Source organism: Lissotriton vulgaris, chromosome 2_2, assembly GCF_964263255.1.
Source record: "Lissotriton vulgaris chromosome 2_2, aLisVul1.2, whole genome shotgun sequence".
Taxonomy (NCBI): domain Eukaryota; kingdom Metazoa; phylum Chordata; class Amphibia; order Caudata; family Salamandridae; genus Lissotriton; species Lissotriton vulgaris.
In genome coordinates this window covers 229,332,959-229,405,047 of record NC_141688.1, presented here as the reverse complement: position 1 = coordinate 229,405,047, position 72,089 = coordinate 229,332,959, and positions in this window count along the sequence as shown.

Below are 72,089 nucleotides of genomic sequence, written 5' to 3'. Positions count from 1 at the left end.
GTAATTGCTGGCATCCTCATGTCTGACAGTGAGGAGCCTATCCCTCCCTTTCTCTGAAAAGGAGTACCATAAGATTGCTGCCCACTGTTCCTCAGGAACCTGCTGTACCATGCAGGCTCTCTCCAGAGCAGTCATCCATTTGTGGATGTCATCCCCTTCCTGATAGGGGGGCACAATCTTTGTCAGGTTTCTACTATCATAGGACCTGGGTTTTTCTTTAGGAACTTTGCTGCCACCAGTGGCATCTAAGCCACACAATTTTCTTTCTCTTGCTAAAGCAAGTTTAGCTTGAGCCAAGGCTACCTCTTCCCTTTCTATTTGGAGTTGGACAGCCCTCATCCTGGCCCTATGCTCTTTTCTCTGGGAGGAAGTCATTCCTCTTTGAGATTCTCTTGAGGCACTAGAAAGGTGAGAGTCCCTTGATAGAGATCTCTCCCTCCTATTACCTGGGAGAATTTGGTTATGAGATCTGGGGTGGTGCTGGCCCCCCCCATTCCCATGTAGGTCCAAGTTGGCCTGGTTAAGGCTGGCAACCTGTACCTGGTTTCCCCTCTGATCCTGATCTTCAGGCTCTTCTAAATCAGAGCCTTCCTCTTCCTCTTCCTCCTCTACTGCATCATCTGGAAGATCCTCATTCTCAGGGGAGTTTATCCCTTCACCTGATTCTAAGGGAGCCTGACTCACCTTATCTAGGTCATCCTTTTCTAGGAGAGCTATTAGGGAAGGAATGGTAGGGCCTCTGCCCTTTTTTAGCCCCCTGGCTGTGCACAAGGCACTCAGGTCTTTGTGGCTAAGGTTGTCATATCTGGATGTTGTCCCTATAGGATCAACTTCTACAGGAGCAGAACCTGAGGGTCTACCTGTATCAGACATGACTGCTAGTGAGGTGTAAGTGGTGCACTTACCTACACTAAGTGGTTTCCTACTGTACCTTGCTAGTGAGTTGTAGTCAGGGTGTGCTAATCCCTTTAATCTACAACTACTAAGTTCAGTAGAACTTAATATGCTAAGCTTTTGATTTATATGTACCTATAGGTACTTGATGTGATCTTTCAATTTGATAAAGATTGCAATGGTAAAACAAACAGCAAGCTCAAATCCGCACCGCTGCACACCAATGTGAGAAGTTGGCCTGATATGTAGTGTTTCCAATTCTGGAACCACTGGGTATCAGTCCAAACAAACCCCAAAGATGTCAGGTTGTAAGTCAACCTTGTAGACAAGCTATCCTAGTGGTAGCATGGACTAAGCAGCCTTAAAGGCTTAACTTAAGAGGTCGTGTTAAGCGAGCTGTTTTACCACATACAATCCTGTAATCAAATGAAAGGACACCACACAAGTATATATTGTAAAAATATATGTATTTATTTCTAAATTACTCCCCAGTACTCTTTATGAGGAAAGGGGCACAAGCGTTAAATCAAAAGCACTGTTAAACATATAAAGTTGGCACAATTATGGCTGAGGGCGGGGGGCCACTCAGACCATATACTAAAAAAATGGTATAAGTAACACTTATCGAACAATGGTTAGGCCTAGGGCCTAGAGATTCGCTGGGAGCAGTCAGGACAAGCAATGAAGAAGTCGGGAGTAGCCCACAGGAGACGGGTGCAGCACGGAAAGTGCGGCGCGCACCAATGTAATGGCAATAGTGCGTAAAAGTTAGTTAAAGTGAATTAAATGATACTTCCGCTGAACCTAGGAACACAAAACTTTAGACACAGACCCTAGAGGTGTGTACCAGTGTAAGAACACCAGCGTTGCAAAGTTACCTCACCCACAGGCCGTGGGTGCACAGGGTCGAAGTGGCGTCGGGTTCTGTCACGCAGATTCTTGGTGCTTGGAGCTGTTGCAGCTGCAGGCGCTGTGAAGCAGAAGTGTCCGGTGCGATCCAAGGGTGGATCGAAGTAGAAAAGTACCTGAAAGCAGAGGGGACAGAGTCTGGGTCACTCAGCAGTGACCAGGGTGGAACCAGGACGGAACCAGGCACTGTCGGGCGCAATCAGGCGGTTGTCGATAGGCTTCTCTCCACTGTCACGTGGGCTCTGGGGCATCTGCGACGTCCAGGAGCCGGTCACGATCTGTCCCACGTAGGCTCTCGCCGTCAGCACCGTCGGCTTGAAGATTGTAGCAAACAGCACTTGGCAAAAGCAATCCACGCGGAACCGGGAGATTGCTTATCACTCGAACCAGGAGGGTCAGAGTGGGTGCTCCTTTTCACAGGAGCTGGTGCAGATCTGGAGCAACCAGAAAAGCAAGTCGGATTTCAAGTTTCGTCGGCACAGGGGCCACAAGCCAGCTGGCAAGTGACCGGGCCAACGCGTCGAGCACACACAGGCAGAAGGGCCCCACGCAGCACTCGTCGAGTGTGGAGGGGTGAGCTTTGGTGCAAGTGGAGCTCGGGGCTGGGGCTTCTCAAACCCCGGTGTACAGCTTCGAGGGTCACTCGTGGGCTGCACGGTCAGCGTCTCGTGGCCTTTTCAAGATGGCGTGCCCCACGCTTCCGGTCGCCTCCACGGGTCTCAGCTCTGCAGGGACTGTGGATCGGGCAGGTAGAAGGCAGGCAAGCTTGATCTCGTCGATCTCTGTCGCTCGAGTTCCGGCGGGAACTGCAACAAAGCAAGGGTCGAGGGCTGGATGGTGCCTGTTTGCACAGGGTGGTCACTCCTTGACCACAAGGGAGATTCTTCAGTCTTCTCACGTCGTGTAGAAAGTCGAAGGGTCCAGATTTCGTTTCTTATGTTTCTTCAGGATGATCTGAAGTCCGTTGGGACTGCTCCCCCTCTTATTCGAATCTAGGGGGTTGGACATCCTGCTAGGTCCCCTCCTATGGGTGGGACCCAGGAAGGGGGTGGTTACACCCCTCTCCTTTGATCCTGGCCGCGCTGGGACAGGGGCTGGGAGGCCCCAGAACCGGTTTGGCCGGATCCTGCAAGGGGCAGCCTTGTGCTCCCCAGGCAGTGTCTGGTTTCTTTGAAACCTCCCTACTCCAATCCACTATCTCCTGTCTGGGGTGGTTTGACACCGCCCTGTGACAGGAAACTCTTTGTCCAGGCCTCCTCTGCCGGGTTTCGGTCAGCAGCAGGAGGCCAGACCCGTGTCTGTGGCAGGGGCATCCATTTTGTGGATCTGAGGCTCATTTTAAATCAACCGCGTTTCAGCAAAGTAACATGTCTTCTCCCTCTAGAAGGGTGGAATGCTACCCCCGTCGCCAGAACTGGCGAGGGGGTAGTATTCCAATTCGTATGACACCTTACACGACATGTTTTGATAAAGCCAAACCAAAGTTGCTATATAACCGCGAGGATTATAAGGCGCTTAAGAGTATATGGTATGGCATTATCCCGGATCAGCTTAGGGAGTTGTTCCCGACAGCTGCAGACAGGCTCAGCTCATGCCAGAGCACCATCTCACATAAAACCACGCACTCTGCCTCCAGGATTGATGAGGCCTTCCATAGGAGTGGCTCACAGGTTATATATGTGTCCAGATATAGGTTTAGATATAGGTATACTATATCTAAGCAAGGGGTGATTACACCCACTTGCCCCAGCTGAGTGTTCAGCCAGTTGTGTCAATTTAGATAGCCAGCCAGGGGTGGCAAAAGATATGCTGCAGCCCCTGGTAGGCCTTGGATGCACCTATGCCCTGGGCACCTATAGTGCACTGTACAGGGGCTGATAAGGTGACCCAAGCCAATCTAGTTATGCACCTAGGGTACATGGAATCCATTTTACAGAGAGAGCAGATAGCCTGGGGCCCTGATTAGCAGGGAACCAGGCCAACTAAGTCGAAAACCAGCTAAACACAGGGCAAAAAATCTGGGGTAACCATAGTCAGGTAGCCACCTTCCTACAGGAGGCCTGGACAAAGAGTTTCCTGTCACAGGGCGGTGTCAAACCAGCCCAGACAGGAGATAGTGGATTGGAGTAGGGAGGTTTCAAAGAAACCAGACACTGCCTGGGGAGCACAAGGCTGCCCCTGGCAGGATCCGGCCAAACCGGTTCTGGGGCCTCCCAGCCCCTGTCCCAGCGCGGCCAGGATCAAAGGAGAGGGGTGTAACCACCCCCTTCCTGGGTCCCACCCATAGGAGGGGACCTAGCAGGATGTCCAACCCCCCAGATTCGAATAAGAGGGGGAGCAGTCCCAACGGACCTCAGATCATCCTGAAGAAACATAAGAAACGAAATCTGGACCCTTCGACTTTCTACACGACGTGAGAAGACTGAAGAATCTCCCTTGTGGTCAAGGAGTGACCACCCTGTGCAAACAGGCACCATCCAGCCCTCGATCCTTGCTTTGTTGCAGTTCCCGCCGGAACTCGAGCGACAGAGATCGACGAGATCAAGCTTGCCTGCCTTCTACCTGCCCGATCCACAGTCCCTGCAGAGCTGAGACCCGTGGAGGCGACCGGAAGCGTGGGGCACGCCATCTTGAAAAGGCCACGAGACGCTGACCGTGCAGCCCACGAGTGACCCTCGAAGCTGTACACCGGGGTTTGAGAAGCCCCAGCCCCGAGCTCCACTTGCACCAAAGCTCACCCCTCCACACTCGACGAGTGCTGCGTGGGGCCCTTCTGCTTGTGTGCGCTCGACGCGTTGGCCCGGTCACTTGCCAGCTGGCTTGTGGCCCCTGTGCCAACGAAACTTGAAATACGACTTGCTTTTCTGGTTGCTCCAGATCTGCACCAGCTCCTGTGAAAAGGAGCACCCACTCTGACCCTCCTGGTTCGAGTGATAAGCAATCTCCCGGTTCTGCGTGGATTGCTTTTGCCAAGTGCTGTTTGCTGCAATCTTGAAGCCGACGGTGCTGACGGCGAGAGCCTACGTGGGACAGATCGTGACCTGCTCCTGGACGTCGCAGATGCCCCAGAGCCCACGTGACAGCGGAGAGAAGCCTATCGACAACCGCCTGATTGCGCCCGACATTGCCTGGTTCCGTCCTGGTTCCACCCTGGTCACTGCTGAGTGACCCAGACTCTGTCCCCTCTGCTTTCAGGTACTTTTCTACTTCGATCCACCCTTGGATCGCACCGGACACTTCTGCTTCACAGCGCCTGCAGCTGCAACAGCTCCAAGCACCAAGAACCTGCGTGACAGAACCCGACGCCACTTCGACCCTGTGCACCCACGGCCTGTGGGTGAGGTAACTTTGCAACGCCGGTGTCCTTACACTGGTACACACCTCTAGGGTCTGTGTCTAAAGTTTTGTGTTCCTAGGTTCAGCGGAAGTATCATTTAATTCACTTTATCCAACTTTTACGCACCATTGACTTTGCATTGGTGCGCGCCGCACTTTCCGTGCTGCACCCGTCTCCTGTGGGCTACTCCCGACTTCATCAGTGCTAGTCCTGACTGCTCCCAGCGAATCTCTAGGCCCTAGGCCTAACCATTGTTCGATAAGAGTTCCTTATACCATTTTTTTAGTATATGGTTTGAGTGGCCACCCTCCCTCATCCATAATTGTGCAACTTTATATGTTTTACTGTGCTTTTGATTTAACGCTTGTGCCCCTTTCCTCATAAAAAGTACTGGGGAGTAATTTAGAAATAAATACATATATTTTTACAATATATACTTGTGTGGTGTCCTTTCATTTGATTACAGGATTGTATGTGGTAAAACAGCTCGCTTAACACGACCTCTTAAGTTAAGCCTTTAAGGCTGCTTAGTCCATGCTACCACTAGGATAGCTTGTCTACAAGGTTGACTTACAACCTGACATCTTTGGGGTTTGTTTGGACTGATACCCAGTGGTTCCAGAATTGGAAACACTACATATCAGGCCAACTTCTCACATTGGTGTGCAGCGGTGCGGATTTGAGCTTGCTGTTTGTTTTACCATTGCAATCTTTATCAAATTGAAAGATCACATCAAGTACCTCCAGGTACATATAAATCAAAAGCTTAGCATATTAAGTTCTACTGAACTTAGTAGTTGTAGATAAAAGGGATTAGCACACCCTGACTACAACTCACTAGCAAGGTACAGTAGGAAACCACTTAGTGTAGGTAAGTGCACCACTTACACCTCACTAGCAGTCATGTCTGATACAGGTAGAGCCTCAGGCTCTGCTCCTGTAGAAGTTGATCCTATAGGGACAACATCCAGATATGACAACCTTAGCCACAAAGACCTGAGTGCCTTGTGCACAGCCAGGGGGCTAAAAAAGGGCAGAGGCCCTACCATTCCTTCCCTAATAGCTCTCCTAGAAAAGGATGACCTAGATAAGGTGAGTCAGGCTCCCTTAGAATCAGGTGAAGGGATAAACTCCCCTGAGAATGAGGATCTTCCAGATGATGTAGTAGAGGAGGAGGAAGAGGAAGAGGAAGGCTCTGATTTAGAAGAGCCTGAAGATCAGGATCAGAGGGTAAACCAGGTACAGGTTGCCAGCCTTAACCAGGCCAACTTGGACCTACATGGGAATGGGGAGGGCCAGCACCACCCCAGATCTCATAACCAAATTCTCCCAGGTAATAGGAGGGAGAGGTCTCTATCAGGGGACTCTCACCTTTCTAGTGCCTCAAGAGAATCTCAAAGAGGGATGACTTCCTCCCAGAGAAAAGAGCATAGGGCCAGAATGAGGGCTGTCCAACTCCAGATAGAGAGGGAAGAGGTAGCCCTGGCTCAAGCTAAGCTTACCTTGGAACAAGCTAAACTTACCTTGGCAAGGGAGAAAAAAATAAGTGGCTTAGATGCCACTGGTGGCAGCAAAATTCCTAAAGAAAAAGACAGGGCCTATGACAATAGAAACCTGACAAAAATTGTGCCCCCCTACAAGGAAGGGGATGATATCCACAAATGGATGACTGCTCTTGAGAGGGCCTGCATGGTACAGCAGGTCCCTGAGGATCAGTGGGCAGCAATTTTATGGTACTCCTTTTCTGAGAAAGGGAGGGACAGGCTCCTCACTGTTAGACCTGAGGATGCCAAAAACTACTCTGTTCTGAAGAGTGCTCTTATTGAAGGGTTTGGCCTAACCACTGAGCAATACAGGTTGTTGTTCAGAGACACCCAAAAAGCACAGACTCAGGACTGGACTGATTTTGTAGATTGTGCCACTAAGGCTCTGGAGGGTTGGCTGCAGGGAAGTAAAGTTTCAGACTATACAGGATTGTACAATCTTATGATGAGAGAACAGATCCTTAATAACTGTCAGAACCAGCTGTTGCATCAATACCTTGTTGACTCTGATTTGACCTCTCCCCAAGAATTGGGAAAGAAGGCAGACAAATGGGTCAGAACAAGGATTAAGCAGAAAAACCAGAACCAAGGTGACCAGAAGAAAACAGACCAGAAGGGTGGGAATCAGAAAGATAAAGAAAAGGACCAGAAGTCTTCAGGCCCCCAAACTAGTAATAAGGAGGGGGGTTCCCAAAATGGAAACAAGAAAAAGAAGAATGATGGCCCAAAGAAACCTTGGTGTAATACCTGCAAATCAGTTTCACACTGGGGCAGTGAATGCACTAAGAAAAATCCAGTCCCCACCACTGCAGCTCCTAAAGCACCTGCACCCCCTAGTACAGTTAGCAGTGGTGGTACACAGCCAAAGGGTTTAGTAGGGTTGACCCTGGGTACTGAGGTGGAATCTGGCCTAGTCAGAATCCCCACACAGGCAGTTCTCCTATATGATGTGGACTTATCTTTGACCACTGCAGTAAGCCCCAGTAACCTGGGCAAATATAGGCAGACTCCCTTAATTAATGAGAAACTGGCTCAGGCCTACAGGGACACTTGTGCCAGTGTCACAATGGTGGCACCTGGCTTTGTGGACCCTGGACAGATTGTACTAGGTGAAAGTTACCTAGTGACCAATGCAAGCAACTCCACTACTTCCCATAGTGTGGCTGTTGTGAACTTCTCCTGGGGAGGGGTAGATGGCCTAAAGAAAGTTGTTGTGAGTGCAGACCTCCCAGTAGACTGTCTGTTAGGCAATGATCTTGAAAGCTCAGTTTGGTCAGAAGTGGAGTACAGGACTCATGCAGAAATGCTAGGGATTTCAGCTCATGTCCTTGCAGTGACAAGGTCTCAGGCTAAGAAGTGCCTTCCTGAACCAGTGGTGGATCTTGAAACAATAGACCAACCACAACCCAAGAGGAGGAGCAAGAGGGTTAAGGCTGTGCCTTCCCACTTGCCCCAGGTTGAGGATCAAGTTTCACAGGAAACTGATTCTGCAGTCCAAGAGGAGACTGTCTCAGATGAGCTTGAACCTGAACAGGTTGAGTTTCTGGGGACAGGGGGACCCTCAAGGGCAGACCTGGGGCAGGCTCAATTAGATTGCCCTTCACTTGAACCCCTCAGACAGCAAGCTGCTGCTGAGGCTGCAGGGAATGCTCAAGGTACCCATAAGGTGTATTGGGATGAAGGGCTCCTTTATTCAGAGGCTAGAGACCCCAAGCCTGGCACAACCAGGAGGTTGGTCATACCTTTGAAGTTTAGGGGCTTCCTTCTTACCTTGGCCCATGATATTCCCCTTGCAGGACACTTAGGCCAGAATAAGACTTGGGACAGGCTTGTTCCACACTTTCACTGGCCTCACATGTCAGAAAATGTCAAGGAGTTTTGTCGCTCCTGTGTCACTTGCCAAGCCAGTGGTAAGTCAGGTGGCACAACAAAGGCCCCCCTGATACCACTACCTGTGGTGGGGGTACCCTTTGAAAGAGTTGGAATAGACATTGTGGGTCCCATGGATCCTCAAACAGCATCTGGGCACAGATTTATACTGGTGGTAGTGGATCATGCCACCAGGTACCCAGAGGCAATTCCCCTGAGGACCACCACAGCTCCTGTGGTGGCAAAAGCCCTCATTGCAGTTTTCTCAAGAGTGGGCTTTCCAAAGGAGGTTCTTTCAGACAGAGGTACTACCTTTATGTCTGGATACTTAAAAGCAATGTGGAAAGAGTGTGGAGTAAACTATAAGTTTACCACACCCTACCATCCACAGTGCAATGGGCTTGTGGAAAGGTTCAACAAGACCCTAAAGGGAATGATAAAAGGTTTACCAGAGAAGCTCAGGCGGAAATGGGACATCCTTTTACCCTGCTTGCTCTTTGCTTACAGAGAGGTCCCACAGAAGGGGGTTGGCTACAGCCCTTTTGAACTTTTGTTTGGCCACCCTGTAAGAGGTCCATTGAGTTTGGTGAAGGAAGGATGGGAGTTACCTCTCAAAAAGCCTAAACTAGACATTGTGGACTATGTACTTGGTCTCCGCTCCAGGATGGCTGAATACATGGAGAGAGCATCCAAAAACCTTGAGGCAAGTCAGGAATTACAGAAAGCCTGGCATGACCAAAAGGCTGTTATGGTTGAGTTCCAGCCAGGACAGAAGGTGTGGGTGTTGGACCCAGTGGGGCCAGCAGCTCTCCAGGACAAATGGACTGGACCCTACCCTATCATTGAAAAGAAGGGAGAAGTCACCTACTTGGTTGACTTTGGTACCCCTAGGAGCCCCCACAGGGTGCTCCATGTAAACAGATTGAAAGCATTTGTTGACAGGGAGGACATGAGTCTCCTCATGGCCACAGATGGGGAACAGGAGGAAGAGAGTGACCCTCTCCCAGACCTGCTTTCCCAGAACCCTGATGATGGTTCAGTTGATGGAGTAGCCTTGGCAGGCAGCCTCACTGAGCAGCAACAGGTGGACTGCAGACAGGTGTTGCAGGCCCACAGACATTTGTTTTCACTCACACCCAGTCAGACTAACTGGTGCACCCATGAGGTGGGCACTGGTGACAATCTGCCTGTCAAGAATAAGATCTACAGGCAACCTGACCATGTCAGGGATTGTATAAAGGCTGAGGTGCAAAAGATGTTGGAGCTTGGAGTGATTGAGCCATCAGAGAGCCCATGGGCTAGCCCAGTGGTCCTTGTGCCAAAACCTCATACCAAAGATGGGAAGAGAGAAATGAGGTTTTGTGTGGACTACAGAGGTCTCAATGCTGTCACTAGGACAGATGCTCATCCCATTCCAAGAGCAGATGAGCTCATTGATAAATTGGCTTCTGCCAAGTTTCTGAGCACATTTGATTTGACAGCTGGCTACTGGCAAATCAGACTAGCTGAAGAGTCAAAGGCCAAAACAGCATTCTCTACCCCTAGTGGACATTATCAGTTTGTGGTAATGCCCTTTGGTTTGAAGAATGCACCTGCCACCTTCCAAAGGTTGGTGAATCAAGTCCTTGCTGGGCTGGATGACTTTTGTGCAGCATATCTAGATGATATTGCTGTCTTTAGCTCCACCTGGGAGGATCACCTGATCCACCTGAAGAAGGTTCTGGAGGCCCTGCAAAAGGCAGGCCTGACTATCAAGGCTACTAAGTGCCAGATAGGGCAGAGCAAGGTTGTGTACTTGGGCCACCTAGTAGGTGGGGGTCAAGTTCAACCACTGGAGAGCAAGATCCAGACCATACAGGACTGGGCTCCTCCAACTACCCAGACACAAGTCAGAGCCTTCTTGGGCCTGACTGGGTATTACAGAAAATTCGTAAAGAACTATGGGTCCATTGTGACACCATTGAATGACTTGACATCCAAGAAGATGCCCAAAAAGGTTCAGTGGACAGTTAGCTGTCAAAAGGCATTTGATGACCTGAAGAAGGCCATGTGCTCTGCACCTATCCTGAAGAGTCCTGACTACTCCAAACAGTTCATTGTACAGACAGATGCTTCTGAGTTGGGGGTGGGAGCTGTGCTTTCACAACTTAATCAAGATGGTCAAGACCAGCCCATTGCTTTTATTAGCAGAAGGCTGACTGTAGGAAGGTGGCTACCTGACTATGGTTACCCCAGATTTTTTGCCCTGTGTTTAGCTGGTTTTCGACTTAGTTGGCCTGGTTCCCTGCTAATCAGGGCCCCAGGCTATCTGCTCTCTCTGTAAAATGGATTCCATGTACCCTAGGTGCATAACTAGATTGGCTTGGGTCACCTTATCAGCCCCTGTACAGTGCACTATAGGTGCCCAGGGCATAGGTGCATCCAAGGCCTACCAGGGGCTGCAGCATATCTTTTGCCACCCCTGGCTGGCTATCTAAATTGACACAACTGGCTGAACACTCAGCTGGGGCAAGTGGGTGTAATCACCCCTTGCTTAGATATAGTATACCTATATCTAAACCTATATCTGGACACATATATAACCTGTGAGCCACTCCTATGGAAGGCCTCATCAATCCTGGAGGCAGAGTGCGTGGTTTTATGTGAGATGGTGCTCTGGCATGAGCTGAGCCTGTCTGCAGCTGTCGGGAACAACTCCCTAAGCTGATCCGGGATAATGCCATACCATATACTCTTAAGCGCCTTATAATCCTCGCGGTTATATAGCAACTTTGGTTTGGCTTTATCAAAACATGTCGTGTAAGGTGTCATACGAATTGGAATACTACCCCCTCGCCAGTTCTGGCGACGGGGGTAGCATTCCACCCTTCTAGAGGGAGAAGACATGTTACTTTGCTGAAACGCGGTTGATTTAAAATGAGCCTCAGATCCACAAAATGGATGCCCCTGCCACAGACACGGGTCTGGCCTCCTGCTGCTGACCGAAACCCGGCAGAGGAGGCCTGGACAAAGAGTTTCCTGTCACAGGGCGGTGTCAAACCACCCCAGACAGGAGATAGTGGATTGGAGTAGGGAGGTTTCAAAGAAACCAGACACTGCCTGGGGAGCACAAGGCTGCCCCTTGCAGGATCCGGCCAAACCGGTTCTGGGGCCTCCCAGCCCCTGTCCCAGCGCGGCCAGGATCAAAGGAGAGGGGTGTAACCACCCCCTTCCTGGGTCCCACCCATAGGAGGGGACCTAGCAGGATGTCCAACCCCCTAGATTCGAATAAGAGGGGGAGCAGTCCCAACGGACTTCAGATCATCCTGAAGAAACATAAGAAACGAAATCTGGACCCTTCGACTTTCTACACGACGTGAGAAGACTGAAGAATCTCCCTTGTGGTCAAGGAGTGACCACCCTGTGCAAACAGGCACCATCCAGCCCTCGACCCTTGCTTTGTTGCAGTTCCCGCCGGAACTCGAGCGACAGAGATCGACGAGATCAAGCTTGCCTGCCTTCTACCTGCCCGATCCACAGTCCCTGCAGAGCTGAGACCCGTGGAGGCGACCGGAAGCGTGGGGCACGCCATCTTGAAAAGGCCACGAGACGCTGACCGTGCAGCCCACGAGTGACCCTCGAAGCTGTACACCGGGGTTTGAGAAGCCCCAGCCCCGAGCTCCACTTGCACCAAAGCTCACCCCTCCACACTCGACGAGTGCTGCGTGGGGCCCTTCTGCCTGTGTGTGCTCGACGCGTTGGCCCGGTCACTTGCTAGCTGGCTTGTGGCCCCTGTGCCGACGAAACTTGAAATCCGACTTGCTTTTCTGGTTGCTCCAGATCTGCACCAGCTCCTGTGAAAAGGAGCACCCACTCTGACCCTCCTGGTTCGAGTGATAAGCAATCTCCCGGTTCTGCGTGGATTGCTTTTGCCAAGTGCTGTTTGCTGCAATCTTGAAGCCGACGGTGCTGACGGCGAGAGCCTACGTGGGACAGATCGTGACCTGCTCCTGGACGTCGCAGATGCCCCAGAGCCCACGTGACAGCGGAGAGAAGCCTATCGACAACCGCCTGATTGCGCCCGACATTGCCTGGTTCCGTCCTGGTTCCACCCTGGTCACTGCTGAGTGACCCAGACTCTGTCCCCTCTGCTTTCAGGTACTTTTCTACTTCGATCCACCCTTGGATCGCACCGGACACTTCTGCTTCACAGCGCCTGCAGCTGCAACAGCTCCAAGCACCAAGAACCTGCGTGACAGAACCCGACGCCACTTCGACCCTGTGCACCCACGGCCTGTGGGTGAGGTAACTTTGCAACGCCGGTGTCCTTACACTGGCACACACCTCTAGGGTCTGTGTCTGAAGTTTTGTGTTCCTAGGTTCAGCGGAAGTATCATTTAATTCACTTTAACTAACTTTTACGCACCATTGACATTACATTGGTGCGCGCCGCACTTTCCGTGCTGCACCCGTATCCTGTGGGCTACTCCCGACTTCTTCATTGCTTGTCCTGACTGCTCCCAGCGAATCTCTAGGCCCTAGGCCTAACCATTGCTCGATAAGTGGTACTTATACCATTTTTTTAGTATATGGTCTGAGTGGCCCCCCGCCCTCAGCCATAATTGTGCCAACTTTATATGTTTAACAGTGCTTTTGATTTAACGCTTGTGCCCCTTTCCTCATAAAGAGTACTGGGGAGTAATTTAGAAATAAATACATATATTTTTACAATATATACTTGTGTGGTGTCCTTTCATTTGATTACAGGATTGTATGTGGTAAAACAGCTCGCTTAACACGACCTCTTAAGTTAAGCCTTTAAGGCTGCTTAGTCCATGCTACCATTAGGATAGCTTGTCTACAAGGTTGACTTACAACCTGACATCTTTGGGGTTTGTTTGACTGATACCAAGTGGTTCCAGAATTGGAAACACTACATATCAGGCCAACTTCTCACATTGGTGTGCAGCGGTGCGGATTTGAGCTTGCTGTTTGTTTTACCATTGCAATCTTTATCAAATTGAAAGATCACATCAAGTACCTCTAGGTACATATAAATCAAAAGCTTAGCATATTAACTTCTACTGAACTTAGTAGTTGTAGATTAAAGGGATTAGCACACCCTGACTACAACTCACTAGCAAGGTACAGTAGGAAACCACTTAGTGTAGGTAAGTGCACCACTTACACCTCACTAGCAGTCATGTCTGATACAGGTAGACCCTCAGGTTCTGCTCCTGTAGAAGTTGATCCTATAGGGACAACATCCAGATATGACAACCTTAGCCACAAAGACCTGAGTGCCTTGTGCACAGCCAGGGGGCTAAAAAAGGGCAGAGGCCCTACCATTCCTTCCCTAATAGCTCTCCTAGAAAAGGATGACCTAGATAAGGTGAGTCGGGCTCCCTTAGAATCAGGTGAAGGGATAAACTCCCCTGAGAATGAGGATCTTCCAGATGATGCAGTAGAGGAGGAAGAGGAAGAGGAAGGCTCTGATTTAGAAGAGCCTGAAGATCAGGATCAGAGGGGAAACCAGGTACAGGTTGCCAGCCTTAACCAGGCCAACTTGGACCTACATGGGAATGGGGGGGGGCAGCACCACCCCAGATCTCATAACCAAATTCTCCCAGGTAATAGGAGGGAGAGATCTCTATCAAGGGACTCTCACCTTTCTAGTGCCTCAAGAGAATCTCAAAGAGGAATGACTTCCTCCCAGAGAAAAGAGCATAGGGCCAGGATGAGGGCTGTCCAACTCCAAATAGAAAGGGAAGAGGTAGCCTTGGCTCAAGCTAAACTTGCTTTAGCAAGAGAAAGAAAATTGTGTGGCTTAGATGCCACTGGTGGCAGCAAAGTTCCTAAAGAAAAACCCAGGTCCTATGATAGTAGAAACCTGACAAAGATTGTGCCCCCCTATCAGGAAGGGGATGACATCCACAAATGGATGACTGCTCTGGAGAGAGCCTGCATGGTACAGCAGGTTCCTGAGGAACAGTGGGCAGCAATCTTATGGTACTCCTTTTCAGAGAAAGGGAGGGATAGGCTCCTCACTGTCAGACATGAGGATGCCAGCAATTACAAAGTCCTGAAGAGTGTTCTGATAGATGGGTTTGGCTTAACCACTGAACAGTACAGGTTAAAGTTCAGAGATACCCAGAAGACACAGACTCAGGACTGGACTGATTTTGTTGATTGTGCAACTAAGGCTCTGGAGGGTTGGCTGAATGGCAGCAAAGTACATGACTTCACAGGATTGTATAATTTGATTATGAGGGAGCAGATCCTTAGTAATTGTCAGAACCAGCTCTTACACCAGCACCTGGTGGACTCAGATTTGACCTCTCCCCAAGAATTGGGAAAGAGGGCAGATAAGTGGGTCAGAACCAGGATTAGGCCTAAGAATCAGGACAATAACCAGAAGAAGGAGTCTACCAAGCCTCAAGATAAGGGTGGGGATAAAGGTAAAGAAAACACTTCCCCAGGGCCCCAAAACTCCAAGAAGGGGGGTGGGTCCCAAGACACTTCTTCAACAGAGAAAAAGCCTTATTGCCATGCCTGTAAACAGGTTGGGCATTACAAAACAGACAGCTGTTGTCCCAAAAATGGCAATAAAGAAAACATACCTCCAAAGCCAGCTCCAACACCTCCTGTTACTGTCAGCAGTAATCCCCCAGGAAGTGGGAGCACACCCAGGAATCTGGGTGGGTTTACTTTTGGAGCCCAAGGGGACCCTGGCCTATCCAGGTCTCCATCCCCAAATGATCTTGTCTATGAGACTGGCATGGGGTTTGCCAACTTCTCTGTTTGCCCAAATACCTTGAGCAAATATAGACAGGAACCCATCATCAATGGTTTGAAAGTTGAAGCTTTTAGAGACACAGGGGCTAGCATCACCATGGTGGCTGACTGTATAGTCCCCTCTAAGCAACTTTTACCAGGTGCCACATACCAGGTAACAAACATTGATGGCATCCAAACAAATCATCCCATGGCAGTAGTAAGCCTCAGCTGGGGAGGTGTCACTGGCCCAAAGAGAGTGGCAGTGTCACCAAACTTGCCTGTAGACTGTCTACTGGGTAATGATTTGGAAATCTCAGCCTGGGCTGAGGTTGAACAGGAAATCCATTCTAGAATGGTAAATTCCAATGGAAAGGTTAGTGGGGCTGTACTGGCTATAGCCCCAATCCAAGATGTCCTCCCTGAAAAGGTTGGTAGGGCTGAGCAACTCTCTGCCCCATCTTTAACAGAAGCTCTTCCAAAGCAGAATAGCAAAGCTGTTATGATAACAGCAGAAACCCAAACTGAGTCTCCTCCTGAAAAGGTTGGTGGGGCTGTGATGGCCACAGCCCAAACTCAAACAGATATGTGTGTTGTGAAGCCTGAAATGATGGATCACTCCACCCAAACTGAGAGCATGGAGGAGGAAGAGAAATCTCCCCCTCACCAGACAGTAGGACAGGATCAGCCTCCTCAGGGAACTGATCTTACCCCTGATGAAGGAACTGCCCCAGAGGTTGTTAGGCCTGGCCTGACAGAGCCTCTGATGGCAGTGGACCCTTCTCAGGTGGGATCCAGTCTGGAGCAGGTAACCTGCCCCTCTCTACCTTGCCTCAGTCAGCCCAGGGCTGCAGAGGACAAGAAGGACAGTGAGACCCAGAGGGCCCCCTGTCAAATAAAGCACCCCCATCAACAGATTAGGGGCACCAAAACTAGTAGGCCTAGTAAGGTGAAAACTTTAAAAACTCCTGAGGGAGCCCCCTTAAAAACAGTTAGGGACCTCCCACAGATGGATTCTGTTGGGCACAGCCAAACCTGGGACCCAAAGGGCCCAAACCTGAACTGTCCCTCCAGCAAGCCAAACAGAGGGACCCAGCCTCCAGCTTTAGGTAGCCAGAGGTTGACCCTGAGAGCTCAGTGCAACTCAGTTGAAGAAAGAAAGGCACACATGGTGGAAGATAATTGGAGGAAGTTGAGCCCAAAAATAGTGGGGCCTCACTTCAATACTCCATATCCAAACCAGCCTTTAACTTTGCATAAACACACCCAAGGTAGTGATTCCCTATGGTGGAGACCCTCTAATACCCCTAGGGTGAGGGACTGCTTAGTGGACCATGAGACAGGGGGTACCCATGCTAGTGCAGGTACTTCCTTATATGGCCACTCAGGCAATATAGGCTTACCTGGCCAAGGATAGCCTTATCTCCTTTCGTTTGGGGGGGGGTTATGTAGGAAGGTGGCTACCTGACTATGGTTACCCCAGATTTTTTGCCCTGTGTTTAGCTGGTTTTCGACTTAGTTGGCCTGGTTCCCTGCTAATCAGGGCCCCAGGCTATCTGCTCTCTCTGTAAAATGGATTCCATGTACCCTAGGTGCATAACTAGATTGGCTTGGGTCACCTTATCAGCCCCTGTACAGTGCACTATAGGTGCCCAGGGCATAGGTGCATCCAAGGCCTACCAGGGGCTGCAGCATATCTTTTGCCACCCCTGGCTGGCTATCTAAATTGACACAACTGGCTGAACACTCAGCTGGGGCAAGTGGGTGTAATCACCCCTTGCTTAGATATAGTATACCTATATCTAAACCTATATCTGGACACATATATAACCTGTGAGCCACTCCTATGGAAGGCCTCATCAATCCTGGAGGCAGAGTGCGTGTGTAGGAAGGTGGCTACCTGACTATGGTTACCCCAGATTTTTTGCCCTGTGTTTAGCTGGTTTTCGACTTAGTTGGCCTGGTTCCCTGCTAATCAGGGCCCCAGGCTATCTGCTCTCTCTGTAAAATGGATTCTATGTACCCTAGGTGCATAACTAGATTGGCTTGGGTCACCTTATCAGCCCCTGTACAGTGCACTATAGGTGCCCAGGGCATAGGTGCATCCAAGGCCTACCAGGGGCTGCAGCATATCTTTTGCCACCCCTGGCTGGCTATCTAAATTGACACAACTGGCTGAACACTCAGCTGGGGCAAGTGGGTGTAATCACCCCTTGCTTAGATATAGTATACCTATATCTAAACCTATATCTGGACACATATATAACCTGTGAGCCACTCCTATGGAAGGCCTCATCAATCCTGGAGGCAGAGTGCGTGGTTTTATGTGAGATGGTGCTCTGGCATGAGCTGAGCCTGTCTGCAGCTGTCGGGAACAACTCCCTAAGCTGATCCGGGATAATGCCATACCATATACTCTTAAGCGCCTTATAATCCTCGCGGTTATATAGCAACTTTGGTTTGGCTTTATCAAAACATGTCGTGTAAGGTGTCATACGAATTGGAATACTACCCCCTCGCCAGTTCTGGCGACGGGGGTAGCATTCCACCCTTCTAGAGGGAGAAGACATGTTACTTTGCTGAAACGCGGTTGATTTAAAATGAGCCTCAGATCCACAAAATGGATGCCCCTGCCACAGACACGGGTCTGGCCTCCTGCTGCTGACCGAAACCCGGCAGAGGAGGCCTGGACAAAGAGTTTCCTGTCACAGGGCGGTGTCAAACCACCCCAGACAGGAGATAGTGGATTGGAGTAGGGAGGTTTCAAAGAAACCAGACACTGCCTGGGGAGCACAAGGCTGCCCCTTGCAGGATCCGGCCAAACCGGTTCTGGGGCCTCCCAGCCCCTGTCCCAGCGCGGCCAGGATCAAAGGAGAGGGGTGTAACCACCCCCTTCCTGGGTCCCACCCATAGGAGGGGACCTAGCAGGACGTCCAACCCCCTAGATTCGAATAAGAGGGGGAGCAGTCCCAACGGACTTCAGATCATCCTGAAGAAACATAAGAAACGAAATCTGGACCCTTCGACTTTCTACACGACGTGAGAAGACTGAAGAATCTCCCTTGTGGTCAAGGAGTGACCACCCTGTGCAAACAGGCACCATCCAGCCCTCGACCCTTGCTTTGTTGCAGTTCCCGCCGGAACTCGAGCGACAGAGATCGACGAGATCAAGCTTGCCTGCCTTCTACCTGCCCGATCCACAGTCCCTGCAGAGCTGAGACCCGTGGAGGCGACCGGAAGCGTGGGGCACGCCATCTTGAAAAGGCCACGAGACGCTGACCGTGCAGCCCACGAGTGACCCTCGAAGCTGTACACCGGGGTTTGAGAAGCCCCAGCCCCGAGCTCCACTTGCACCAAAGCTCACCCCTCCACACTCGACGAGTGCTGCGTGGGGCCCTTCTGCCTGTGTGTGCTCGACGCGTTGGCCCGGTCACTTGCCAGCTGGCTTGTGGCCCCTGTGCCGACGAAACTTGAAATCCGACCTGCTTTTCTGGTTGCTCCAGATCTGCACCAGCTCCCGTGAAAAGGAGCACCCACTCTGACCCTCCTGGTTCGAGTGATAAGCAATCTCCCGGTTCCGCGTGGATTGCTTTTGCCAAGTGCTGTTTGCTACAATCTTCAAGCCGACGGTGCTGACGGCGAGAGCCTACGTGGGACAGATCGTGACCTGCTCCTGGACGTCGCAGATGCCCCAGAGCCCACGTGACAGCGGAGAGAAGCCTATCGACAACCGCCTGATTGCGCCCGACATTGCCTGGTTCCGTCCTGGTTCCACCCTGGTCACTGCTGAGTGACCCAGACTCTGTCCCCTCTGCTTTCAGGTACTTTTCTACTTCGATCCACCCTTGGATCGCACCGGACACTTCTGCTTCACAGCGCCTGCAGCTGCAACAGCTCCAAGCACCAAGAACCTGCGTGACAGAACCCGACGCCACTTCGACCCTGTGCACCCACGGCCTGTGGGTGAGGTAACTTTGCAACGCCGGTGTCCTTACACTAGCACACACCTCTAGGGTCTGTGTCTGAAGTTTTGTGTTTCTAGGTTCAGCGGAAGTATCATTTAATTCACTTTAACTAACTTTTACGCACCATTGACTTTACATTGGTGCGCGCCGCACTTTCCGTGCTGCACCCGTATCCTGTGGGCTACTCCCGACTTCTTCATTGCTTGTCCTGACTGCTCCCAGCGAATCTCTAGGCCCTAGGCCTAACCAATATTCGATAAGTGTTACTTATACCATTTTTTTAGTATATGGTCTGAGTGGCCCCCCGCCCTCAGCCATAATTGTGCCAACTTTATATGTTTAACAGTGCTTTTGATTTAACGCTTGTGCCCCTTTCCTCATAAAGAGTACTGGGGAGTAATTTAGAAATAAATACATATATTTTTACAATATATACTTGTGTGGTGTCCTTTCATTTGATTACAGGATTGTATGTGGTAAAACAAGCTCGCTTAACACGACCTCTTAAGTTAAGCCTTTAAGGCTGCTTAGTCCATGCTACCACTAGGATAGCTTGTCTACAAGGTTGACTTACAACCTGACATCTTTGGGGTTTGTTTGGACTGATACCCAGTGGTTCCAGAATTGGAAACACTACATATCAGGCCAACTTCTCACATTGGTGTGCAGCGGTGCGGATTTGAGCTTGCTGTTTGTTTTACCATTGCAATCTTTATCAAATTGAAAGATCACATCAAGTACCTCTATGTGAGAAGTTGGCCTGATATGTAGTGTTTCCAATTCTGGAACCACTGGGTATCAGTCCAAACAAACCCCAAAGATGTCAGGTTGTAAGTCAACCTTGTAGACAAGCTATCCTAGTGGTAGCATGGACTAAGCAGCCTTAAAGGCTTAACTTAAGAGGTCGTGTTAAGCGAGCTGTTTTACCACATACAATCCTGTAATCAAATGAAAGGACACCACACAAGTATATATTATAAAAATATATGTATTTATTTCTAAATTACTCCCCAGTACTCTTTATGAGGAAAGGGGCACAAGCGTTAAATCAAAAGCACTGTTACACATATAAAGTTGCACGTTTATGGATGAGGGCGGGTGGCCACTCAGACCATATATCAAAAAAGTGGTATAAGTAACACTTTACGAACAATGGTTAGGCCTAGGGCCTAGAGATTCGCTGGGAGCAGTCAGGACAAGCAATGAAGAAGTCGGGAGTAGCCCACAGGAGACGGGTGCAGCACGGAAAGTGCGGCGCGCACCAATGCACTGTCAATGGTGCGTAAAAGTCAATTAAAGTGAATAAAAAGATACTTCCGCTGAACCTAGGAACACAAAACTTTAGACACAGACCCTAGAGGTGTGTACCAGTGTAAAGACACCGGCGTTGCAAAGTTACCTCACCCACAGGCCGTGGGTGCACAGGGTCGAAGTGGCGTCGGGTTCTGTCACGCAGGTTCTGGGTGCTTGGAGCTGTTGCAGCTGCAGGCGCTGGGAAGCAGAAGTGTCCGGTGCGATCCAAGGGTGGATCGATGTAGAAAAGTACCTAAAAGCAGAGGGGACAGAGTCTGGGTCACTCAGCAGTGACCAGGGTGGAACCAGGACGGAACCAGGCAATGTCGGGCGCAATCAGGCGGTTGTTGATAGGCTTCTCTCCGCTGTCACGTGGGCTCTGGGGCATCTGCGACGTCCAGGAGCAGGTCACGATCTGTCCCACGTAGGCTCTCGCCGTCAGCACCGTCGGCTTGAAGATTGTAGCAAACAGCACTTGGCAAAAGCAATCCACGCGGAACCGGGAGATTGCTTATCACTCGAACCAGGAGGGTCAGAGTGGGTGCTCCTTTTCACAGGAGCTGGTGCAGATCTGGAGCAACCAGAAAAGCAAGTCGGATATCAAAGTTCGTCGGCACAGGGGCCACAAGCCAGCTGGCAAGTGACCGGGCCAACGCGTCGAGCGCACACAAGCAGAAGGGCCCCACGCAGCACTCGTCGAGTGTGGAGGGGTGAGCTTTGGTGCAAGTGGAGCTCGGGGCTGGGGCTTCTCAAACCCCGGTGTACAGCTTCGAGGGTCACTCGTGGGCCGCACGGTCAGCGTCTCGTGGCCTTTTCAAGATGGCGTGCCCCACGCTTCCGGTCGCCTCCACGGGTCCCAGCTCTGCAGGGACTGTGGATCGGGCAGGTAGAAGGCAGGCAAGCTTGATCTCGTCGATCTCTGTCGCTCGAGTTCCGGCGGGAACTGCAACAAAGCAAGGGTCGAGGGCTGGATGGTGCCTGTTTGCACAGGGTGGTCACTCCTTGACCACAAGGGAGATTCTTCAGTCTTCTCACGTCGTGTAGAAAGTCGAAGGGTCCAGATTTCGTTTCTTATGTTTCTTCAGGATGATCTGAGGTCCGTTGGGACTGCTCCCCCTCTTATTCGAATCTAGGGGGTTGGACATCCTGCTAGGTCCCCTCCTATGGGTGGGACCCAGGAAGGGGGTGGTTACACCCCTCTCCTTTGATCCTGGCCGCGCTGGGACAGGGGCTGGGAGGCCCCAGAACCGGTTTGGCCGGATCCTGCAAGGGGCAGCCTTGTGCTCCCCAGGCAGTGTCTGGTTTCATTGAAACCTCCCTACTCCAATCCACTATCTCCTGTCTGGGGTGGTTTGACACCGCCCTGTGACAGGAAACTCTTTGTCCAGGCCTCCTCTGCCGGGTTTCGGTCAGCAGCAGGAGGTCAGACCCGTGTCTGTGGCAGGGGCATCCATTTTGTGGATCTGAGGCTCATTTTAAATCAACCGCGTTTCAGTAAAGTAACATGTCTTCTCCCTCTAGAAGGGTGGAATGCTACCCCCGTCGCCAGAACTGGCGAGGGGGTAGTATTCCAATTCGTATGACACCTTACACGACATGTTTTGATAAAGCCAAACCAAAGTTGCTATATAACCGCGAGGATTATAAGGCGCTTAAGAGTATATGGTATGGCATTATCCCGGATCAGCTTAGGGAGTTGTTCCCGACAGCTGCAGACAGGCTCAGCTCATGCCAGAGCACCATCTCACATAAAACCACGCACTCTGCCTCCAGGATTGATGAGGCCTTCCATAGGAGTGGCTTACAGGCTATATATGTGTCCAGATATAGGTTTAGATATAGGTATACTATATCTAAGCAAGGGGTGATTACACCCACTTGCCCCAGCTGAGTGATCAGCCAGTTGTGTCAATTTAGATAGCCAGCCAGGGGTGGCAAAAGATATGCTGCAGCCCCTGGTAGGCCTTGGATGCACCTATGCCCTGGGCACCTATAGTGCTCTGTACAGGGGCTGATAAGGTGACCCAAGCCAATCTAGTTATGCACCTAGGGTACATGGAATCCATTTTACAGAGAGAGCAGATAGCCTGGGGCCCTGATTAGCAGGGAACCAGGCCAACTAAGTCGAAAACCAGCTAAACACAGGGCAAAAAATCTGGGGTAACCATAGTCAGGTAGCCACCTTCCTACATAACCCCCCCCCAAACGAAAGGAGATAAGGCTATCCTTGGCCAGGTAAGCCTTTATTGCCTGAGTGGCCATATAAGGAAGTACCTGCACTAGCATGGGTACCCCCTGTCTCATGGTCCACTAAGCAGTCCCTCACCCTAGGGGTATTAGAGGGTCTCCACCATAGGGAATCACTACCTTGGGTGTGTTTATGCAAAGTTAAAGGCTGGTTTGGATATGGAGTATTGAAGTGAGGCTCCACTATTTTTGGGCTCAACTTCCTCCAATTATCTTCCACCATATGTGCCTTTCTTTCTTCAACTGAGTTGCACTGAGCTCTCAGGGTCAACCTCTGGCTACCTAAAGCTGGAGGCTGGGTCCCTCTGTTTGGCTTGCTGGAGGGACAGTTCAGGTTTGGGCCCTTTGGGTCCCAGGTTTGGCTGTGCCCAACAGAATCCATCTGTGGGAGGTCCCTAACTGTTTTTAAGGGGGCTCCCTCAGGAGTTTTTAAAGTTTTCACCTTACTAGGCCTACTAGTTTTGGTGCCCCTAATCTGTTGATGGGGGTGCTTTATTTGACAGGGGGCCCTCTGGGTCTCACTGTCCTTCTTGTCCTCTGCAGCCCTGGGCTGACTAAGGTAAGGTAGAGAGGGGCAGGTTACCTGCTCCAGACTGGATCCCACCTGAGAAGGGTCCACTGCCATCAGAGGCTCTGTCAGGCCAGGCCTAACAACCTCTGGGGCAGTTCCTTCATCAGGGGTAAGATCAGGTCCCTGAGGAGGCTGATCCTGTCCTAATGTCTGGTGAGGGGAAGATTTATCTTCCTCCTCCATGCTCTCAGTTTGGGTGGAGTGATCCATCATTTCAGGCTTCACAACACACATATCTGTTTGAGTTTGGGCTGTGGCCATCACAGCCCCACCAACCTTTTCAGGAGGAGACTCAGTTTGGGTTTCTGCTGTTATCATAACAGCTTTGCTACTCTGTCTTGGAAGAGCTTCTGGTAAAGATGGGGCAGAGAGTTGCTCAGCCCTACCAACCTTTTCAGGAAGGACATCTTGAATTGGGGCTATAGCCAGTACAGCCCCACTAACCTTTCCATTGGAATTTACCATTCTAGAATGGATTTCCTGTTCAACCTCAGCCCAGGCTGAGATTTCCAAATCATTACCCAGTAGGCAGTCTACAGGCAAGTTTGGTGACACTGCCACTCTCTTTGGGCCAATGACACCTCCCCAGCTGAGACTTACTACTGCCATGGGATGATTTGTTTGGATGCCATCAATGTTTGTTACCTGGTATGTGGCACCAGGTAAAAGTTGCTTAGAGGGGACTATACAGTCAGCCACCATGGTGATGCTAGCCCCTGTGTCTCTAAAAGCTTCAACTTTCAAACCATTGATGATGGGTTCCTGTCTATATTTGCTCAAGGTATTTGGGCAAACAGAGAAGTTGGCAAACCCCATGCCAGTCTCATAGACAAGATCATTTGGGGATGGAGACCTGGATAGGCCAGGGTCCCCTTGGGCTCCAAAAGTAAACCCACCCAGATTCCTGGGTGTGCTCCCACTTCCTGGGGGATTACTGCTGACAGTAACAGGAGGTGTTGGAGCTGGCTTTGGAGGTATGTTTTCTTTATTGCCATTCTTGGGACAACAGCTGTCTGTTTTGTAATGCCCAACCTGTTTACAGGCATGGCAATAAGGCTTTTTCTCTGTTGAAGAAGTGTCTTGGGACCCACCCCCCTTCTTGGAGTTTTGGGGCCCTGGGGAAGTGTTTTCTTTACTTTTATCCCCACCCTTATCTTGAGGCTTGGTAGACTCCTTCTTCTGGTTATTGTCCTGATTCTTAGGCCTAATCCTGGTTCTGACCCACTTATCTGCCCTCTTTCCCAATTCTTGGGGAGAGGTCAAATCTGAGTCCACCAGGTGCTGATGTAAGAGCTGGTTCTGACAATTACTAAGGATCTGCTCCCTCATAATCAAATTATACAATCCTGTGAAGTCATGTACTTTGCTGCCATTCAGCCAACCCTCCAGAGCCTTAGTTGCACAATCAACAAAATCAGTCCAGTCCTGAGTCTGTGTCTTCTGGGTATCTCTGAACTTTAACCTGTACTGTTCAGTGGTTAAGCCAAACCCATCTATCAGAACACTCTTCAGGACTTTGTAATTGCTGGCATCCTCATGTCTGACAGTGAGGAGCCTATCCCTCCCTTTCTCTGAAAAGGAGTACCATAAGATTGCTGCCCACTGTTCCTCAGGAACCTGCTGTACCATGCAGGCTCTCTCCAGAGCAGTCATCCATTTGTGGATGTCATCCCCTTCCTGATAGGGGGGCACAATCTTTGTCAGGTTTCTACTATCATAGGACCTGGGTTTCTCTTTAGGAACTTTGCTGCCACCAGTGGCATCTAAGCCACACAATTTTCTTTCTCTTGCTAAAGCAAGTTTAGCTTGAGCCAAGGCTACCTCTTCCCTTTCTATTTGGAGTTGGACAGCCCTCATCCTGGCCCTATGCTCTTTTCTCTGGGAGGAAGTCATTCCTCTTTGAGATTCTCTTGAGGCACTAGAAAGGTGAGAGTCCCTTGACAGAGATCTCTCCCTTCTATTACCTGGGAGAATTTGGTTATGAGATCTGGAGTGGTGCTGGCCCCCTCCATTCCCATGTAGGTCCAAGTTGGCCTGGTTAAGCCTGGCAACCTGTACCTGGTTTCCCCCCTGATCCTGATCTTCAGGCTCATCTACATCAGAGCCTTCTTCTTCTTCTTCCTCCTCCACTACATCATCTTGAAGATCCTCATTCTCAGGGGAGTTTATCCCTTCCTCTGTTTCTAAGGGAGTCTGACTCACCTTGTCTAGGTCATCCTTTTCTAGGAGAGCTACTAGGGAAGGAATGGTAGGGCCTCTGCCCTTTTTTAGCCCCCTGGCTGTGCACAAGGCACTCAGGTCTTTGTGGCTAAGGTTGTCATATCTGGATGTTGTCCCTATAGGATCAACTATTACAGGAGCAGAGCCTGAGGCTCTATCTGTATCAGACATGACTGCTAGTGAGGTGTAAGTGGTGCACTTACCTACACTAAGTGGTTTCCTACTGTACCTTGCTAGTGAGTTGTAGTCAGGGTGTGCTAATCCCTTTAATCTACAACTACTAAGTTCAGTAGAACTTAATATGCTAAGCTTTTGATTTATATGTACCTAGAGGTACTTGATGTGATCTTTCAATTTGATAAAGATTGCAATGGTAAAACAAACAGCAAGCTCAAATCCGCACCGCTGCACACCAATGTGAGAAGTTGGCCTGATATGTAGTGTTTCCAATTCTGGAACCACTGGGTATCAGTCCAAACAAACCCCAAAGATGTCAGGTTGTAAGTCAACCTTGTAGACAAGCTATCCTAGTGGTAGCATGGACTAAGCAGCCTTAAAGGCTTAACTTAAGAGGTCGTGTTAAGCGAGCTGTTTTACCACATACAATCCTGTAATCAAATGAAAGGACACCACACAAGTATATATTATAAAAATATATGTATTTATTTCTAAATTACTCCCCAGTACTCTTTATGAGGAAAGGGGCACAAGCGTTAAATCAAAAGCACTGTTACACATATAAAGTTGCACGTTTATGGATGAGGGCGGGTGGCCACTCAGACCATATATCAAAAAAGTGGTATAAGTAACACTTTACGAACAATGGTTAGGCCTAGGGCCTAGAGATTCGCTGGGAGCAGTCAGGACAAGCAATGAAGAAGTCGGGAGTAGCCCACAGGAGACGGGTGCAGCACGGAAAGTGCGGCGCGCACCAATGCACTGTCAATGGTGCGTAAAAGTCAATTAAAGTGAATAAAAAGATACTTCCGCTGAACCTAGGAACACAAAACTTTAGACACAGACCCTAGAGGTGTGTACCAGTGTAAAGACACCGGCGTTGCAAAGTTACCTCACCCACAGGCCGTGGGTGCACAGGGTCGAAGTGGCGTCGGGTTCTGTCACGCAGGTTCTGGGTGCTTGGAGCTGTTGCAGCTGCAGGCGCTGGGAAGCAGAAGTGTCCGGTGCGATCCAAGGGTGGATCGATGTAGAAAAGTACCTAAAAGCAGAGGGGACAGAGTCTGGGTCACTCAGCAGTGACCAGGGTGGAACCAGGACGGAACCAGGCAATGTCGGGCGCAATCAGGCGGTTGTTGATAGGCTTCTCTCCGCTGTCACGTGGGCTCTGGGGCATCTGCGACGTCCAGGAGCAGGTCACGATCTGTCCCACGTAGGCTCTCGCCGTCAGCACCGTCGGCTTGAAGATTGTAGCAAACAGCACTTGGCAAAAGCAATCCACGCGGAACCGGGAGATTGCTTATCACTCGAACCAGGAGGGTCAGAGTGGGTGCTCCTTTTCACAGGAGCTGGTGCAGATCTGGAGCAACCAGAAAAGCAAGTCGGATATCAAAGTTCGTCGGCACAGGGGCCACAAGCCAGCTGGCAAGTGACCGGGCCAACGCGTCGAGCGCACACAAGCAGAAGGGCCCCACGCAGCACTCGTCGAGTGTGGAGGGGTGAGCTTTGGTGCAAGTGGAGCTCGGGGCTGGGGCTTCTCAAACCCCGGTGTACAGCTTCGAGGGTCACTCGTGGGCCGCACGGTCAGCGTCTCGTGGCCTTTTCAAGATGGCGTGCCCCACGCTTCCGGTCGCCTCCACGGGTCCCAGCTCTGCAGGGACTGTGGATCGGGCAGGTAGAAGGCAGGCAAGCTTGATCTCGTCGATCTCTGTCGCTCGAGTTCCGGCGGGAACTGCAACAAAGCAAGGGTCGAGGGCTGGATGGTGCCTGTTTGCACAGGGTGGTCACTCCTTGACCACAAGGGAGATTCTTCAGTCTTCTCACGTCGTGTAGAAAGTCGAAGGGTCCAGATTTCGTTTCTTATGTTTCTTCAGGATGATCTGAGGTCCGTTGGGACTGCTCCCCCTCTTATTCGAATCTAGGGGGTTGGACATCCTGCTAGGTCCCCTCCTATGGGTGGGACCCAGGAAGGGGGTGGTTACACCCCTCTCCTTTGATCCTGGCCGCGCTGGGACAGGGGCTGGGAGGCCCCAGAACCGGTTTGGCCGGATCCTGCAAGGGGCAGCCTTGTGCTCCCCAGGCAGTGTCTGGTTTCATTGAAACCTCCCTACTCCAATCCACTATCTCCTGTCTGGGGTGGTTTGACACCGCCCTGTGACAGGAAACTCTTTGTCCAGGCCTCCTCTGCCGGGTTTCGGTCAGCAGCAGGAGGTCAGACCCGTGTCTGTGGCAGGGGCATCCATTTTGTGGATCTGAGGCTCATTTTAAATCAACCGCGTTTCAGTAAAGTAACATGTCTTCTCCCTCTAGAAGGGTGGAATGCTACCCCCGTCGCCAGAACTGGCGAGGGGGTAGTATTCCAATTCGTATGACACCTTACACGACATGTTTTGATAAAGCCAAACCAAAGTTGCTATATAACCGCGAGGATTATAAGGCGCTTAAGAGTATATGGTATGGCATTATCCCGGATCAGCTTAGGGAGTTGTTCCCGACAGCTGCAGACAGGCTCAGCTCATGCCAGAGCACCATCTCACATAAAACCACGCACTCTGCCTCCAGGATTGATGAGGCCTTCCATAGGAGTGGCTTACAGGCTATATATGTGTCCAGATATAGGTTTAGATATAGGTATACTATATCTAAGCAAGGGGTGATTACACCCACTTGCCCCAGCTGAGTGATCAGCCAGTTGTGTCAATTTAGATAGCCAGCCAGGGGTGGCAAAAGATATGCTGCAGCCCCTGGTAGGCCTTGGATGCACCTATGCCCTGGGCACCTATAGTGCTCTGTACAGGGGCTGATAAGGTGACCCAAGCCAATCTAGTTATGCACCTAGGGTACATGGAATCCATTTTACAGAGAGAGCAGATAGCCTGGGGCCCTGATTAGCAGGGAACCAGGCCAACTAAGTCGAAAACCAGCTAAACACAGGGCAAAAAATCTGGGGTAACCATAGTCAGGTAGCCACCTTCCTACACTCTAGGTACATATAAATCAAAAGCTTAGCATATTAAGTTCTACTGAACTTAGTAGTTGTAGATTAAAGGGATTAGCACACCCTGACTACAACTCACTAGCAAGGTACAGTAGGAAACCACTTAGTGTAGGTAAGTGCACCACTTACACCTCACTAGCAGTCATGTCTGATACAGGTAGACCCTCAGGTTCTGCTCCTGTAGAAGTTGATCCTATAGGGACAACATCCAGATATGACAACCTTAGCCACAAAGACCTGAGTGCCTTGTGCACAGCCAGGGGGCTAAAAAAGGGCAGAGGCCCTACCATTCCTTCCCTAATAGCTCTCCTAGAAAAGGATGACCTAGATAAGGTGAGTCAGGCTCCCTTAAAATCAGGTGAAGGGATAAACTCCCCTGAGAATGAGGATCTTCCAGATGATGCAGTAGAGGAGGAAGAGGAAGAGGAAGGCTCTGATTTAGAAGAGCCTGAAGATCAGGATCAGAGGGGAAACCAGGTACAGGTTGCCAGGCTTAACCAGGCCAACTTGGACCTACATGGGAATGGAGAGGGCCAGCACCTCCCCAGATCCCATAACCACATTCTCCCAGGTAATAGGAGGGAGAGATCTCTATCAAGGGACTCTCACCTTTCTAGTGCCTCAAGAGAATCTCAAAGAGGGATGACTTCCTCCCAGAGAAAAGAGCATAGGGCCAGGATGAGGGCTGTCCAACTCCAAATAGAAAGGGAAGAGGTAGCCTTGGCTCAAGCTAAACTTGCTTTAGCAAGAGAAAGAAAATTGTGTGGCTTAGATGCCACTGGTGGCAGCAAAGTTCCTAAAGAGAAACCCAGGTCCTATGATAGTAGAAACCTGACAAAGATTGTGCCCCCCTATCAGGAAGGGGATGACATCCACAAATGGATGACTGCTCTGGAGAGAGCCTGCATGGTACAGCAGGTTCCTGAGGAACAGTGGGCAGCAATCTTATGGTACTCCTTTTCAGAGAAAGGGAGAGATAGGCTCCTCACTGTCAGACATGAGGATGCCAGCAATTACAAAGTCCTGAAGAGTGTTCTGATAGATGGGTTTGGCTTAACCACTGAACAGTACAGGTTAAAGTTCAGAGATACCCAGAAGACACAGACTCAGGACTGGACTGATTTTGTTGATTGTGCAACTAAGGCTCTGGAGGGTTGGCTGAATGGCAGCAAAGTACATGACTTCACAGGATTGTATAATTTGATTATGAGGGAGCAGATCCTTAGTAATTGTCAGAACCAGCTCTTACACCAGCACCTGGTAGACTCAGATTTGACCTCTCCCCAAGAATTGGGAAAGAGGGCAGATAAGTGGGTCAGAACCAGGATTAGGCCTAAGAATCAGGACAATAACCAGAAGAAGGAGTCTACCAAGCCTCAAGATAAGGGTGGGGATAAAAGTAAAGAAAACACTTCCCCAGGGCCCCAAAACTCCAAGAAGGGGGGTGGGTCCCAAGACACTTCTTCAACAGAGAAAAAGCCTTATTGCCATGCCTGTAAACAGGTTGGGCATTACAAAACAGACAGCTGTTGTCCCAAGAATGGCAATAAAGAAAACATACCTCCAAAGTCAGCTCCAACACCTCCTGTTACTGTCAGCAGTAATCCCCCAGGAAGTGGGAGCACACCCAGGTATCTGGGTGGGTTTACTTTTGGAGCCCAAGGGGACCCTGGCCTATCCAGGTCCCCATCCCCAAATGATCTTGTTTATGAGACTGGCATGGGGTTTGCCAACTTCTCTGTTTGCCCAAATACCTTGAGCAAATATAGACAAGAACCCATCATCAATGGTTTGAAAGTTGAAGCTTTCAGAGACACAGGGGCTAGCATCACCATGGTGGCTGACTGTATAGTCCCCTCTAAGCAACTTTTACCTGGTGCCAGATACCAGGTAACAAACATTGATGGCATCCAAACAAATCATCCCATGGCAGTAGTAAGTCTCAGCTGGGGAGGTGTCATTGGCCCAAAGAGAGTGGCAGTGTCACCAAACTTGCCTGTAGACTGTCTACTGGGTAATGATTTGGAAATCTCAGCCTGGGCTGAGGTTGAACAGGAAATCCATTCTAGAATGGTAAACTCCAATGGAAAGGTTAGTGGGGCTGTACTGGCTATAGCCCCAATTCAAGATGTCCCTCCTGAAAGGGTTGGTAGGGCTGAGCAACTCTCTGCCCCATCTTTACCAGAAGCTCTTCCAAAACAGAATAGCAAAGCTGTTATGATAACAGCAGAAACCCAAACTGAGTCTCCTCCTGAAAAGGTTGGTGGGGCTGTGATGGCCACAGCCCAAACTCAAACAGATATGTGTGTTGTGAAGCCTGAAATGATGGATCACTCCACCCAAACTGAGAGCATGGAGGAGGAAGAGAAATCTACCCCTCACCAGACAGTAGGACAGGATCAGCCTCCTCAGGGAACTGATCTTACCCCTGATGAAGGAACTGCCCCAGAGGTTGTTAGGCCTGGCCTGACAGAGCCTCTGATGGCAGTGGACCCTTCTCAGGTGGGATCCAGTCTGGAGCAGGTAACCTGCCCCTCTCTACCTTGCCTTAGTCAGCCCAGGGCTGCAGAGGACAAGAAGGACAGTGAGACCCAGAAGGCCCCCTGTCAAATAAAGCACCCCCATCAACAGATTAGGGGCACCAAAACTAGTAGGCCTAGTAAGGTGAAAACTTTAAAAACTCCGGAGGGAGCCCCCTTAAAAACAGTTAGGGACCTCCCACAGATGGATTCTGTTGGGCACAGCCAAACCTGGGACCCAAAGGGCCCAAACCTGTACTGTCCCTCCAGCAAGCCAAACAGAGGGACCCAGCCTCCAGCTTTAGGTAGCCAGAGGTTGACCCTGAGAGCTCAGTGCAACTCAGTTGAAGAAAGAAAGGCACACATGGTGGAAGATACTTGGAGGAAGTTGAGCCCAAAAATAGTGGGGCCTCACTTCAATACTCCATATCCAAACCAGCCTTTAACTTTGCATAAACACACCCAAGGTAGTGATTCCCTATGGTGGAGACCCTCTAATACCCCTAGGGTGAGGGACTGCTTAGTGGACCATGAGACAGGGGGTACCCATGCTAGTGCAGGTACTTCCTTATATGGCCACTCAGGCAATATAGGCTTACCTGGCCAAGGATAGCCTTATCTCCTTTCGTTTGGGGGGGGGTTATGTAGGAAGGTGGCTACCTGACTATGGTTACCCCAGATTTTTTGCCCTGTGTTTAGCTGGTTTTCGACTTAGTTGGCCTGGTTCCCTGCTAATCAGGGCCCCAGGCTATCTGCTCTCTCTGTAAAATGGATTCTATGTACCCTAGGTGCATAACTAGATTGGCTTGGGTCACCTTATCAGCCCCTGTACAGTGCACTATAGGTGCCCAGGGCATAGGTGCATCCAAGGCCTACCAGGGGCTGCAGCATATCTTTTGCCACCCCTGGCTGGCTATCTAAATTGACACAACTGGCTGAACACTCAGCTGGGGCAAGTGGGTGTAATCACCCCTTGCTTAGATATAGTATACCTATATCTAAACCTATATCTGGACACATATATAACCTGTGAGCCACTCCTATGGAAGGCCTCATCAATCCTGGAGGCAGAGTGCGTGGTTTTATGTGAGATGGTGCTCTGGCATGAGCTGAGCCTGTCTGCAGCTGTCGGGAACAACTCCCTAAGCTGATCCGGGATAATGCCATACCATATACTCTTAAGCGCCTTATAATCCTCGCGGTTATATAGCAACTTTGGTTTGGCTTTATCAAAACATGTCGTGTAAGGTGTCATACGAATTGGAATACTACCCCCTCGCCAGTTCTGGCGACGGGGGTAGCATTCCACCCTTCTAGAGGGAGAAGACATGTTACTTTGCTGAAACGCGGTTGATTTAAAATGAGCCTCAGATCCACAAAATGGATGCCCCTGCCACAGACACGGGTCTGGCCTCCTGCTGCTGACCGAAACCCGGCAGAGGAGGCCTGGACAAAGAGTTTCCTGTCACAGGGCGGTGTCAAACCACCCCAGACAGGAGATAGTGGATTGGAGTAGGGAGGTTTCAAAGAAACCAGACACTGCCTGGGGAGCACAAGGCTGCCCCTTGCAGGATCCGGCCAAACCGGTTCTGGGGCCTCCCAGCCCCTGTCCCAGCGCGGCCAGGATCAAAGGAGAGGGGTGTAACCACCCCCTTCCTGGGTCCCACCCATAGGAGGGGACCTAGCAGGACGTCCAACCCCCTAGATTCGAATAAGAGGGGGAGCAGTCCCAACGGACTTCAGATCATCCTGAAGAAACATAAGAAACGAAATCTGGACCCTTCGACTTTCTACACGACGTGAGAAGACTGAAGAATCTCCCTTGTGGTCAAGGAGTGACCACCCTGTGCAAACAGGCACCATCCAGCCCTCGACCCTTGCTTTGTTGCAGTTCCCGCCGGAACTCGAGCGACAGAGATCGACGAGATCAAGCTTGCCTGCCTTCTACCTGCCCGATCCACAGTCCCTGCAGAGCTGAGACCCGTGGAGGCGACCGGAAGCGTGGGGCACGCCATCTTGAAAAGGCCACGAGACGCTGACCGTGCAGCCCACGAGTGACCCTCGAAGCTGTACACCGGGGTTTGAGAAGCCCCAGCCCCGAGCTCCACTTGCACCAAAGCTCACCCCTCCACACTCGACGAGTGCTGCGTGGGGCCCTTCTGCCTGTGTGTGCTCGACGCGTTGGCCCGGTCACTTGCCAGCTGGCTTGTGGCCCCTGTGCCGACGAAACTTGAAATCCGACCTGCTTTTCTGGTTGCTCCAGATCTGCACCAGCTCCCGTGAAAAGGAGCACCCACTCTGACCCTCCTGGTTCGAGTGATAAGCAATCTCCCGGTTCCGCGTGGATTGCTTTTGCCAAGTGCTGTTTGCTACAATCTTCAAGCCGACGGTGCTGACGGCGAGAGCCTACGTGGGACAGATCGTGACCTGCTCCTGGACGTCGCAGATGCCCCAGAGCCCACGTGACAGCGGAGAGAAGCCTATCGACAACCGCCTGATTGCGCCCGACATTGCCTGGTTCCGTCCTGGTTCCACCCTGGTCACTGCTGAGTGACCCAGACTCTGTCCCCTCTGCTTTCAGGTACTTTTCTACTTCGATCCACCCTTGGATCGCACCGGACACTTCTGCTTCACAGCGCCTGCAGCTGCAACAGCTCCAAGCACCAAGAACCTGCGTGACAGAACCCGACGCCACTTCGACCCTGTGCACCCACGGCCTGTGGGTGAGGTAACTTTGCAACGCCGGTGTCCTTACACTAGCACACACCTCTAGGGTCTGTGTCTGAAGTTTTGTGTTTCTAGGTTCAGCGGAAGTATCATTTAATTCACTTTAACTAACTTTTACGCACCATTGACTTTACATTGGTGCGCGCCGCACTTTCCGTGCTGCACCCGTATCCTGTGGGCTACTCCCGACTTCTTCATTGCTTGTCCTGACTGCTCCCAGCGAATCTCTAGGCCCTAGGCCTAACCAATATTCGATAAGTGTTACTTATACCATTTTTTTAGTATATGGTCTGAGTGGCCCCCCGCCCTCAGCCATAATTGTGCCAACTTTATATGTTTAACAGTGCTTTTGATTTAACGCTTGTGCCCCTTTCCTCATAAAGAGTACTGGGGAGTAATTTAGAAATAAATACATATATTTTTACAATATATACTTGTGTGGTGTCCTTTCATTTGATTACAGGATTGTATGTGGTAAAACAAGCTCGCTTAACACGACCTCTTAAGTTAAGCCTTTAAGGCTGCTTAGTCCATGCTACCACTAGGATAGCTTGTCTACAAGGTTGACTTACAACCTGACATCTTTGGGGTTTGTTTGGACTGATACCCAGTGGTTCCAGAATTGGAAACACTACATATCAGGCCAACTTCTCACAGCGTGGTTTTATGTGAGATGGTGCTCTGGCATGAGCTGAGCCTGTCTGCAGCTGTCGGGAACAACTCCCTAAGCTGATCCGGGATAATGCCATACCATATACTCTTAAGCGCCTTATAATCCTCGCGGTTATATAGCAACTTTGGTTTGGCTTTATCAAAACATGTCGTGTAAGGTGTCATACGAATTGGAATACTACCCCCTCGCCAGTTCTGGCGACGGGGGTAGCATTCCACCCTTCTAGAGGGAGAAGACATGTTACTTTGCTGAAACGCGGTTGATTTAAAATGAGCCTCAGATCCACAAAATGGATGCCCCTGCCACAGACACGGGTCTGGCCTCCTGCTGCTGACCGAAACCCGGCAGAGGAGGCCTGGACAAAGAGTTTCCTGTCACAGGGCGGTGTCAAACCACCCCAGACAGGAGATAGTGGATTGGAGTAGGGAGGTTTCAAAGAAACCAGACACTGCCTGGGGAGCACAAGGCTGCCCCTTGCAGGATCCGGCCAAACCGGTTCTGGGGCCTCCCAGCCCCTGTCCCAGCGCGGCCAGGATCAAAGGAGAGGGGTGTAACCACCCCCTTCCTGGGTCCCACCCATAGGAGGGGACCTAGCAGGATGTCCAACCCCCTAGATTCGAATAAGAGGGGGAGCAGTCCCAACGGACTTCAGATCATCCTGAAGAAACATAAGAAACGAAATCTGGACCCTTCGACTTTCTACACGACGTGAGAAGACTGAAGAATCTCCCTTGTGGTCAAGGAGTGACCACCCTGTGCAAACAGGCACCATCCAGCCCTCGACCCTTGCTTTGTTGCAGTTCCCGCCGGAACTCGAGCGACAGAGATCGACGAGATCAAGCTTGCCTGCCTTCTACCTGCCCGATCCACAGTCCCTGCAGAGCTGAGACCCGTGGAGGCGACCGGAAGCGTGGGGCACGCCATCTTGAAAAGGCCACGAGACGCTGACCGTGCAGCCCACGAGTGACCCTCGAAGCTGTACACCGGGGTTTGAGAAGCCCCAGCCCCGAGCTCCACTTGCACCAAAGCTCACCCCTCCACACTCGACGAGTGCTGCGTGGGGCCCTTCTGCCTGTGTGTGCTCGACGCGTTGGCCCGGTCACTTGCCAGCTGGCTTGTGGCCCCTGTGCCGACGAAACTTGAAATCCGACTTGCTTTTCTGGTTGCTCCAGATCTGCACCAGCTCCTGTGAAAAGGAGCACCCACTCTGACCCTCCTGGTTCGAGTGATAAGCAATCTCCCGGTTCTGCGTGGATTGCTTTTGCCAAGTGCTGTTTGCTGCAATCTTGAAGCCGACGGTGCTGACGGCGAGAGCCTACGTGGGACAGATCGTGACCTGCTCCTGGACGTCGCAGATGCCCCAGAGCCCACGTGACAGCGGAGAGAAGCCTATCGACAACCGCCTGATTGCGCCCGACATTGCCTGGTTCCGTCCTGGTTCCACCCTGGTCACTGCTGAGTGACCCAGACTCTGTCCCCTCTGCTTTCAGGTACTTTTCTACTTCGATCCACCCTTGGATCGCACCGGACACTTCTGCTTCACAGCGCCTGCAGCTGCAACAGCTCCAAGCACCAAGAACCTGCGTGACAGAACCCGACGCCACTTCGACCCTGTGCACCCACGGCCTGTGGGTGAGGTAACTTTGCAACGCCGGTGTCCTTACACTGGCACACACCTCTAGGGTCTGTGTCTGAAGTTTTGTGTTCCTAGGTTCAGCGGAAGTATCATTTAATTCACTTTAACTAACTTTTACGCACCATTGACATTACATTGGTGCGCGCCGCACTTTCCGTGCTGCACCCGTATCCTGTGGGCTACTCCCGACTTCTTCATTGCTTGTCCTGACTGCTCCCAGCGAATCTCTAGGCCCTAGGCCTAACCATTGCTCGATAAGTGGTACTTATACCATTTTTTTAGTATATGGTCTGAGTGGCCCCCCGCCCTCAGCCATAATTGTGCCAACTTTATATGTTTAACAGTGCTTTTGATTTAACGCTTGTGCCCCTTTCCTCATAAAGAGTACTGGGGAGTAATTTAGAAATAAATACATATATTTTTACAATATATACTTGTGTGGTGTCCTTTCATTTGATTACAGGATTGTATGTGGTAAAACAGCTCGCTTAACACGACCTCTTAAGTTAAGCCTTTAAGGCTGCTTAGTCCATGCTACCATTAGGATAGCTTGTCTACAAGGTTGACTTACAACCTGACATCTTTGGGGTTTGTTTGACTGATACCAAGTGGTTCCAGAATTGGAAACACTACATATCAGGCCAACTTCTCACACTGACCCCCAGGGAGAAACGTTGGTCAGCTATTGAGAGGGAGGCCTTTGCTGTGGTTTGGGCCCTGAAGTAAGCATGAGCGGATTTTGCGGATTGGCAATCCGCGAATTTTGCGGATTTGCGGATTCGCAATCCGCAAAATCCGCGAATTCCCGCGAATTTGCGGATTTTTTTTTTTTTTGTGTTCGCCCGTGTTTCTGCCAGTTCGCGAGGGTTTTTACAATTTCGCAATTTGCGAACTTACCTGTCGGGTCGCAAGTTTTGCGAACTTGTTGTTTCTACGTGTCCAGCCTGTTTGGGACACTCTTCTTCATCACTGCCACTCTCTGTCACCACTGCCACTCTCTGACTACTCATGCCACCCTCTGGCCCACCCATGCCACCCTCTGTTTCATCACTACACCCTCTGGTTGTCCAGTGTACATTATTTTCGGCAAAGCAAAGCACACCTTCCCTGCCTCAAGTGACCTGAATTAATTTGGGGCTGATTAATGTGTCACAGAATATTTTTTTAGCTGGCACCTGCTTCCTTAGTGCGCCCTGATTAGTGATCTTTTGCACTTGCTAAGTGCTTTCATTGTTGCAAAATTAGTTACAACACCTGCCCTGCCCCAACTGACAATAATGAATTAGGGGCTGATTAATGGATTTTAACTTCCAGCCTGGCTCCTGCTTGTCTCCCTTAGCTGTAATTCAGGACCTTTGTGGCATATGTGTAACTATTCTGAGGTTCAGAGCAGGGTCACATAATAGTTTCAACTGGCAACTGAACTCTGGAGGGGCCCCTCAGGAAGCCCTACAGGAAATGGCTACTAATGATGTGCCTGAACTTTTGAACCTGGTAAGTAGTTACTTTCAGTTTTGCCAAGATCGTATTTCTGCAATTTCGCACTTATTCGCGGGGCGCGAACTCACGCTAACAGTGCGAGCAGCGCGAGCAAAATCCGCTGCTCGCGGATTTGCGGATTTTGCGGGAAATTCGCAAATCTCGCGGATTGCGGATTTCCCGAAAATCCGCAAAATCCGCGAGCGGAACGGATTTTCCGCCCACACCTACCCTGAAGAAGTTGAGGCCATACTTGTTTGGTACTCACTTCCTAATTCAGACAGACCATAAGCCCCTCTTGTGGCTAAATCAGATGAAGGGTGAAAATCCCAAACTGCTCAGGTGGTCCATTTCCCTACAGGGGATGGACTTTACAGTGGAGCACCGCCCAGGGACTGACCATGGTAATGCAGATGGTCTCTCCAGGTACTTCCACTTAGAACATGAAGACTTATCTGGTCAAGGTTAAGTTTAATGTCCCTGCGTTTGGGGGGGGGGGGGGGGTTATGTAGGAGAGTAGGGTCTGCTATCCTATGGTCACCCCAATTTTTGCTTTTTGCTTCACTGGTTTTCGACTTACTGAGGCTGTGGGCCTGCTAATCAGACCCCCAGCCTGCTGTTCTCTCTCTAAATTTATAATACATGTGCTATAGGTACATACCACAATTGGAAATGGACGCCTTGTCAGCCCCTGTACCATGTACTATAGGTGCTCAGGGCATAGGTGCCACCAAGGCCTACCAGGGGCTGAAGCATAGCTTTTGCCACCCCTGGCTGGTTCTTAAATTGACACAACTGGCTGATCACTCAGCTGGGGCAAGTGGGTGTAATCACCCCTTGCTTAGATATAGTATACCTATATCTAAACCTATATCTGGACACATATATAACCTGTGAGCCACTCCTATGGAAGGCCTCATCAATCCTGGAGGCAGAGTGCGTGGTTTTATGTGAGATGGAGCTCTGGCATGAGCTGAGCCTGTCTGCAGCTGTCGGGAACAACTCCCTAAGCTGATCCGGGATAATGCCATACCATATACTCTTAAGCGCCTTATAATCCTCGCGGTTATATAGCAACTTTGGTTTGGCTTTATCAAAACATGTCGTGTAAGGTGTCATACGAATTGGAATACTACCCCCTCGCCAGTTCTGGCGACGGGGGTAGCATTCCACCCTTCTAGAGGGAGAAGACATGTTACTTTACTGAAACGCGGTTGATTTAAAATGAGCCTCAGATCCACAAAATGGATGCCCCTGCCACAGACACGGGTCTGGCCTCCTGCTGCTGACCGAAACCCGGCAGAGGAGGCCTGGACAAAGAGTTTCCTGTCACAGGGCGGTGTCAAACCACCCCAGACAGGAGATAGTGGATTGGAGTAGGGAGGTTTCAAAGAAACCAGACACTGCCTGGGGAGCACAAGGCTGCCCCTGGCAGGATCCGGCCAAACCGGTTCTGGGGCCTCCCAGCCCCTGTCCCAGCGCGGCCAGGATCAAAGGAGAGGGGTGTAACCACCCCCTTCCTGGGTCCCACCCATAGGAGGGGACCTAGCAGGATGTCCAACCCCCCAGATTCGAATAAGAGGGGGAGCAGTCCCAACGGACCTCAGATCATCCTGAAGAAACATAAGAAACGAAATCTGGACCCTTCGACTTTCTACACGACGTGAGAAGACTGAAGAATCTCCCTTGTGGTCAAGGAGTGACCACCCTGTGCAAACAGGCACCATCCAGCCCTCGACCCTTGCTTTGTTGCAGTTCCCGCCGGAACTCGAGCGACAGAGATCAACGAGATTAAGCTTGCCTGCCTTCTACCTGCCCGATCCACAGTCCCTGCAGAGCTGAGACCCGTGGAGGCGACCGGAAGCGTGGGGCATGCCATCTTGAAAAGGCCACGAGACGCTGACTGTGCAGCCCACGAGTGACCCTCGAAGCTGTACACCGGGGTTTGAGAAGCCCCAGCCCCGAGCTCCACTTGCACCAAAGCTCACCCCTCCACACTCGACGAGTGCTGCGTGGGGCCCTTCTGCTTGTGTGCGCTCGACGCGTTGGCCCGGTCACTTGCCAGCTGGCTTGTGGCCCCTGTGCCAACGAAACTTGAAATACGACTTGCTTTTCTGGTTGCTCCAAATCTGCACCAGCTCCTGTGAAAAGGAGCACCCACTCTGACCCTCCTGGTTCGAGTGATAAGCAATCTCCCGGTTCTGCGTGGATTGCTTTTGCCAAGTGCTGTTTGCTGCAATCTTGAAGCCGACGGTGCTGACGGCGAGAGCCTACGTGGGACAGATCGTGACCTGCTCCTGGACGTCGCAGATGCCCCAGAGCCCACGTGACAGCGGAGAGAAGCCTATCGACAACCGCCTGATTGCGCCCGACATTGCCTGGTTCCGTCCTGGTTCCACCCTGGTCACTGCTGAGTGACCCAGACTCTGTCCCCTCTGCTTTCAGGTACTTTTCTACTTCGATCCACCCTTGGATCGCACCGGACACTTCTGCTTCACAGCTCCAAGCACCAAGAACCTGCGTGACAGAACCCGACGCCACTTCGACCCTGTGCACCCACGGCCTGTGGGTGAGGTAACTTTGCAACGCCGGTGTCCTTACACTGGTACACACCTCTAGGGTCTGTGTCTAAAGTTTTGTGTTCCTAGGTTCAGCGGAAGTATCATTTAATTCACTTTATCCAACTTTTACGCACCATTGACTTTGCATTGGTGCGCGCCGCACTTTCCGTGCTGCACCCGTCTCCTGTGGGCTACTCCCGACTTCATCAGTGCTAGTCCTGACTGCTCCCAGCGAATCTCTAGGCCCTAGGCCTAACCATTGTTCGATAAGAGTTCCTTATACCATTTTTTTAGTATATGGTTTGAGTGGCCACCCGCCCTCATCCATAATTGTGCAACTTTATATGTTTTACTGTGCTTTTGATTTAACGCTTGTGCCCCTTTCCTCATAAAGAGTACTGGGGAGTAATTTAGAAATAAATACATATATTTTTACAATATATACTTGTGTGGTGTCCTTTCATTTGATTACAGGATTGTATGTGGTAAAACAGCTCGCTTAACACGACCTCTTAAGTTAAGCCTTTAAGGCTGCTTAGTCCATGCTACCACTAGGATAGCTTGTCTACAAGGTTGACTTACAACCTGACATCTTTGGGGTTTGTTTGGACTGATACCCAGTGGTTACAGAATTGGAAACACTACATATCAGGCCAACTTCTCACATCATGTGTGGCATATATGTCATATGTCATACGTGTCATATGTGTCATAAGTGTCATATATGTCATATGTGTCATATATGTCATATGTGTCATATATGTCATATGTGTCATATGTCTCATATATATCATATGTCTCATATATGTCATATTTGTCATATGTCATATGTGTCATATATCTCATATGTGTCATATGTGTTATATGTGTCATATATGTCATATGTCATATGTGTCATGTATGTCTTATGTGTCATATGTGTCATATATGTCATATGTGTCATGTGTCATATGTCATATGTGTCATGTATGTCTTATGTGTCATACATGTCATATGTGTCATATATGTCATGTGTCATATATGTCATGTGTGTCATATATGTCATATGTGTGATATATGTCATATGTGCCATATATGTCATGTGTCATATATGTCATATGTGTCATATATGTCATATGTCATATATGTCATATGCCATATGTGTCATATGTGTCATATGTGTCATATCTCATATGTGTCGTATGTGTCATAAATGTCATATGTGTCATACATGTCATATATGTCATATATGTCATATGTCATATTTGTCATATGTCATGTGTCTCATATATGTCATATATGTCATATGTGTCATATGTCATATGTGTCATATGTCATGTGTCTCATATATGTCATATGTGTCATATATGTCACATGTCATATGTGTCATATATGTCTTATGTGTCATATGTGTCATATATGTCATATGTGTCATGTGTCATATGTCATGTGTGTCATATATGTCATATGTTATATGTCATATGTGTCATATGTGTCATATGTGTCATAAGTGTCATATATGTCATATATGTCATATGTCATATGTGTGATATATGTCATATGTGCCATATATGTCATATGTGTCATACATGTCATATGTGTCATATATGTCATGTGTCATATATGTCATGTGTGTCATATATGTCATATGTGTGATATATGTCATATGTGCCATATATGTCATGTGTCATATATGTCATATGTGTCATATATGTCATATGTCATATATGTCATATGCCATATGTGTCATATGTGTCATATGTGTCATATCTCATATGTGTCGTATGTGTCATAAATGTCATATGTGTCATATATGTCATATATGTCATATATGTCATATGTCATATTTGTCATATGTCATGTGTCTCATATATGTCATATGTCATATGTGTCATATGTCATGTGTCTCATATATGTCATATGTGTCATATATGTCATATGTCATATGTGTCATATATGTCTTATGTGTCATATGTGTCATATATGTCTTATGTGTCATATGTGTCATATATGTCATATGTGTCATGTGTCATATGTCATGTGTGTCATATATGTCATATGTTATATGTCATATGTGTCATATGTGTCATAAGTGTCATATATGTCATATATGTCATGTGCCATATAGGTCATTTGTGTCATATGTCATGTAGGAAGGTGGCTACCTGACTATGGTTACCCCAGATTTTTTGCCTTGTGTTTATCTGGTTTTCGACTTAGTTGGCCTGGTTCCCTGCTAATCAGGGCCCCAGGCTATCTGCTCTCTCTGTAAAATGGATTCCATGTACCCTAGGTGCATAACTAGATTGGCTTGGGTCACCTTATCAGCCCCTGTACAGAGCACTATAGGTGCCCAGGGCATAGGTGCATCCAAGGCCTACCAGGGGCTGCAGCATATCTTTTGCCACCCCTGGCGGGCTATCTAAAATTGACACAACTGGCTGATCACTCAGCTGGGGCAAGTGGGTGTAATCACCCCTTGCTTAGATATAGTATACCTATATCTAAACCTATATCTGGACACATATATAACCTGTGAGCCACTCCTATGGAAGGCCTCATCAATCCTGGAGGCAGAGTGCGTGGTTTTATGTGAGATGGAGCTCTGGCATGAGCTGAGCCTGTCTGCAGCTGTCGGGAACAACTCCCTAAGCTGATCCAGGATAATGCCATACCATATACTCTTAAGCGCCTTATAATCCTCGCGGTTATATAGCAACTTTGGTTTGGCTTTATCAAAACATGTCGTGTAAGGTGTCATACGAATTGGAATACTACCCCCTCGCCAGTTCTGGCGACGGGGGTAGCATTCCACCCTTCTAGAGGGAGAAGACATGTTACTTTACTGAAACGCGGTTGATTTAAAATGAGCCTCAGATCCACAAAATGGATGCCCCTGCCACAGACACGGGTCTGGCCTCCTGCTGCTGACCGAAACCCGGCAGAGGAGGCCTGGACAAAGAGTTTCCTGTCACAGGGCGGTGTCAAACCACCCCAGACAGGAGATAGTGGATTGGAGTAGGGAGGTTTCAAAGAAACCAGACACTGCCTGGGGAGCACAAGGCTGCCCCTTGCAGGATCCGGCCAAACCGGTTCTGGGGCCTCCCAGCCCCTGTCCCAGCGCGGCCAGGATCAAAGGAGAGGGGTGTAACCACCCCCTTCCTGGGTCGCACCCAGTTCCCGCCGGAACTCGAGCGACAGAGATCGACGAGATCAAGCTTGCCTGCCTTCTACCTTCCCGATCCACAGTCCCTGCAGAGCTGAGACCCGTGGAGGCGACCGGAAGCGTGGGGCACGCCATCTTGAAAAGGCCACGAGACGCTGACCGTGCAGCCCACGAGTGACCCTCGAAGCTGTACACCGGGGTTTGAGAAGCCCCAGCCCCGAGCTCCACTTGCACCAAAGCTCACCCCTCCACACTCGACGAGTGCTGCGTGGGGCCCTTCTGCTTGTGTGCGCTCAACGCGTTGGCCCGGTCACTTGCCAGCTGGCTTGTGGCCCCTGTGCCGACGAAACTTGAAATACGACTTGCTTTTCTGGTTGCTCCAGATCTGCACCAGCTCCTGTGAAAAGGAGCACCCACTCTGACCCTCCTGGTTCGAGTGATAAGCAATCTCCCGGTTCTGCGTGGATTGCTTTTGCCAAGTGCTGTTTGCTGCAATCTTGAAGCCGACGGTGCTGACGGCGAGAGCCTACGTGGGACAGATCGTGACCTGCTCCTGGACGTCGCAGATGCCCCAGAGCCCACGTGACAGCGGAGAGAAGCCTATCGACAACTGCCTGATTGCGCCCGACATTGCCTGGTTCCGTCCTGGTTCCACCCTGGTCACTGCTGAGTGACCCAGACTCTGTCCCCTCTGCTTTCAGGTACTTTTCTACTTCGATCCACCCTTGGATCGCACCGGACACTTCTGCTTCACAGCTCCAAGCACCAAGAACCTGCGTGACAGAACCCGACGCCACTTCGACCCTGTGCACCCACGGCCTGTGGGTGAGGTAACTTTGCAACGCCGGTGTCCTTACACTGGTACACACCTCTAGGGTCTGTGTCTAAAGTTTTGTGTTCCTAGGTTCAGCGGAAGTATCATTTAATTCACTTTATCCAACTTTTACGCACCATTGACTTTGCATTGGTGCGCGCCGCACTTTCCGTGCTGCACCCGTCTCCTGTGGGCTACTCCCGACTTCATCATTGCTAGTCCTGACTGCTCCCAGCGAATCTCTAGGCCCTAGGCCTAACCATTGTTCGATAAGAGTTCCTTATACCATTTTTTTAGTATATGGTTTGAGTGGCCACCCGCCCTCATCCATAATTGTGCAACTTTATATGTTTTACTGTGCTTTTGATTTAACGCTTGTGCCCCTTTCCTCATAAAGAGTACTGGGGAGTAATTTAGAAATAAATACATATATTTTTACAATATATACTTGTGTGGTGTCCTTTCATTTGATTACAGGATTGTATGTGGTAAAACAGCTCGCTTAACACGACCTCTTAAGTTAAGCCTTTAAGGCTGCTTAGTCCATGCTACCACTAGGATAGCTTGTCTACAAGGTTGACTTACAACCTGACATCTTTGGGGTTTGTTTGGACTAATACCCAGTGGTTCCAGAATTGGAAACACTACATATCAGGCCAACTTCTCACATTGGTGTGCAGCGGTGCGGATTTGAGCTTGCTGTTTGTTTTACCATTGCAATCTTTATCAAATTGAAAGATCACATCAAGTACCTCTAGGTACATATAAATCAAAAGCTTAGCATATTAAGTTCTACTGAACTTAGTAGTTGTAGATTAAAGGGATTAGCACACCCTGACTACAACTCACTAGCAAGGTACAGTAGGAAAACACTCAGTGTAGGTAAGTGCATCACTTACACCTCACTAGCAGTCATGTCTGATACAGGTAGAGCCTCAGGCTCTGCTCCTGTAATAGTTGATCCTATAGGGACAACATCCAGATATGACAACCTTAGCCACAAAGACCTGAGTGCCTTGTGCACAGCCAGGGGGCTAAAAAAGGCCAGAGGCCCTACCATTCCTTCCCTAGTAGCTCTCCTAGAAAAGGATGACCTAGATAAGGTGAGTCAGGCTCCCTTAGAATCAGGTGAAGGGATACACTCCCCTGAGAATGAGGATCTTCCTGAAGATGAAGTAGAGGAGGAGGAAGAAGAGGAAGAGGAAGGCTCTGATTTAGAAGAGCCTGAAGATCAGGATCAGAGGGGAAACCAGGTACAGGTTGCCAGGCTTAACCAGGCCAACTTGGACCTACATGAGAATGGAGAGGGCCAGCACCACTCCAGATCTCATAACCAAATTCTCCCAGGTAACAGGAGGGTGAGATCTCCATCAGGGGACTCTCATCTTTCTAGTGCCTCAAGAGAATCTCAAAGAGGGATGACTCCCTCCCAGAGAAAAGAGCATAGGGCCAGAATGAGGGCTGTCCAACTCCAGATAGAGAGGGAGGAGGTAGCTCTGGCTCAAGCTAAACTTACCTTGGCTCAAGCTAAACTTACCTTGGCAAGGGAACAGAAATTAAGTGGCTTAGATGCCACTGGTGGCAGAAAAATTCCTAAAGAGAAACCCAGGTCCTATGATAGTAGAAACCTGACAAATATTGTGCCCCCCTATCAGGAAGGGGATGACATCCACAAATGGATGACTGCTCTGGAGAGAGCCTGCATGGTACAGCAGGTTCCTGAGGAACAGTGGGCAGCAATCTTATGGTACTCCTTTTCAGAGAAAGGGAGAGATAGGCTCCTCACTGTCAGACATGAGGATGCCAGCAATTACAAAGTCCTGAAGAGTGTTCTAATAGATGGGTTTGGCTTAACCACTGAACAGTACAGGTTAAAGTTCAGAGACACCCAGAAGACACAGACTCAGGACTGGACTGATTTTGTTGATTGTGCAACTAAGGCTCTGGAGGGTTGGCTAAATGGCAGCAAAGTACATGACTTCAAAGGATTGTATAATTTGATTATGAGGGAGCAGATCCTAAGTAATTGTCAGAACCAGCTCTTACACCAGCACCTGGTGGACTCAGATTTGACCTCTCCCCAAGAATTGGGAAAGAGGGCAGATAAATGGGTCAGAACCAGGATTAGGCCTAAGAATCAGGACAGTAACCAGAAGAAGGAGTCTACCAAGCCTCAAGATAAGGGTGGGGATAAAAGTAAAGAAAAGACTTCCCCAGGGCCCCAAAACTCCAAGAATGGGGGTGGGTCCCAAGACACTTCATCAACTGAGAAAAAGCCTTATTGTCATGCCTGTAAACAGGTTGGGCATTACAAAACAGACAGCTGTTGTCCCAAGAATGGCAATAAAGAAAACATACCTCCAAAGCCAGCTCCAACACCTCCTGTTACTGTCAGCAGTAATCCCCCAGGAAGTGGGAGCACACCCAGGAATCTGGGTGGGTTTACTTTTGGAGCCCAAGGGGACCCTGGCCTATCCAGGTCCCCATCCCCAAATGATCTTGTTTATGAGACTGGCATGGGGTTTGCCAACTTCTCTGTTTGCCCAAATACCTTGAGCAAATATAGACAAGAACCCATCATCAATGGTTTGAAAGTTGAAGCTTTCAGAGACACAGGGGCTAGCATCACCATGGTGGCTGACTGTATAGTCCCCTCTAAGCAACTTTTACCTGGTGCCAGATACCAGGTAACAAACATTGATGGTATCCAAACAAATCATCCCATGGCAGTAGTAAGTCTCAGCTGGGGAGGTGTCATTGGCCCAAAGAGAGTGGCAGTGTCACCAAACTTGCCTGTAGACTGTCTACTGGGTAATGATTTGGAAATCTCAGCCTGGGCTGAGGTTGAACAGGAAATCCATTCTAGAATGGTAAATTCCAATGGAAAGGTTAGTGGGGCTGTACTGGCTATAGCCCCAATTCAAGATGTCCTTCCTGAAAAGGTTGGTAGGGCTGAGCAACTCTCTGCCCCATCTTTACCAGAAGCTCTTCCAAGACAGAATAGCAAAGCTGTTATGATAACAGCAGAAACCCAAACTGAGTCTCCTCCTGAAAAGGTTGGTGGGGCTGTGATGGCCACAGCCCAAACTCAAACAGATATGTGTGTTGTGAAGCCTGAAATGATGGATCACTCCACCCAAACTGAGAGCATGGAGGAGGAAGAGAAATCTCCCCCTCACCAGACAGTAGGACAGGATCAGCCTCCTCAGGGAACTGATCTTACCCCTTGTGAGAAGTTGGCCTGATATGTAGTGTTTCCAATTCTGGAACCACTGGGTATCAGTCCAAACAAACCCCAAAGATGTCAGGTTGTAAGTCAACCTTGTTAGACAAGCTATCCTAGTGGTAGCATGGACTAAGCAGCCTTAAAGGCTTAACTTAAGAGGTCGTGTTAAGCGAGCTGTTTTACCACATACAATCCTGTAATCAAATGAAAGGACACCACACAAGTATATATTGTAAAAATATATGTATTTATTTCTAAATTACTCCCCAGTACTCTTTATGAGGAAAGGGGCACAAGCGTTAAATCAAAAGCACTGTTAAACATATAAAGTTGGCACAATTATGGCTGAGGGCGGGGGGCCACTCAGACCATATACTAAAAAAATGGTATAAGTAACACTTATCGAGCAATGGTTAGGCCTAGGGCCTAGAGATTCGCTGGGAGCAGTCAGGACAAGCAATGAAGAAGTCGGGAGTAGCCCACAGGATACGGGTGCAGCACGGAAAGTGCGGCGCGCACCAATGTAAAGTCAATGGTGCGTAAAAGTTAGTTAAAGTGAATTAAATGATACTTCCGCTGAACCTAGAAACACAAAACTTCAGACACAGACCCTAGAGGTGTGTGCCAGTGTAAGGACACCGGCGTTGCAAAGTTACCTCACCCACAGGCCGTGGGTGCACAGGGTCGAAGTGGCGTCGGGTTCTGTCACGCAGGTTCTTGGTGCTTGGAGCTGTTGCAGCTGCAGGCGCTGTGAAGCAGAAGTGTCCGGTGCGATCCAAGGGTGGATCGAAGTAGAAAAGTACCTGAAAGCAGAGGGGACAGAGTCTGGGTCACTCAGCAGTGACCAGGGTGGAACCAGGACGGAACCAGGCAATGTCGGGCGCAATCAGGCGGTTGTCGATAGGCTTCTCTCCGCTGTCACGTGGGCTCTGGGGCATCTGCGACGTCCAGGAGCAGGTCACGATCTGTCCCACGTAGGCTCTCGCCGTCAGCACCGTCGGCTTGAAGATTGTAGCAAACAGCACTTGGCAAAAGCAATCCACGCGGAACCGGGAGATTGCTTATCACTCGAACCAGGAGGGTCAGAGTGGGTGCTCCTTTTCACAGGAGCTGGTGCAGATCTGGAGCAACCAGAAAAGCAAGTCGGTTTTCAAGTTTCGTCGGCACAGGGGCCACAAGCCAGCTGGCAAGTGACCGGGCCAACGCGTCGAGCACACACAGGCAGAAGGGCCCCACGCAGCACTCGTCGAGTGTGGAGGGGTGAGCTCCGGTGCAAGTGGAGCTCGGGGCTGGGGCTTCTCAAACCCCGGTGTACAGCTTCGAGGGTCACTCGTGGGCTGCACGGTCAGCGTCTCGTGGCCTTTTCAAGATGGCGTGCCCCACGCTTCCGGTCGCCTCCACGGGTCTCAGCTCTGCAGGGACTGTGGATCGGGCAGGTAGAAGGCAGGCAAGCTTGATCTCGTCGATCTCTGTCGCTCGAGTTCCGGCGGGAACTGCAACAAAGCAAGGGTCGAGGGCTGGATGGTGCCTGTTTGCACAGGGTGGTCACTCCTTGACCACAAGGGAGATTCTTCAGTCTTCTCACGTCGTGTAGAAAGTCGAAGGGTCCAGATTTCGTTTCTTATGTTTCTTCAGGATGATCTGAAGTCCGTTGGGACTGCTCCCCCTCTTATTCGAATCTAGGGGGTTGGACATCCTGCTAGGTCCCCTCCTATGGGTGGGACCCAGGAAGGGGGTGGTTACACCCCTCTCCTTTGATCCTGGCCGCGCTGGGACAGGGGCTGGGAGGCCCCAGAACCGGTTTGGCCGGATCCTGCAAGGGGCAGCCTTGTGCTCCCCAGGCAGTGTCTGGTTTCTTTGAAACCTCCCTACTCCAATCCACTATCTCCTGTCTGGGGTGGTTTGACACCGCCCTGTGACAGGAAACTCTTTGTCCAGGCCTCCTCTGCCGGGTTTCGGTCAGCAGCAGGAGGCCAGACCCGTGTCTGTGGCAGGGGCATCCATTTTGTGGATCTGAGGCTCATTTTAAATCAACCGCGTTTCAGCAAAGTAACATGTCTTCTCCCTCTAGAAGGGTGGAATGCTACCCCCGTCGCCAGAACTGGCGAGGGGGTAGTATTCCAATTCGTATGACACCTTACACGACATGTTTTGATAAAGCCAAACCAAAGTTGCTATATAACCGCGAGGATTATAAGGCGCTTAAGAGTATATGGTATGGCATTATCCCGGATCAGCTTAGGGAGTGGTTCCCGACAGCTGCAGATAGGCTCAGCTCATGCCAGAGCTCCATCTCACATAAAACCACGCACTCTGCCTCCAGGATTGATGAGGCCTTCCATAGGAGTGGCTCACAGGTTATATATGTGTCCAGATATAGGTTTAGATATAGGTATACTATATCTAAGCAAGGGGTGATTACACCCACTTGCCCCAGCTGAGTGATCAGCCAGTTGTGTCAATTTAAGAACCAGCCAGGGGTGGCAAAAGCTATGCTTCAGCCCCTGGTAGGCCTTGGTGGCACCTATGCCCTGAGCACCTATAGTGCATGGTACAGGGGCTGACAAGGAGTCCATTTCCAATTGTGGTATGTACCTATAGCACATGTATTATAAATTTAGAGAGAGAACAGCAGGCTGGGGGTCTGATTAGCAGGCCCACAGCCTCAGTAAGTCGAAAACCAGTGAAGCAAAAAGCAAAAATTGGGGTGACCATAGGATAGCAGACCCTACTCTCCTACATAACCCCCCCCCAAACGCAGGGACATTAAACTTAACCTTGACCAGATAAGTCTTCATGTTCTAAGTGGAAGTACCTGGAGAGACCATCTGCATTACCATGGTCAGTCCCTGGGCGGTGCTCCACTGTAAAGTCCATCCCCTGTAGGGAAATGGACCACCTGAGCAGTTTGGGATTTTCACCCTTCATCTGATTTAGCCACAAGAGGGGCTTATGGTCTGTCTGAATTAGGAAGTGAGTACCAAACAAGTATGGCCTCAACTTCTTCAGGGCCCAAACCACAGCAAAGGCCTCCCTCTCAATAGCTGACCAACGTTTCTCCCTGGGGGTCAGCCTTCTGCTAATAAAAGCAATGGGCTGGTCTTGACCATCTTGATTAAGTTGTGAAAGCACAGCTCCCACCCCCAACTCAGAAGCATCTGTCTGTACAATGAACTGTTTGGAGTAGTCAGGACTCTTCAGGATAGGTGCAGAGCACATGGCCTTCTTCAGGTCATCAAATGCCTTTTGACAGCTAACTGTCCACTGAACCTTTTTGGGCATCTTCTTGGATGTCAAGTCATTCAATGGTGTCACAATGGACCCATAGTTCTTTACAAATTTTCTGTAATACCCAGTCAGGCCCAAGAAGGCTCTGACTTGTGTCTGGGTAGTTGGAGGAGCCCAGTCCTGTATGGTCTGGATCTTGCTCTCCAGTGGTTGAACTTGACCCCCACCTACTAGGTGGCCCAAGTACACAACCTTGCTCTGCCCTATCTGGCACTTAGTAGCCTTGATAGTCAGGCCTGCCTTTTGCAGGGCCTCCAGAACCTTCTTCAGGTGGATCAGGTGATCCTCCCAGGTGGAGCTAAAGACAGCAATATCATCTAGATATGCTGCACAAAAGTCATCCAGCCCAGCAAGGACTTGGTTCACCAACCTTTGGAAAGTGGCAGGTGCATTCTTCAAGCCAAAGGGCATTACCACAAATTGATAATGTCCACTAGGGGTCGAAAATGCTGTTTTGGCTTTTGACTCCTCAGCTAGTCTGATTTGCCAGTAGCCAGCTGTCAAATCAAATGTGCTCAGAAACTTGGCAGAAGCCAATTTATCAATGAGCTCATCTGCTCTTGGAATGGGATGAGCATCTGTCCTAGTGACAGCATTGAGACCTCTGTAGTCCACACAAAACCTCATTTCTCTCTTCCCATCTTTGGTATGAGGTTTTGGCACAAGGACCACTGGGCTAGCCCATGGGCTCTCTGATGGCTCAATCACTCCAAGCTCCAACATCTTTTGTACCTCAGCCTTTATACAATCCCTGACATGGTCAGGTTGCCTGTAGATCTTATTCTTCACAGGCAGATTGTCACCAGTGTCCACCTCATGGGTGCACCAGTTAGTCTGACTGGGTGTGAGTGAAAACAATTGTCTGTGGGCCTGCAACACCTGTCTGCAGTCCACCTGTTGCTGCTCAGTGAGGCTGCCTGCCAAGGCTACTCCTTCAACTGAACCATCATCAGGGTTCTGGGAAAGCAGGTCTGGGAGAGGGTCACTCTCTTCCTCCTGTTCCCCATCTGTGGCCATGAGGAGACTCATGTCCTCCCTGTCAACAAATGCTTTCAATCTGTTCACATGGAGCACCCTGTGGGGGCTCCTAGGGGTACCAAAGTCAACCAAGTAGGTGACTTCTCCCTTCTTTTCAATGATAGGGTAGGGTCCAGTCCATTTGTCCTGGAGAGCTGCTGGCCCCACTGGGTCCAACACCCACACCTTCTGTCCTGGCTGGAACTCAACCATAACAGCCTTTTGGTCATGCCAGGCTTTCTGTAATTCCTGACTTGCCTCAAGGTTTTTGGATGCTCTCTCCATGTATTCAGCCATCCTGGAGCGGAGACCAAGTACATAGTCCACAATGTCTAGTTTAGGCTTTTTGAGAGGTAACTCCCATCCTTCCTTCACCAAACTCAATGGACCTCTTACAGGGTGGCCAAACAAAAGTTCAAAAGGGCTGTAGCCAACCCCCTTCTGTGGGACCTCTCTGTAAGCAAAGAGCAAGCAGGGTAAAAGGATGTCCCATTTCCGCCTAAGCTTCTCTGGTAAACCTTTTATCATTCCCTTTAGGGTCTTGTTGAACCTTTCCACAAGCCCATTGCACTGTGGATGGTAGGGTGTGGTAAACTTATAGTTTACTCCACACTCTTTCCACATTGCTTTTAAGTATCCAGACATAAAGTTAGTACCTCTGTCTGAAAGAACCTCCTTTGGAAAGCCCACTCTTGAGAAAACTGCAATGAGGGCTTTTGCCACCACAGGAGCTGTGGTGGTCCTCAGGGGAATTGCCTCTGGGTACCTGGTGGCATGATCCACTACCACCAGTATAAATCTGTGCCCAGATGCTGTTTGAGGATCCATGGGACCCACAATGTCTATTCCAACTCTTTCAAAGGGTACCCCTGTAGGAAGGTGGCTACCTGACTATGGTTACCCCAGATTTTTTGCCCTGTGTTTAGCTGGTTTTCGACTTAGTTGGCCTGGTTCCCTGCTAATCAGGGCCCCAGGCTATCTGCTCTCTCTGTAAAATGGATTCCATGTACCCTAGGTGCATAACTAGATTGGCTTGGGTCACCTTATCAGCCCCTGTACAGAGCACTATAGGTGCCCAGGGCATAGGTGCATCCAAGGCCTACCAGGGGCTGCAGCATATCTTTTGCCACCCCTGGCTGGCTATCTAAATTGACACAACTGGCTGATCACTCAGCTGGGGCAAGTGGGTGTAATCACCCCTTGCTTAGATATAGTATACCTATATCTAAACCTATATCTGGACACATATATAGCCTGTAAGCCACTCCTATGGAAGGCCTCATCAATCCTGGAGGCAGAGTGCGTGGTTTTATGTGAGATGGTGCTCTGGCATGAGCTGAGCCTGTCTGCAGCTGTCGGGAACAACTCCCTAAGCTGATCCGGGATAATGCCAAACCATATACTATTAAGTGCATTATAATCCTCGCGGTTATATGTCAACTTTGGTTTGGCTTTATCAAAACATGTCGTGTAAGGTGTCATACGATTTGGAATACTACCCCCTCGCCAGTCCTGGCGACGGGGGTAGCATTCCACCCCTCTAGAGGGGACGACATGTTACTTTTGCTAAAACGCGGTTGATTTTTAAAAGAGCCTCAGATCCACAAAATGGATGCTTCTGCCACAGACACATGTCTGACCTCCTGCTGCTGACCGAAACTCAGCAGAGGAGGCCTGGACAAAGGATTTCCTGTCACAGGGAGGTGTGACACCACCCCAGACAGGAGATAGTGGATTGTAGCAGGGAGGTTTGAATGAAACCAGACAGTGCCTGGGGAGCACAAGGCTTCCCCTTGCATAATCCTGTCAAACCGGTTCTGGGGCAGCCCAGCCCCAGCTCCAGTGAGACCTGGACAAAGGAAAGGGGGTGTAACCACCCCCCTTCCTGGTCCCACCCATAGGGGAGGGACCTAGCAGGAGATCCACCCCTCAGATTGGAATAAGAGGGGGAGCAGTGCCAATGCAACTCAGATCATCCTGAAGAAACATAAGAAACGAAATCTGGACCCTTCGACTTTCTACACGACGTGAGAAGACTGAAGAATCTCCCTTGTGGTCAAGGAGTGACCACCCTGTGCAAACAGGCACCATCCAGCCCTCGACCCTTGCTTTGTTGCAGTTCCCGCCGGAACTCGAGCGACAGAGATCGACGAGATCAAGCTTGCCTGCCTTCTACCTGCCCGATCCACAGTCCCTGCAGAGCTGAGACCCGTGGAGGCGACCGGAAGCGTGGGGCACGCCATCTTGAAAAGGCCACGAGACGCTGACCGTGCAGCCCACGAGTGACCCTCGAAGCTGTACACCGGGGTTTGAGAAGCCCCAGCCCCGAGCTCCACTTGCACCAAAGCTCAGCCCTCCACACTCGACGAGTGCTGCGTGGGGCCCTTCTGCCTGTGTGTGCTCGACGCGTTGGCCCGGTCACTTGCCAGCTGGCTTGTGGCCCCTGTGCCGACGAACTTTGAAATCCGACTTGCTTTTCTGGTTGCTCCAGATCTGCACCAGCTCCTGTGAAAAGGAGCACCCACTCTGACCCTCCTGGTTCGAGTGATAAGCAATCTCCCGGTTCCGCGTGGATTGCTTTTGCCAAGTGCTGTTTGCTACAATCTTCAAGCCGACGGTGCTGACGGCGAGAGCCTACGTGGGACAGATCGTGACCTGCTCCTGGACGTCGCAGATGCCCCAGAACCCACGTGACAGCGGAGAGAAGCCTATCGACAACCGCCTGATTGCGCCCGACATTGCCTGGTTCCGTCCTGGTTCCACCCTGGTCACTGCTGAGTGACCCAGACTCTGTCCCCTCTGCTTTCAGGTACTTTTCTACATCGATCCACCCTTGGATCGCACCGGACACTTCTGCTTCACAGCGCCTGCAGCTGCAACAGCTCCAAGCACCCAGAACCTGCGTGACAGAACCCGACGCCACTTCGACCCTGTGCACCCACGGCCTGTGGGTGAGGTAACTTTGCAACGCCGGTGTCTTTACACTGGTACACACCTCTAGGGTCTGTGTCTGAAGTTTTGTGTTCCTAGGTTCAGCGGAAGTATCATTTAATTCACTTTAACTAACTTTTACGCACCATTGACTTTACATTGGTGCGCGCCGCACTTTCCGTGCTGCACCCGTATCCTGTGGGCTACTCCCGACTTCTTCATTGCTTGTCCTGACTGCTCCCAGCGAATCTCTAGGCCCTAGGCCTAACCAATATTCGATAAGTGTTACTTATACCATTTTTTTAGTATATGGTCTGAGTGGCCCCCCGCCCTCAGCCATAATTGTGCCAACTTTATATGTTTAACAGTGCTTTTGATTTAACGCTTGTGCCCCTTTCCTCATAAAGAGTACTGGGGAGTAATTTAGAAATAAATACATATATTTTTACAATATATACTTGTGTGGTGTCCTTTCATTTGATTACAGGATTGTATGTGGTAAAACAGCTCGCTTAACACGACCTCTTAAGTTTAGCCTTTAGGCTGCTTAGTCCATGCTACCACTAGGATAGCTTGTCTAACAAGGTTGACTTACAACCAGACATCTTTGGGGTTTGTTTGGACTGATACCCAGTGGTTCCAGAATTGGAAACACTACATATCAGGCCAACTTCTCACATTGGTGTGCAGCGGTGCGGATTTGAGCTTGCTGTTATTTTACCATTGCAATCTTTATCAAATTGAAAGATCACATCAAGTACCTCTAGGTACATATAAATCAAAAGCTTAGCATATTAAGTTCTACTGAACTTAGTAGTTGTAGATTAAAGGGATTAGCACACCCTGACTACAACTCACTAGCAAGGTACAGTAGGAAACCACTTAGTGTAGGTAAGTGCACCACTTACACCTCACTAGCAGTCATGTCTGATACAGGTAGAGCTTCAGGCTCTGCTCCTGTAATAGTTGATCCTATAGGGACAACATCCAGATATGACAACCTTAGCCACAAAGACCTGAGTGCCTTGTGCACAGCCAGGGGGCTAAAAAAGGGCAGAGGCCCTACCATTCCTTCCCTAGTAGCTCTCCTAGAAAAGGATGATCTAGATAAGGTGAGTCAGGCTCCCTTAGATTCAGGTGAAGGGATAAACTCCCCTGAGAATGAGAATCTTCCAGAAGAAGAAGAAGAGGAGGAAGAGGAAGAGGAAGGCTCTGATGTAGAAGAGCCTGAAGATCAGGATCAGGGGGGAAACCAGGTACAGGTTGCCAGGCTTAACCAGGCCAACTTGGACCTACATGGGAATGGAGAGGGCCAGCACCACTCCAGATCTCATAACCAAATTCTCCCAGGTAACAGGAGGGTGAGATCTCTATCAAGGGATTCTCATCTTTCTAGTGCCTCAAGAGAATCTCAAAGAGGGATGACTTCCTCCCAGAGAAAAGAGCATAGGGCCAGAATGAGGGCTGTCCAACTCCAGATAGAGAGGGAGGAGGTAGCTCTGGCTCAAGCTAAACTTACCTTGGCTCAAGCTAAACTTACCTTGGCTAGGGAACAGAAATTAAGTGGCTTAGATGCCACTGGTGGCAGCAAAATTCCTAAAGAGAAACCCAGGTCCTATGATAGTAGAAACCTGACAAAGATTGTGCCCCCCTATCAGGAAGGGGATGACATCCACAAATGGATGACTGCTCTGGAGAGAGCCTGCATGGTACAGCAGGTTCCTGAGGAACAGTGGGCAGCAATCTTATGGTACTCCTTTTCAGAGAAAGGGAGGGACAGGCTCCTCACTGTCAGACATGAGGATGCCAGCAATTACAAAGTCCTGAAGAGTGTTCTGATAGATGGGTTTGGCTTAACCACTGAACAGTACAGGTTAAAGTTCAGAGACACCCAGAAGACACAGACTCAGGACTGGACTGATTTTGTTGATTGTGCAACTAAGGCTCTGGAGGGTTGGCTAAATGGCAGCAAAGTACATGACTTCACAGGATTGTATAATTTGATTATGAGGGAGCAGATCCTAAGTAATTGTCAGAACCAGCTCTTACACCAGCACCTGGTGGACTCAGATTTGACCTCTCCCCAAGAATTGGGAAAGAGGGCAGATAAGTGGGTCAGAACCAGGATTAGGCCTAAGAATCAGGACAGTAACCAGAAGAAGGAGTCTACCAAGCCTCAAGATAAGGGTGGGGATAAAAGTAAAGAAAACACTTCCCCAGGGCCCCAAAACTCCAAGAAGGGGGGTGGGTCCCAAGACACTTCATCAACTGACAAAAAGCCTTATTGTCATGCCTGTAAACAGGTTGGGCATTACAAAACAGACAGCTGTTGTCCCAAGAATGGCAATAAAGAAAACATACCTCCAAAGCCAGCTCCAACACCTCCTGTTACTGTCAGCAGTAATCCCCCAGGAAGTGGGAGCACACCCAGGAATCTGGGTGGGTTTACTTTTGGAGCCCAAGGGGACCCTGGCCTATCCAGGTCTCCATCCCCAAATGATCTTGTCTATGAGACTGGCATGGGGTTTGCCAACTTCTCTGTTTGCCCAAATACCTTGAGCAAATATAGACAAGAACCCATCATCAATGGTTTGAAAGTTGAAGCTTTTAGAGACACAGGGGCTAGCATCACCATGGTGGCTGACTGTATAGTCCCCTCTAAGCAACTTTTACCAGGTGCCACATACCAGGTAACAAACATTGATGGCATCCAAACAAATCATCCCATGGCAGTAGTAAGTCTCAGCTGGGGAGGTGTCATTGGCCCAAAGAGAGTGGCAGTGTCACCAAACTTGCCTGTAGACTGTCTACTGGGTAATGATTTGGAAATCTCAGCCTGGGCTGAGGTTGAACAGAAAATCCATTCTAGAATGGTAAATTCCAATGGAAAGGTTAGTGGGGCTGTACTGGCTATAGCCCCTATTCAAGATGTCCTTCCTGAAAAGGTTGGTAGGGCTGAGCAACTCTCTGCCCCATCTGTACCAGAAGCTCTTCCAAGACAGAATAGCAAAGCTGTTATGATAACAGCAGAAACCCAAACTGAGTCTCCTCCTGAAAAGGTTGGTGGGGCTGTGATGGCCACAGCCCAAACTCAAACAGATATGTGTGTTGTGAAGCCTGAAATGATGGATCACTCCACCCAAACTGAGAGCATGGAGGAGGAAGAGAAATCTCCCCCTCACCAGACAGTAGGACAGGATCGGCCTCCTCAGGGAACTGATCTTACCCCTGATGAAGGAACTGCCCCAGAGGTTGTTAGGCCTGGCCTGACAGAGCCTCTGATGGCAGTGGACCCTTCTCAGGTGGGATCCAGTCTGGAGCAGGTAACCTGCCCCTCTCTACCTTGCCTTAGTCAGCCCAGGGCTGCAGAGGACAAGAAGGACAGTGAGACCCAGAGGGCCCCCTGTCAAATAAAGCACCCCCATCAACAGATTAGGGGCACCAAAACTAGTAGGCCTAGTAAGGTGAAGACTTTAAAAACTCCTGAGGGAGCCCCCTTAAAAACAGTTAGGGACCTCCCCCGGATGGATTCTGTTGGGCACAGCCAAACCTGGGACCCAAAGGGCCCAAACCTGAACTGTCCCTCCAGCAAGCCAAACAGAGGGACCCAGCCTCCAGCTTTAGGTAGCCAGAGGTTGACCCTGAGAGCTCAGTGCAACTCAGTTGAAGAAAGAAAGGCACACATGGTGGAAGATAATTGGAGGAAGTTGAGCCCAAAAATAGTGGAGCCTCACTTCAATACTCCATATCCAAACCAGCCTTTAACTTTGCATAAACACACCCAAGGTAGTGATTCCCTATGGTGGAGACCCTCTAATACCCCTAGGGTGAGGGACTGCTTAGTGGACCATGAGACAGGGGGTACCCATGCTAGTGCAGGTACTTCCTTATATGGCCACTCAGGCAATAAAGGCTTACCTGGCCAAGGATAGCCTTATCTCCTTTCGTTTGGGGGGGGTTATGTAGGAAGGTGGCTACCTGACTATGGTTACCCCAGATTTTTTGCCCTGTGTTTAGCTGGTTTTCGACTTAGTTGGCCTGGTTCCCTGCTAATCAGGGCCCCAGGCTATCTGCTCTCTCTGTAAAATGGATTCCATGTACCCTAGGTGCATAACTAGATTGGCTTGGGTCACCTTATCAGCCCCTGTACAGAGCACTATAGGTGCCCAGGGCATAGGTGCATCCAAGGCCTACCAGGGGCTGCAGCATATCTTTTGCCACCCCTGGCTGGCTATCTAAATTGACACAACTGGCTGATCACTCAGCTGGGGCAAGTGGGTGTAATCACCCCTTGCTTAGATATAGTATACCTATATCTAAACCTATATCTGGACACATATATAGCCTGTAAGCCACTCCTATGGAAGGCCTCATCAATCCTGGAGGCAGAGTGCGTGGTTTTATGTGAGATGGTGCTCTGGCATGAGCTGAGCCTGTCTGCAGCTGTCGGGAACAACTCCCTAAGCTGATCCGGGATAATGCCAAACCATATACTATTAAGTGCATTATAATCCTCGCGGTTATATGTCAACTTTGGTTTGGCTTTATCAAAACATGTCGTGTAAGGTGTCATACGATTTGGAATACTACCCCCTCGCCAGTCCTGGCGACGGGGGTAGCATTCCACCCCTCTAGAGGGGACGACATGTTACTTTTGCTAAAACGCGGTTGATTTTTAAAAGAGCCTCAGATCCACAAAATGGATGCTTCTGCCACAGACACATGTCTGACCTCCTGCTGCTGACCGAAACTCAGCAGAGGAGGCCTGGACAAAGGATTTCCTGTCACAGGGAGGTGTGACACCACCCCAGACAGGAGATAGTGGATTGTAGCAGGGAGGTTTGAATGAAACCAGACAGTGCCTGGGGAGCACAAGGCTTCCCCTTGCATAATCCTGTCAAACCGGTTCTGGGGCAGCCCAGCCCCAGCTCCAGTGAGACCTGGACAAAGGAAAGGGGGTGTAACCACCCCCCTTCCTGGTCCCACCCATAGGGGAGGGACCTAGCAGGAGATCCACCCCTCAGATTGGAATAAGAGGGGGAGCAGTGCCAATGCAACTCAGATCATCCTGAAGAAACATAAGAAACGAAATCTGGACCCTTCGACTTTCTACACGACGTGAGAAGACTGAAGAATCTCCCTTGTGGTCAAGGAGTGACCACCCTGTGCAAACAGGCACCATCCAGCCCTCGACCCTTGCTTTGTTGCAGTTCCCGCCGGAACTCGAGCGACAGAGATCGACGAGATCAAGCTTGCCTGCCTTCTACCTGCCCGATCCACAGTCCCTGCAGAGCTGAGACCCGTGGAGGCGACCGGAAGCGTGGGGCACGCCATCTTGAAAAGGCCACGAGACGCTGACCGTGCAGCCCACGAGTGACCCTCGAAGCTGTACACCGGGGTTTGAGAAGCCCCAGCCCCGAGCTCCACTTGCACCAAAGCTCAGCCCTCCACACTCGACGAGTGCTGCGTGGGGCCCTTCTGCCTGTGTGTGCTCGACGCGTTGGCCCGGTCACTTGCCAGCTGGCTTGTGGCCCCTGTGCCGACGAACTTTGAAATCCGACTTGCTTTTCTGGTTGCTCCAGATCTGCACCAGCTCCTGTGAAAAGGAGCACCCACTCTGACCCTCCTGGTTCGAGTGATAAGCAATCTCCCGGTTCCGCGTGGATTGCTTTTGCCAAGTGCTGTTTGCTACAATCTTCAAGCCGACGGTGCTGACGGCGAGAGCCTACGTGGGACAGATCGTGACCTGCTCCTGGACGTCGCAGATGCCCCAGAACCCACGTGACAGCGGAGAGAAGCCTATCGACAACCGCCTGATTGCGCCCGACATTGCCTGGTTCCGTCCTGGTTCCACCCTGGTCACTGCTGAGTGACCCAGACTCTGTCCCCTCTGCTTTCAGGTACTTTTCTACATCGATCCACCCTTGGATCGCACCGGACACTTCTGCTTCACAGCGCCTGCAGCTGCAACAGCTCCAAGCACCCAGAACCTGCGTGACAGAACCCGACGCCACTTCGACCCTGTGCACCCACGGCCTGTGGGTGAGGTAACTTTGCAACGCCGGTGTCTTTACACTGGTACACACCTCTAGGGTCTGTGTCTGAAGTTTTGTGTTCCTAGGTTCAGCGGAAGTATCATTTAATTCACTTTAACTAACTTTTACGCACCATTGACTTTACATTGGTGCGCGCCGCACTTTCCGTGCTGCACCCGTATCCTGTGGGCTACTCCCGACTTCTTCATTGCTTGTCCTGACTGCTCCCAGCGAATCTCTAGGCCCTAGGCCTAACCAATATTCGATAAGTGTTACTTATACCATTTTTTTAGTATATGGTCTGAGTGGCCCCCCGCCCTCAGCCATAATTGTGCCAACTTTATATGTTTAACAGTGCTTTTGATTTAACGCTTGTGCCCCTTTCCTCATAAAGAGTACTGGGGAGTAATTTAGAAATAAATACATATATTTTTACAATATATACTTGTGTGGTGTCCTTTCATTTGATTACAGGATTGTATGTGGTAAAACAGCTCGCTTAACACGACCTCTTAAGTTTAGCCTTTAGGCTGCTTAGTCCATGCTACCACTAGGATAGCTTGTCTAACAAGGTTGACTTACAACCAGACATCTTTGGGGTTTGTTTGGACTGATACCCAGTGGTTCCAGAATTGGAAACACTACATATCAGGCCAACTTCTCACAACCCCCACCACAGGTAGTGGTATCAGGGGGGCCTTTGTGGTGCCACCTGACTTACCACTGGCTTGGCAAGTGACACAGGAGCGACAAAACTCCTTGACATTTTCTGACATGTGAGGCCAGTGAAAGTGTGGAACAAGCCTGTCCCAAGTCTTATTCTGGCCTAAGTGTCCTGCAAGGGGAATATCATGGGCCAAGGTAAGAAGGAAGCCCCTAAACTTCAAAGGTATAACCAACCTCCTGGTGGTGCCAGGCTTGGGGTCTCTAGCCTCTGAATAAAGGAGCCCTTCATCCCAATACACCTTATGGGTACCTTGAGCATTCCCTGCAGCCTCAGCAGCAGCTTGCTGTCTGAGGGGTTCAAGTGAAGGGCAATCTAATTGGGCCTGCCCCAGGTCTGCCCTTGAGGGTCCCCCTGTCCCCAGAAACTCAACCTGTTCAGGTTCAAGCTCATCTGAGACAGTCTCCTCTTGGACTGCAGAATCAGTTTCCTGTGAAACTTGATCCTCAACCTGGGGCAAGTGGGAAGGCACAGCCTTAACCCTCTTGCTCCTCCTCTTGGGTTGTGGTTGGTCTATTGTTTCAAGATCCACCACTGGTTCAGGAAGGCACTTCTTAGCCTGAGACCTTGTCACTGCAAGGACATGAGCTGAAATCCCTAGCATTTCTGCATGAGTCCTGTACTCCACTTCTGACCAAACTGAGCTTTCAAGATCATTGCCTAACAGACAGTCTACTGGGAGGTCTGCACTCACAACAACTTTCTTTAGGCCATCTACCCCTCCCCAGGAGAAGTTCACAACAGCCACACTATGGGAAGTAGTGGAGTTGCTTGCATTGGTCACTAGGTAACTTTCACCTAGTACAATCTGTCCAGGGTCCACAAAGCCAGGTGTCACCATTGTGACACTGGCACAAGTGTCCCTGTAGGCCTGAGCCAGTTTCTCATTAATTAAGGGAGTCTGCCTATATTTGCCCAGATTACTGGGGCTTACTGCAGTGGGCAAAGATAAGTCCACATCATATAGGAGAACTGCCTGTGTGGGGATTCTGACTAGGCCAGATTCCACCTCAGTACCCAGGGTCAACCCTACTAAACCCTTTGGCTGTGTACCACCACTGCTGACTGTACTAGGGGGTGCAGTTGCTTTAGGAGCTGCAGTGGTGGGGACTGGATTTTTCTTAGTGCATTCACTGCCCCAGTGTGAAACTGATTTGCAGGTATTACACCAAGGTTTCTTTGGGCCATCATTCTTCTTTTTCTTGTTTCCATTTTGGGAACCCCCCTCCTTATTGCTAGTTTGGGGGCCTGAAGACTTCTGGTCCTTTTCTTTATCTTTCTGATTCCCACCCTTCTGGTCTGTTTTCTTCTGGTCACCTTGGTTCTGGTTTTTCTGCTTAATCCTTGTTCTGACCCATTTGTCTGCCTTCTTTCCCAATTCTTGGGGAGAGGTCAAATCAGAGTCAACAAGGTATTGATGCAACAGCTGGTTCTGACAGTTATTAAGGATCTGTTCTCTCATCATAAGATTGTACAATCCTGTATAGTCTGAAACTTTACTTCCCTGCAGCCAACCCTCCAGAGCCTTAGTGGCACAATCTACAAAATCAGTCCAGTCCTGAGTCTGTGCTTTTTGGGTGTCTCTGAACAACAACCTGTATTGCTCAGTGGTTAGGCCAAACCCTTCAATAAGAGCACTCTTCAGAACAGAGTAGTTTTTGGCATCCTCAGGTCTAACAGTGAGGAGCCTGTCCCTCCCTTTCTCAGAAAAGGAGTACCATAAAATTGCTGCCCACTGATCCTCAGGGACCTGCTGTACCATGCAGGCCCTCTCAAGAGCAGTCATCCATTTGTGGATATCATCCCCTTCCTTGTAGGGGGGCACAATTTTTGTCAGGTTTCTATTGTCATAGGCCCTGTCTTTTTCTTTAGGAATTTTGCTGCCACCAGTGGCATCTAAGCCACTTATTTTTTTCTCCCTTGCCAAGGTAAGTTTAGCTTGTTCCAAGGTAAGCTTAGCTTGAGCCAGGGCTACCTCTTCCCTCTCTATCTGGAGTTGGACAGCCCTCATTCTGGCCCTATGCTCTTTTCTCTGGGAGGAAGTCATCCCTCTTTGAGATTCTCTTGAGGCACTAGAAAGGTGAGAGTCCCCTGATAGAGACCTCTCCCTCCTATTACCTGGGAGAATTAGGTTATGAGATCTGGGGTGGTGCTGGCCCCCCCCATTCCCATGTAGGTCCAAGTTGGCCTGGTTAAGGCTGGCAACCTGTACCTGGTTTCCCCTCTGATCCTGATCTTCAGGCTCTTCTAAATCAGAGCCTTCCTCTTCCTCTTCCTCCTCCACTACATCATCATCTGGAAGATCCTCATTCTCAGGGGAGTTTATCCCTTCACCTGATTCTAAGGGAGCCTGACTCACCTTATCTAGGTCATCCTTTTCTAGGAGAGCTATTAGGGAAGGAATGGTAGGGCCTCTGCCCTTTTTTAGCCCCCTGGCTGTGCACAAGGCACTCAGGTCTTTGTGGCTAAGGTTGTCATATCTGGATGTTGTCCCTATAGGATCAACTTCTACAGGAGCAGAGCCTGAGGCTCTATCTGCATCAGACATGACTGCTAGTGAGGTGTAAGTGGTGCACTTACCTACACTAAGTGGTTTCCTACTGTACCTTGCTAGTGAGTTGTAGTCAGGGTGTGCTAATCCCTTTAATCTACAACTACTAAGTTCAGTAGAACTTAATATGCTAAGCTTTTGATTTATATGTACCTAGAGGTACTTGATGTGATCTTTCAATTTGATAAAGATTGCAATGGTAAAACAAACAGCAAGCTCAAATCCGCACCGCTGCACACCAATGTGAGAAGTTGGCCTGATATGTAGTGTTTCCAATTCTGGAACCACTGGGTATCAGTCCAAACAAACCCCAAAGATGTCAGGTTGTAAGTCAACCTTGTTAGACAAGCTATCCTAGTGGTAGCATGGACTAAGCAGCCTTAAAGGCTTAACTTAAGAGGTCGTGTTAAGCGAGCTGTTTTACCACATACAATCCTGTAATCAAATGAAAGGACACCACACAAGTATATATTGTAAAAATATATGTATTTATTTCTAAATTACTCCCCAGTACTCTTTATGAAGAAAGGGGCACAAGCGTTAAATCAAAAGCACTGTTAAACATATAAAGTTGGCACAATTATGGCTGAGGGCGGGGGGCCACTCAGACCATATACTAAAAAAATGGTATAAGTAACACTTATCGAGCAATGGTTAGGCCTAGGGCCTAGAGATTCGCTGGGAGCAGTCAGGACAAGCAATGAAGAAGTCGGGAGTAGCCCACAGGATACGGGTGCAGCACGGAAAGTGCGGCGCGCACCAATGTAAAGTCAATGGTGCGTAAAAGTTAGTTAAAGTGAATTAAATGATACTTCCGCTGAACCTAGAAACACAAAACTTCAGACACAGACCCTAGAGGTGTGTGCCAGTGTAAGGACACCGGCGTTGCAAAGTTACCTCACCCACAGGCCGTGGGTGCACAGGGTCGAAGTGGCGTCGGGTTCTGTCACGCAGGTTCTTGGTGCTTGGAGCTGTTGCAGCTGCAGGCGCTGTGAAGCAGAAGTGTCCGGTGCGATCCAAGGGTGGATCGAAGTAGAAAAGTACCTGAAAGCAGAGGGGACAGAGTCTGGGTCACTCAGCAGTGACCAGGGTGGAACCAGGACGGAACCAGGCAATGTCGGGCGCAATCAGGCGGTTGTCGATAGGCTTCTCTCCGCTGTCACGTGGGCTCTGGGGCATCTGCGACGTCCAGGAGCAGGTCACGATCTGTCCCACGTAGGCTCTCGCCGTCAGCACCGTCGGCTTGAAGATTGTAGCAAACAGCACTTGGCAAAAGCAATCCACGCGGAACCGGGAGATTGCTTATCACTCAAACCAGGAGGGTCAGAGTGGGTGCTCCTTTTCACAGGAGCTGGTGCAGATCTGGAGCAACCAGAAAAGCAAGTCGGTTTTCAAGTTTCGTCGGCACAGGGGCCACAAGCCAGCTGGCAAGTGACCGGGCCAACGCGTCGAGCACACACAGGCAGAAGGGCCCCACGCAGCACTCGTCGAGTGTGGAGGGGTGAGCTCCGGTGCAAGTGGAGCTCGGGGCTGGGGCTTCTCAAACCCCGGTGTACAGCTTCGAGGGTCACTCGTGGGCTGCACGGTCAGCGTCTCGTGGCCTTTTCAAGATGGCGTGCCCCACGCTTCCGGTCGCCTCCACGGGTCTCAGCTCTGCAGGGACTGTGGATCGGGCAGGTAGAAGGCAGGCAAGCTTGATCTCGTCGATCTCTGTCGCTCGAGTTCCGGCGGGAACTGCAACAAAGCAAGGGTCGAGGGCTGGATGGTGCCTGTTTGCACAGGGTGGTCACTCCTTGACCACAAGGGAGATTCTTCAGTCTTCTCACGTCGTGTAGAAAGTCGAAGGGTCCAGATTTCGTTTCTTATGTTTCTTCAGGATGATCTGAAGTCCGTTGGGACTGCTCCCCCTCTTATTCGAATCTAGGGGGTTGGACATCCTGCTAGGTCCCCTCCTATGGGTGGGACCCAGGAAGGGGGTGGTTACACCCCTCTCCTTTGATCCTGGCCGCGCTGGGACAGGGGCTGGGAGGCCCCAGAACCGGTTTGGCCGGATCCTGCAAGGGGCAGCCTTGTGCTCCCCAGGCAGTGTCTGGTTTCTTTGAAACCTCCCTACTCCAATCCACTATCTCCTGTCTGGGGTGGTTTGACACCGCCCTGTGACAGGAAACTCTTTGTCCAGGCCTCCTCTGCCGGGTTTCGGTCAGCAGCAGGAGGCCAGACCCGTGTCTGTGGCAGGGGCATCCATTTTGTGGATCTGAGGCTCATTTTAAATCAACCGCGTTTCAGCAAAGTAACATGTCTTCTCCCTCTAGAAGGGTGGAATGCTACCCCCGTCGCCAGAACTGGCGAGGGGGTAGTATTCCAATTCGTATGACACCTTACACGACATGTTTTGATAAAGCCAAACCAAAGTTGCTATATAACCGCGAGGATTATAAGGCGCTTAAGAGTATATGGTATGGCATTATCCCGGATCAGTTTAGGGAGTGGTTCCCGACAGCTGCAGATAGGCTCAGCTCATGCCAGAGCTCCATCTCACATAAAACCACGCACTCTGCCTCCAGGATTGATGAGGCCTTCCATAGGAGTGGCTCACAGGTTATATATGTGTCCAGATATAGGTTTAGATATAGGTATACTATATCTAAGCAAGGGGTGATTACACCCACTTGCCCCAGCTGAGTGATCAGCCAGTTGTGTCAATTTAAGAACCAGCCAGGGGTGGCAAAAGCTATGCTTCAGCCCCTGGTAGGCCTTGGTGGCACCTATGCCCTGAGCACCTATAGTGCATGGTACAGGGGCTGACAAGGAGTCCATTTCCAATTGTGGTATGTACCTATAGCACATGTATTATAAATTTAGAGAGAGAACAGCAGGCTGGGGGTCTGATTAGCAGGCCCACAGCCTCAGTAAGTCGAAAACCAGTGAAGCAAAAAGCAAAAATTGGGGTGACCATAGGATAGCAGACCCTACTCTCCTACACCCCTGATGAAGGAACTGCCCCAGAGGTTGTTAGGCCTGGCCTGACAGAGCCTCTGATGGCAGTGGACCCTTCTCAGGTGGGATCCAGTCTGGAGCAGGTAACCTGCCCCTCTCTACCTTGCCTCAGTCAGCCCAGGGCTGCAGAGGACAAGAAGGACAGTGAGACCCAGAGGGCCCCCTGTCAAATAAAGCACCCCCATCAACAGATTAGGGGCACCAAAACTAGTAGGCCTAGTAAGGTGAAAACTTTAAAAACTCCTGAGGGAGCCCCCTTAAAAACAGTTAGGGACCTCCCACAGATGGATTCTGTTGGGCACAGCCAAACCTGGGACCCAAAGGGCCCAAACCTGAACTGTCCCTCCAGCAAGCCAAACAGAGGGACCCAGCCTCCAGCTTTAGGTAGCCAGAGGTTGACCCTGAGAGCTCAGTGCAACTCAGTTGAAGAAAGAAAGGCACACATGGTGGAAGATAATTGGAGGAAGTTGAGCCCAAAAATAGTGGAGCCTCACTTCAATACTCCATATCCAAACCAGCCTTTAACTTTGCATAAACACACCCAAGGTAGTGATTCCCTATGGTGGAGACCCTCTAATACCCCTAGGGTGAGGGACTGCTTAGTGGACCATGAGACAGGGGGTACCCATGCTAGTGCAGGTACTTCCTTATATGGCCACTCAGGCAATAAAGGCTTACCTGGCCAAGGATAGCCTTATCTCCTTTCGTTTGGGGGGGGGGGTTATGTAGGAAGGTGGCTACCTGACTATGGTTACCCCAGATTTTTTGCCTTGTGTTTAGCTGGTTTTCGACTTAGTTGGCCTGGTTCCCTGCTAATCAGGGCCCCAGGCTATCTGCTCTCTCTGTAAAATGGATTCCATGTACCCTAGGTGCATAACTAGATTGGCTTGGGTCACCTTATCAGCCCCTGTACAGAGCACTATAGGTGCCCAGGGCATAAGTGCATCCAAGGCCTACCAGGGGCTGCAGCATATCTTTTGCCACCCCTGGCTGGCTATCTAAAATTGACACAACTGGCTGATCACTCAGCTGGGGCAAGGTGGTGTAATCACCCCTTGCTTAGATATAGTATGCCTATATCTAAACCTATCTGGACACATATAAACCTGTGAGCCACTCCTATGGCAGGCCTTAACAATCCTGAAGGCAGAGTGCGTGGTTTAATGTGAGATGGTGCTCTAGCATGAGCTGAGCCTGTCTGCAGCTGTCGGGACCAATTCCCTTAGCTGTTCCGGGATAATGCCAAACCATATACTATTAAGTGCATTATAATCCTCGCGGTTATATGTTAACTTTGGTTTGGCTTTATCAAAACATGTCGTGTAAGGTGTCATACGAATTGGAATACTACCCCCTCGCCAGTCCTGGCGACGGGGGTAGCATTCCACCCCTCTAGAGGGGACGACATGTTACTTTTGCTAAAACGCGGTTGATTTTTAAAAGAGCCTCAGATCCACAAAATGGATGCTTCTGCCACAGACACATGTCTGACCTCCTGCTGCTGACCGAAACTCAGCAGAGGAGGCCTGGACAAAGGCTTTCCTGTCACAGGGAGGTGTGACACCACCCCAGACAGGAGATAGTGGATTGTAGCAGGGAGGTTTGAAAGAAACCAGACAGTGCCTGGGGAGCACAAGGCTTCCCCTTGCATAATCCGGTCAAACCGGTTCTGGGGCAGCCCAGCCCCAGCTCCAGTGAGACCTGGACAAAGGAAAGTGGGTGTAACCACCCCCCTTCCTGGTCCCACCCATAGGGGAGGGACCTAGCAGGAGATCCACCCCTCAGATTGGAATAAGAGGGGGAGCAGTGCCAATGCAACTGAGATCATCCTGAAATCAACTTTAAACTAAGAAGACGACTGGACTTCGACATTCTGATGATAGAAGACTGAAGAGCATCTCCCTTGTGGCCTAGGAGGGGCCACCCTGTGAACACAGGCACCACCCAGCACCTCGACGTCTGCTTTGCCGCCGCCTCCCGCCGGAGCCCGAGTGCAGAGCCTGACAAGACACAGCTTCCCAGACTTCTCCTAGCCCGATCCACAGTCCCTGCAAAGAAGGGACCCGTGGAAGCACCGAGAGACATGGGAGCGGCCATCTTGAAAGACCCCCGAGACGCTGACTGCGCAGCACCCGAGGCACCCTCGACTCTGTGCTTTGGGGTTTCAGAAGCCCCATAACCGAGCAGCATTTGCACCAAAGATCAGCCCTCCAGCATCTCCACGATCTGCGTGGGGTTCTTTTGTTTTGTGCCACTCGACTTGCCATCCCTTCCGCTTGTCACGTAGTCAGCGGCCATCTTGGCGACGAAACCTACAATTTACACTGTGGGTCTGGTTGCTCCAGACCTGCCCTCGCTCCTGTAGAAAGGAGTACCCGCTCTGACCTTGCTGGTCCGAGTAATAAGCCTTTTTCACTTTCCCCGTGGCTTGCATTAGCCAAGGCTTGTTTGCTTCAATCGAGTTGCCGACACCGCCATCAGCTAGAGCCTTCGAGGGACAGCTCGTGATCGACTCCTGGACGTCCTTGACCTCTTCGTGTCCACGTGGCTGCAGAGAGAAGCAACCCCTGATCACCTGTTTGCACCCAACTTTGCCTGGTTCCAATCTGGTTCCACGGTGGTCACTGGTCAGTGACTTTGAACATTGTCCCCTCTGCTTTCAGGTCTTCACCACTTCAGATCCACCCTTGGATCGCACCGGACACTTCTGCTTCACAGCGCCTGCAGCTGCAACAGCTTCAAGCACCAAGAACCTGCGTGACAGAACCCGACGCCACTTCGACCCTGTGCACCCACAGCCTGTGGGTGAGGTAACTTTGCAACGCCGGTGTCCATACACTGGTACACACCTCTAGGGTCTGTGTCTAAAGTTTTGTGTTCCTAGGTTCAGCGGAAGTATCATTTAATTCACTTTAACTAACTTTTACGCACCATTGACATTACATTGGTGCGCGCCGCACTTTCCGTGCTGCACCCGTCTCCTGTGGGCTACTCCCGACTTCTTCATTGCTTGTCCTGACTGCTCCCAGCGAATCTCTAGGCCCTAGGCCTAACCATTGCTCGATAAGTGTTACTTATACCATTTTTTTAGTATATGGTCTGAGTGGCCCCCCGCCCTCAGCCATAATTGTGCCAACTTTATATGTTTAACAGTGCTTTTGATTTAACGCTTGTGCCCCTTTCCTCATAAAGAGTACTGGGGAGTAATTTAGAAATAAATACATATATTTTTACAATATATACTTGTGTGGTGTCCTTTCATTTGATTACAGGATTGTATGTGGTAAAACAGCTCGCTTAACACGACCTCTTAAGTTAAGCCTTTAAGGCTGCTTAGTCCATGCTACCACTAGGATAGCTTGTCTACAAGGTTGACTTACAACCTGACATCTTTGGGGTTTGTTTGGACTGATACCCAGTGGTTCCAGAATTGGAAACACTACATATCAGGCCAACTTCTCACAACATGTGCTATAGGTACATACCACAATTGGAAATGGACTCCTTGTCAGCCCCTGTACCATGCACTATAGGTGCTCAGGGCATAGGTGCCACCAAGGCCTACCAGGGGCTGAAGCATAGCTTTTGCCACCCCTGGCGGGTTCTTAAATTGACACAACTGGCTGATCACTCAGCTGGGGCAAGTGGGTGTAATCACCCCTTGCTTAGATATAGTATACCTATATCTAAACCTATATCTGGACACATATATAGCCTGTGAGTCACTCCTATGGAAGGCCTCATCAATCCTGGAGGCAGAGTGCGTGGTTTTATGTGAGATGGAGCTCTGGCACGAGCTGAGCCTGTCTGCAGCTGTCGGGAACAACTCCCTAAGCTGATCCGGGATAATGCCATACCATATACTCTTAAGCGCCTTATAATCCTCGCGGTTATATAGCAACTTTGGTTTGGCTTTATCAAAACATGTCGTGTAAGGTGTCATACGAATTGGAATACTACCCCCACGCCAGTTCTGGCGACGGGGGTAGCATTCCACCCTTCTAGAGGGAGAAGACATGTTACTTTACTGAAACGCGGTTGATTTAAAATGAGCCTCAGATCCACAAAATGGATGCCCCTGCCACAGACACGGGTCTGACCTCCTGCTGCTGACCGAAACCCGGCAGAGGAGGCCTGGACAAAGAGTTTCCTGTCACAGGGCGGTGTCAAACCACCCCAGACAGGAGATAGTGGATTGGAGTAGGGAGGTTTCAAAGAAACCAGACACTGCCTGGGGAGCACAAGGCTGCCCCTTGCAGGATCCGGCCAAACCGGTTCTGGGGCCTCCCAGCCCCTGTCCCAGCGCGGCCAGGATCAAAGGAGAGGGGTGTAACCACCCCCTTCCTGGGTCCCACCCATAGGAGGGGACCTAGCAGGATGTCCAACCCCCTAGATTCGAATAAGAGGGGGAGCAGTCCCAACGGACTTCAGATCATCCTGAAGAAACATAAGAAACGAAATCTGGACCCTTCGACTTTCTACACGACGTGAGAAGACTGAAGAATCTCCCTTGTGGTCAAGGAGTGACCACCCTGTGCAAACAGGCACCATCCAGCCCTCGACCCTTGCTTTGTTGCAGTTCCCGCCGGAACTCGAGCGACAGAGATCGACGAGATCAAGCTTGCCTGCCTTCTACCTGCCCGATCCACAGTCCCTGCAGAGCTGAGACCCGTGGAGGCGACCGGAAGCGTGGGGCACGCCATCTTGAAAAGGCCACGAGACGCTGACCGTGCAGCCCACGAGTGACCCTCGAAGCTGTACACCGGGGTTTGAGAAGCCCCAGCCCCGAGCTCCACTTGCACCAAAGCTCACCCCTCCAGACTCGACGAGTGCTGCGTGGGGCCCTTCTGCTTGTGTGCGCTCGACGCGTTGGCCCGGTCACTTGCCAGCTGGCTTGTGGCCCCTGTGCTGACGAAACTTGAAATACGACTTGCTTTTCTGGTTGCTCCAGATCTGCACCAGCTCCTGTGAAAAGGAGCACCCACTCTGACC